Below are 72,089 nucleotides of genomic sequence, written 5' to 3'. Positions count from 1 at the left end.
TGCTATCTTCTGAACAGGTTTGTGCCTTTAGTTTGGGGATATCGCTTCATATACTTTTGTGCATAATTTCAAATACTTGGTGATACAATTTCTTGAGATATAATTTGTATCTTTTAAAAAATGGCCTCTGAAGCTGTTAATGCTGGTGTCATCCAGACTTACTAGTTAGTGATGTGCTAGCTTAAGGTATCCTGACCACTTGCTTGTTATTTATATATATAGGGAATTTTAAAGTATGCTTGCAAGATAACAGAAGGAAGAATTGACTCTTGTAAGACTTTCTTGCTTGTATATCTGCTTCTGTCAATTCACAGAGGGTATTTATTCTCATTCTCTTAGACTTCTACATAGGACTTTTATGCAATGAAGCTCTCAGTCTTTACAGAGCTCTAACAGTTGTCAACATGGACTAAAGCAAGTACAACAGACTCTTTTGCTCTTCTCCACTGCAAAGCTTCAAAGCTTCCTGCTATCTCCCCAAAAGCAGAGTCACGTTCTGGGTCTCAGCTTTTGTCCTCAAACTGTTAAATACCTTGGTCAAAATTGTGAAAGTCTGCTGTAAGTCTGGCCCTAAAGACAGGGACACAATGGACTTCTCCATCATCTACAGATTTTTACCGAAGGAACCAGAACTCCTCCCCAGTTAAGAAGGCGGCTATGAAAGAACTACCACAGGCATGCTCATCCACCATCATCCTCACTACTTCCTGATCCAAATTCAGCAGGAGGACTACCAGCTCCAGGATAAACCTAGGGTAGCATAAGCATGTGTAAGCTCTCTGCTTTCTTCATATAATGCCTATCTTATACAATTCGCACCTGAAGCAAAGAATGAGGCAGAATGAACTGATGTCATGGGTTCTGAAAAAAATAATTACATGGCCTACTAATCTCCTGAGAGACCTTCAGACTCTCTCATGATGACAGCAATATAGGAGACAAACGAAAACAGATTAGAACGATGCAGGTAAAAGCCATATTAATTTGCCTGGGATATTTTTGAGATTTGAAACAATGTAAGTCATGCTACTGTCCCTCTTTGAATGCTTTTACAAAGTATTCCAGAAAGTATAACACAAAATCATTACATTTTCTGCCATATAATTTAAAAATCAACAGACATCTATCCTGCAAATGATGTCAGGTTTAAAATATCAACACTACAGAATCACCAGATAAATGGATAGCACATAAAAATTAATACACAAGTGGATCTTTGAAATACAGTAAATCCAAGATGAATTTTTATGAACAGTGTAGGTATAAGTTTAAGAAAAACTGTAGAGTAAAATGGAGAGGAGAATGTAAAAGAATTGATTAAGCCATTACTCTTTGCCTGCAGAACCCTAGCACAAAGCCTGCCTTCACTTCCATGTGTGATATGAATTTATGAGCACTCTTCACCTCCTTTGTACTGAAAATTTGCCTGTGTCTCATTCTTATGGGACAATATGACTGGTAGGCTAGACAGGCAGCTGGTCTGCTTGATTACAGCACTCAGTGTCAGGAGCACTTTTTTTAAAAACTTAGGAATTCAGAAGCACCTATATGAACACGTGTAAGTACCACCATGATGAACTATAGTCCATTATGCCCATTCCTACCTGCTGCATACTCCCCAAAAATTTTCTGGTGTACCTATTTGAAGTGCCAGGAAGTCCACTGTCACTCAACATCTCATTTTGAACAACTCACAGGACTAAAAAAGACAGAGGAAAGGAAGTGAAACTCTCTTTATGTGGGAATAGGTACTGCTGACAGAACTGATCCACCAGGTTGAGCATGTCTCTGGGTGACCTTACATTGGCTGGTCACTCATCATACACTACTACCTCCCCACTGGTCACCCTCTACCAAGATGTCTCTCCATTTTGCTTCGTATAGTTATTTTCTTCAAATTATGCAAATGTACATAAATATGTACTTCATGATTTCCAAGAATAGTAAGTTTTTCTAAGTATCTCTAATGTATACAAAAGAAACCTCAGAGTAGATAGGTAGTAGAAAGCTAGTAGGAAGCTATTCTACTACAGAATATTATATTCCTATAAGAAGACACATTTGTGCTTGATTTTTATGAATGGTGTACAAACACAGCCAGAAAAAAACACTACCAATGACACACATTAGGAAATATCTCTACTGGGAAAAAAGATCACATTGTCACTACTAGGAAATAAAATAGATTGTTTCCTTCCCAACATGTTATATATCTTGGGGGAGGGGCTGGGCAGGAAGGAGTTGAAAATAAATTACAGCCATACTTTTCAAGTGGGTATTACTGCAAGGAACGACACTTCTTTCAGTACCCCATGTACCTGTATTTCACACATACTTAGCACCCCTCAGTTTCATTATTAAAGATCTTTTCCCAGGGATGCGGCTCAAGAAAGACTTCACGCAAAATCTCAAGATCTTTTTGCTATAGCTACAGAACTGTAAATTTGAAAAAGCATCTACTACCTGTGTCTTTTGTGCTTCCATCCATTACTGTTATCTATACCTGCATCTCTGAATGTTCACAGGAACCTTTTGTTTCCTTCTGTGCTTAGACGGTGACAAAGGTACCTCTGTTTCTCAGAGGTCTCAGCTGTGGGCGTACAAACTGCTATGTACTTCCATCACGTAGGCCAAAAGCCACAAGCTAATTTTCCATCAAGAGTACAGCCATCACTGTGATGTTGTGCCACAGCTAATAGGCTGCTCGGAGACCTATCTCAAACCAAGCTGCATGTCTTTTCCTAGTTTGGCCCCATCCTATATAAAATTTAAGTAATATGTCATACATCTATTTAGTGGAGATACATCTATTCAGTGGAAGTCACTTCTAAGACCTCTTTATCTGGTTTCTAATGAGAGTTTTAATAATTGTTAGGAAAGTAGTTGTTTTAACATTCATCCAAGACAAAAGTAAAATCCTCACCTTACCTGCTGTCATAATCTGAGAAGTGTTAGATTCTGTTCACTCTAGGACTCTGGTTAGATGTACAACTCATTATTTCTATGACAATAATTGTTCTCTATCCTGAGCAGAAGGAATATGTCCATTTGGCCTATTTTTGCTCACTTTATTGACCATTGTTTCAGTTAGAAAAAAAATATTTCAGCAACCAGCTTAAGCTCTTCCTCTTTATAAACTACCTTATTAGGTTCCATCCTGGGTGTCTAGCTTGGAGTGAGGGACTACATTAAGAACAGCATTATAGCTGTCTAGTGCTACAGCAATATAAATCAGGGACTTCAGCAGAAACGCATTGGTCACTGCTGCATTTAATGGAATTGCCATTTCTTTTCTATTTTCAGAGAAAAAGTTTTTGCACAAGGGGATTTTTGGTGGCTGGAGAATGAAATATGCTTTTCATTTTTTCTCAGAAATACTACTGATGATCTATTTATATATTTTCCATTTTGGTAGAAAATAATGGTCTGCACCAAATCCTACTACTTTGGGGATTTAGCCAACTGCCTTCTGTGGAACACTGTGTGTAAAGGACGCAAGTTTTGTGTGGACCACCATTTGCAACATTTCTTTCTATTTTAGCTGTCAATAGTAATTTAGGAACATTAGAAGCACTATACAGGAAAAGATCAAAGATCTGTCTAGCTTTGTATCTTTTCTGAACAACCACTACTGCTCCAGAAAACATCAAACTCCAGTAATGCACTGTTTGATAGAAGGATGAACTTCCCATTCTGAGTAGCTGACCATTTTATGCCCCACAGCTCAAACATTCTTGGTGCTACAGTGCATGCAAAGCATGCTCCAGCAGATGTATGTAAAGTTCAATATGGAAAAGCATCGTATCCCTCATAAATTGAATTGAACAGCTCTACTGCAGAAAATATCTTCTGCCAACATCCACAAATCATTCGTGAGTTTGGAATTTTATATTAGAAGAAAATGTGCAAATATAGAATATTTTATTTTTAAAACCCATGTATTGCCTTCCAGTACACTTTATTCCCCACTCATTAAGCCCTTGTCATCAGCAAAAACATCACTGCTTATATCCTGCAAGCTTTGCACAGATTCATCCTGTTAGATGAATGCCCCTAGAAATCAGATTCCATTTTTCCAGGCAAGTAGTATCCAGTTTTGCTACAGCTGTGTGATGCTCTGTCTCCTTATTTACATGCCAATCCATCACTCGTTGCATACAAAAAGCATTTTGTAAGCCATACAAATACACATGTTGTACCCTACACTTTGAGGATTTCTGAAGACACAGGAAGGTGCTCAGCAGAGCAGGCTTTAACTATAAAAAGTCTTCCTAAATACTAATCAGCATTTCATCTATCTGCGTTCTTATAATATATTCAATTCCCCAATGCATTAAAGAGCATTTCACTGCACATTTCATTCTCTTTCGTTCTTTTCTTCCAGAGGACAGATAATTTTATGTAATTAAAAATATTACAAAGTAGTACTGTTCTTCTTAGCAACATTAGTTACTCTTTATGCTTGTTAAATCAACATTAATAGAATCAGGTGCAGAGTAACAAGAGTCTTTAGGGAGTTTCCATATGCATTAGGTATCTATGTAAATAAGCTACCTTACATGCTTTTATTGAAATTAAATGCTTCTGTCGGAAGAAAAATATCGTACAAAAACTCTTTTAAAAGGCAATTAAAGGATGAGCCAGGGCACCGCAGAGCGCTGGGCTGGGGAGCGCCGGGGCGGCTGGCAGCATGCACTTGCCCCCGGGGGGCTCCAAGTGCGTAGAAAGGCTGCTGAGGGTGGCCGCCTGCTCACAGCTGCTGCACGGAGGAAGAGAAATAACAGGATAAAAATGAAAAGCTCTAATAGCATGGGACTGCTTCTAGATTACAAGGGATCACTGGAAAAAAAACCCAAACAAATGTTTGGGGGTTTTTCTGACTGAACAAGTTTGATGCATATTCACGTCTGAATTTCAAAATGCACTGTGTGGATGCAGTGGAAAATCCCGACAGGGATTGCCGGTGCCAGCTGAAACAGGTTTATACACACATGACTGACAGTCCCTCATAGCTAAGGAAGCAGCAATGCAAATCAGTGCTGATTGATCTTTACAGATCAACTAGGCTATATTTATATATTTTTATATATATAGATAGATTTCTATCTCCTGTAACAGAATTCTTATTTGGCTGTGCGGACACCAGGAAGAGGACTTTGCCGTTGGTGTCACTCTTGCTGTGTCCCAGCCGCTGCCGCCACCACCCACTCTCACCCCCGCAGCCCCAGCCTGGGCCCACAGCGCTTTGCGGCAGCACGGTCTGGGCCTCCTTCCCTCACCCTCGCGCCCCTGCCCAAACTGCAGGCCCTGGCCGGTCCCCACAGCCTCTGCCTCCTGCCCACTCACCCTGCACATGGAGCCCACAGACCTACAGATGAGAAGCTGAGTAAAAATACTAATGACACATTCTTGCACCATGAAAAGAAATTAAGAGAAAAGGAGCAGCGCCTGAAATGACGAAAGTGCGCAGATAAATACAGGGAGGAGACCAACACCTCTGACACGTTTGCAAGAGCTCAGCGCTCGGCAGAGGGCTCCAGCCCTGCGCGCAGGCAGCTGCTCACTGCTGCCTGAGCCCAGGGATGCTGCAGGCAGCCCACACACAACAGGGAAAGTGCACAGTTTGTCCAATCACAGGAAATAATAAACCTCTGTCTTGAAATTAGGGTTAAGATATTTGTTGACTTGAAAGGAAAAGAAATAGACTTCATGATTTCTGTTCATACCATTGTCTGGAGATCATCATTATTCCTAGCAGAAAAATATCTGTGATGTTCCTGCACTGAGGAGCTGCAGGGACTGAAATAAAATGGCTCATGTCCTTTCAGTTTCTGTGAAACATCCACCACAGATAAAAGCAGACAGCAGAGCAGGATGCCTGTGTTCATGTGCCCATGCACTCTGCATTAGTGACATACCCTGACTTGTTCTGCTCGAGTGAACAGAGTGAAATACTTATTCTATCTCTCATTAACGATGTTCTTTAAAAAACATGCCTGGATGTCAGTCTCTGCTCCCATCTTCTCCCTTCCTGAGTGCTTTCTTCCTATAGAAAAAACACTGAAGGAGTCAAATACAGACGAAACTGAGCCTTAGTGCAGAAGAGCAGTAGTACCCTTCCAGGTGTTGATATTACCACCACAAATTGCAAACATTTCAAACAGCTATTTAGTTGAGCCTAACATGAAATACAGAAGCAATATAACTGGCCTGATTTTGAGTGTGTACTGGGATTACTCCTTCACTGCAGTACAGTTGCTCCTGAAGTGTGCCACTGCAAGTAGATCAGCTCTTATTCTAAATTAAACCCTCTTCACAAGAATACTCAGAGTCCGTACCCCACCCTTTATATAGTGCGTTGCAATAATGTTTTCTAGAGGGCAATACAAACAATTATTACTTCTTTTTTATTACAGCCATATTTAGATGTTAAAAAAAACGAGCAAGTTTTTTTTGTGCTTAGTCCCATATATTTACTCAGTTAGTGGTATATCCGTTCATTATTTTTGTGGTCCTTGGTTGTACAGTAGAGGACAAGTGTACAATAGAGGACAAATATATTATGGTACATCCTTCCCTTCCCCCATACACTAATATTTTTATTCACAGGTCTCCAACAAGCAGACTAATTGTGAGTGCATGAATACATGTATGAATTGATACGAAACAGGGCAAAGTTACAAAGGGGTGTGCATAGCTGAAAGAATGGGCCTACAGCTATCCAGTGCAGTATACGTATATGTGGGCAACCTTCACATACAGTATGCTCAACCGAGTTACAGCTGTTACAGATGCAGACATCAGACATTATCTGAACTGAAAGCTGTCTGTAGCTATAACCCTAAAGAAGATCCCAAGGATTCTGGTGATATGTTGATCCCCCATGAGAAAATCTCATTGGATTTCATGTATACTAACATGTTTTGTACTGTTTTGTGGTATTTACTACAGGACAGCAATGATATTCCTACAGAATTTCACATGATTTTTGCTTTTCAAAAGATCTGTAAGATCTTTATGCCATTTCTCTACAAGATTGTCCACTTGATAAATAAATGTTTTCAGCTTTATCCAAATTTAGAGAATTTTGCATATGGGATATCTTATAGTATCAATAAGATTTTTGTTCTTCAGTATTTGTTGTAAAAAACAACCTTCCCATCCTCAACAGAAATTCTAGCAAGGCTGAAATCACAGTCAGAAACTCTCAGTTTATGACTAGTACCCTGGAGATGCAGGTTTTCTCTGGTAGAGAAGTTGTCCAAAATACCGAGATTTTACTCCTCATGATGTTTAGTGACATATGTGGCAAATTAATTGTTCACTAGGTAAAAACATTCAAAAGGAAAGACAATTGCCCTAATGCCGCACATAACATGGCAGACCACTGTACTGTTGGTGCTATAAACACGAACATGTAGACAGAAGATATCCCAATCTCACAACCGTAACTGCAGGCAAACTGCAATTCAGAACAGGCCAGAAATAGCAGGCTTTCTCATGACAGGCATCCATGTACGTACCCATGCAATGCCTGGCATTATCACCCTTTTTCTTTTGGACTACAGATAGAAGACAACTGTATATTTATTTCCCTGCTGAATTTGAAAGATCAGAAAGAAGGAAGTACAGTACAGAAAGGGAAAAATGCAGCATTGGGGTGGGAGTGAAGTTAAGGGAATACTGCAAGTCTTGCATATTTCTAACCTAGTATAAACAGATTCCTCACTCTTTTGCCTGTAAAACAGGACACGCCATTCTTAAAATGTGCATCCCTATCCTTCTCTGACTGGTTTTTATTAAGAAACAAGGGAGATTTGGAGTAGGCCATGGAAAGGGTATACAGTGAGTTATGCATGCACAAATGAGATTTTGAGTGAATATAATCGTAACAGCTTTTTGCAAGGTAGTATGTTCAGGACTTAAGATTGTCATATGCTAAGGTACCTTAGCACTCTAAAAAGAAACAATACGTAATCTCAGTAAAAAGATCTACTTTCATTACACCACCAGCAATTTCTAATAGGAAATGTGCATTTTAGAGTTCATTTTAGAGCTAAGGACAAGAGGTGCTAAAAAACCACAGTGCCGTATCATGCAGATTTTCCTCTTTGGTTTGCTTTTGTTTCTGTGATAGTCAAATTTTTCGTCTGTTTTTTAAATAATATAAAACTATCAGGACCAAGTTAGTAATTTTCAAGGCATCCATTATCCTGTTACTGAGAAAGAAATGTAACGGTTTACTGCTTAAAATGTAGCCCTGCACTGAAACCCTGCATCACAGAATGCAGGATTTAGTACCTGGGAGTTTAATGTTAGAGTGCAGTTAAAATAACTAGCTCTTACTGAGAAAGGACAGGAAGCTTAACCCCTACAGGTTTATCATGTCTTTTTTCCCAGTGGAGTCTGTGGGGAACAAAATTCTCCAGTTTGGAGTAAGGAAGAAGAATGTGTCTGTATTGAGCCAAATTTACCAGTTACCATGGTGGAGCAAAGACTACTAGCTGAGCCATGAAATCAGTCCTGCCTGGCATTGCAGCGTAGATAAACCCTTGTACAAACACCAGCTGCTGTAACGAGGGCGACTCCACTCTGTGAAATATGAGGTTGCGATTTTGTGTTTCCTATGAAATTTGAGGAACGTGTATGTGTTTTCATACATGTGTGTTTCTACCACAAACATAATTTGGCATGACGTGAATTGAAGATACGTTCTAAAGATTGCAAATCACGGTGCATCTTAGTATAATGCTGTATGTGTAAGATGCATTATTTTCAAGTTAATCCTGACAGCCGAAGAGACAATTTTCCCTGGCAGAGCCTGGGGGATAATATACATACCAAGGCCTGGATTCATCCAAATTTAGTTATTTAACTGAAGTACCTCAGCTAGGAGCTTCTAACTACACCAAAAGTCAACAGAACCTCAGGGAGTATATGCGCTCCTCCTAAAACCCGAATCACCTTCTGGAGATGCCTCTTGCTCACAAAACACTCACTCACTCACTTCCATTGACTACATGGAAAACCCGGGGACTGAGTGCCTAAACTTGGGCAGAATTAATCTGTGCCCAGATATCTGGCCTAGATGTCTGTGGCCTCCATGTGACATGGAGGAATACAACGCTAAAGGAGAGTATTGTTGTAAAAAGAATGATAGAACAGACAGACCACAGTCCCCATGAGACATCCAAGAACAATGCAGCTTATACACTACCCAGCTCACTGGGGAGGTAGCAAAATTACCCCTCTTTTTTTCTGTGAAAGATGCTTAATACAGGTTTACCGTGAGTCCTTTTTTCCCTATACAGCTATTTTCATTAAACACAGATCACTGCACTGCTGGGTGATAGCATAAAAAAATTATCAACTGACCATAGAACACTCCATAATGACAATTTTTCTTCCCAGCATTAATAAACTTTATATAAATGATAAAATGCAGTTATTCTCCACACCACCTCATGTATTTTCATATCCCTGAGAACTACAATGATCTTTGTGTTACAGGTGCCAAGGTAGCCTTGCCTTTCCAAGTAGGAGGGGGAAAATCCTGACAGAGGAAGGTGAAGACAACTATATGTATTTCAAAGTACATATTCCCATTGGTGCTGCACCTTCAGAATGACTGTCCCAGTTTTCCCAGATCTCAAGTTTGGGGCAAGCACGCAGGACATTCAGAGAAATATGGCCTTACAGGGCCCACGGTCTACTTCAAATTTTAAAATTATTATGAGACACCTTGACCTAAAATACACAGTAAATAAATGTCTAAAATACACATTGTGAGGGAATGCATATTTTGTTCCTGCAAGGTGTTCCAAATGGACTTTCTGTATTACAACTATACTAAGTCAGCTCCTTCACTCAGTGGAGCTCTACAAATTTGCTGATAACCTTTTCTTTTGATAACCTTTTCTTTCTGTAATACATGGTTTGGAGAGTCATAAAAACAAAGCACTAAACTATGTTGCCAAATCCTACTGAAAATGAGCTACTCTGAAACACCAGGAAGCGATATTTGCTTCTAATGTTTTTTGCACACAATGTGGTTCTGTTCTGAGTAGTTCCTAGCAGGAAGATATTTTGAAAGATTCATTAGATCCATTGACTTCAATCATATGCTAGTTTGACTGGATTAAAATTAAAACAAAGGCAGAATCAGGCTATTTCCAGGTTCAGAATGCAGCTGTTCTCCCCCTGATGGCATAACTAATTCATTTAATAATATTCAAAGCATTCTATAACAACATATTCTAGCAATTTCCAGTTGTCCATTATTTTTTTAGTTCCCCCTCATAATCAGACTTGACTGAGAAAACAGGAGGAACAAATACATACATTTATGCATGCGTAGTGCATAATCTCTGATCTATGATGACATTTCCCTTCATTCGTGCAGAGAGACAGAATCATTTTCTCCTGGCTATGCTGCTCTTGAGTTTTTCTTTCTCTTCCTGCTCACAAAGATACGTTTTATAGTAATAATCCAACATTATATGGTACTGCAATCATGTAAGCCATATCAGCAAGGAAGGAATTATCAGTATGATTATAGCAAAGTTTGATGCTTTGAAAGATGAATCAAAATTTCAGAAAGAACTTTAAAAGATATCTTAAAAAATCTCAGGCAACTCTAGACAAAACTGCCCTGTATGTATAACCAATAAATGTGATCATTATGGATGTATGATTTAACTTTTCTTCTCCCTTGTATCCTTTTCTCAACTTAAAAAGAGGAACATAGATTAATTTCATTAAGCTATTTCCTTAGAGAGACAAAGGAGTGCAGGTTGTCATGAAATACTTTAAAATGCAGTTTGACTAAAGTCATGAACTTCAGTTGGGCCTGGATTTTTCCCTCTTAAGTGCAATACTAATCTGAAAAGTGATTTTGTTAAAATAGTCAGTTTTTACATGGTGGATCACCTCTGTTGAAATATTGGGTAACTTCTGTCAAACATAGTCATGAAACTATTTCCTTTAGTTATTTTTAACTCCTAAGAAAACATGAAGGAGCCAAACACACTATTTTTTTTTTAATCAGCGTGATCATTTACAAAGCAACACATTTTCGAGGGGATCGTGGCTGTTTTGCTAAATACCATTAGTGTCCCCAGGCCCTAAATATAGCATAATTGTCTGAAAATTCTGGGGGCAAGGTCATTGACTGAAGATGTAAAGGTTTCTCTTGGGCATCTCAGTGAAACCTCTGCCATCTTAATAAAGACAACTTCATGCAACTGGTAAAAGGAGTAAGGCCAGAACAAACAGGTACATAAGCTTCATTTTTGCCTTCCTGGAGCCACTTAGCCATGGTAGTTGTAGCCTAGTTGAGGAGGACCAGCCAGGAGCCAAGACAAACCAGGCTGAGCAGAGAGCATGGCTGAGCAGAGGGCACAGCTGAGCAGTAACCGGTGTTTCCACATACACCCTGCTGGTACTTGGACAGAGGAAGTTGTTTGGGCCTAACTCTCATCAGTAAGTCTCTCACAAACCAGCAGAAGGCAAACAGCACAGCGCAGGGGTCAGCTCAAGTGAGTAACTAATACAATCTGCAGCATTTTAATTGCAGGTGAGGATTCATTGGAGGAAAGTACTCAGCATGATTCTCCCATCCAAGGTTAAGCACTCAAGGCTGGAAGTGAGGACAAACGATTGCTGATGGTTTTCAACAGTTTTTACAGGGGAACTATTGAAGGGAATTATGTTGTCCTGCTATGTTGATTAGTGTAAAATCCATCTAGATAAAAGTGTCACAGTAGTGTTTCACTCCCAGGAGGTTGAGTAGGTTATTTGAAGGAGGTGGGAGAGGGTAGGGGTGAGGAATAGCTATGAATACTTCCTTTTAATTTTTGCATTTAATGCAAAATTAATGCATGCCACATTGTATCAGGTATAATCTGCACTTCTCTCTCTGTATCTTATTGCAAATCTTCTTTCAAGGGGTAGATTAACTAGCAGCAAGTAACTTAGAAAAATGCTCTCTCTTTTCCGTTTTTTACAAAGTAATCTATTCACTACAGATCTTGCAGTAGCAGGGGTGACCTGAAGATCTATGCAATTTGCATCTACAGAGCCATGTGGGGATTCTCCTTCCTCCTATCCCTGGAGTCCACACAACTCCTGAAGTAAAAATCCATGGGGGAATATTACACTTAACCTGGCAAACGTTTCAAATACATGTGCTTCTTTTTTTGTCCTCCTGCACATGCCAGAGGTATGTTTTTAGACATACTACATATAAATCACAAGCAATTGTAATTTTTGTTAAGAAACTGCATAAGAATCAGCTTCCATTTCTCCCATATTCAATACAGTTTCCAAAATACAAAAGCTGATATTACTCAGAACTGATTTCCATTATGTTTGATCATTACACTGCTAACACTACTGTTTCACCACATTTCCATAATGGGAACAAATTGGAAAAATAGCTACTGCATTTGAAAAAAAAAATTCAGCAATGCTTTGCCAACCCTCATTTCTTTTCTTTCTCATTTTACATTTTAAAACACTCCCTGGAGACCCAGAAAAGATTGAGGGGAAAAAAGTACTTAAGATTCAAGTATAGTAAAAGATGATAAATTATTACATTTACATAATAACCTTATGTGCTATATTCAAAAGGAAAACCTGTGACATATAATTCATAGAGCAGTACTAATAATATGCCGTATTTCTTTCTCTGAAATTTCTACATGAAAAGTCATCCTTTTGTGTCATTAAAAAAGTGTCATTGCATTAAAAAATATATTGGCCATGGAAAATACCCATTTGAAGGCACAACCTCAGGTTCACTGTCTTCTAAAGGAACTTTATATATTATAGGGGTATTTTTCTGGAGAGGCAGAAGTAGCTAACAACTACTCTATTGACATGCCAGCACAACTGGAAGAGGTTAGATGGAGTGAACCTCTTCTAATGATGGGGTGAATGTCTTGTTATCGCACCTGAATCTAGAAATCCTAGGGACAGTAAAGGATCCCCACAGCTCCTCTCAGAAGAGGACTCAGTCTGTAATCGAAATGTATAGAGAGGCAAAGATCGTAAGTATTCATTCTAGGTCTCCAACATCTTTAGAAGTTCCTGAAAAATTGTAACGCCCATCAACATTGTTAGAAATTGTACCCAACTGAGTATCTTTAAAGATTAGAGTTACGGTAACTCTAAGAAGACACTTTCTTCTAATGATCTCACATTATTGAATTTAATTATGGTTTACATAACTCTCGTATCATCTCCTGAGACTGAAAAGGACATTGTCCCCATTTTACAAAAGCATAAACTTAAGCATAGAGAACTTATGAGAGATCAAAAAAAAGGCGGAACAAAGTTAATGCAAGAAACAGCAAAAGTTTTATGCACCATGCCAATGCCACCCTCCTGCTTTTCAGTGGATGATTTTATAATCCTATTTTTCTGGGTTTCAGGAATAGTCCCTCTTCAATCACTCTTGGAAGGAGTCACATAAACAAGTGGGAAAACTGAGTCACTGGAGAAAAAAATTAACTACACACAAATAATTCTCAGATGTACAAATTAGGCAAACTAAAAAATAGTCAAACTTTCTCTAATCCTCTGTGTAGAGATGTTACTTCCTAAAACAAATGATAAAAATATTCTAGGCAAGAAATATGATTACCTAGTTGAGAATGCTCATGAAAACAAAGTATTGTTCGGAGCTAGGAGAGGTAAAGCTTGATCCTTTGTACCAGTCAATGTCTCTCACCACATCTTTGATACACCAGATATCCATTACATATACTCTAAATGAAAGGTTAGGTCAACAGACTGTAAAAGTGTCCTTAGGTGTCAGTTTATAATATGGATAGCAATGCACAGAAGCACATTTTAAATGCATTTTCACAAACATTTGAAAACAATCAAATTGGATGGTACGAATTGGATATAGAAAAAAAATAACATGTCCGCGTACCTCAGAACTCTAGCTAGGCAAGTGATTAGGGACACAGGACACTGGTGATCTGTCTGTAATTCCAACTCCGTGTAGAAACCGCATGTTCTTTCTGCCATACTTTGCAACAGGAGGTAACTGCTTTCCACTGTGTTCCTTACCTTCTTCAACTAAAGTGGTGTCTGCAACATTCTACTGACTCCAGAACCTTGAGATTGCTATCCTGGATTCTATTAGCCGGTCACAGATCAACAGATACCTCCCAACACACTGCAGGGGAGTTATCAGGATGAGAGAAAGAGAGGCTTCCTGGCTATGTCTGCAGCCACTTCTCTGAAAAGCTCAGTGCTAAAATACTGAAGGGGAAAGAGATAGAGGGACAGGATGGGAAGAGACAGGACAGGACAAGAGGGGATGGGACAGGACAGGACACAACAGGACAGGACAGGACAGATGGGACTGCCAGCCATACCTTGGACAGCTCCTCAGCATCACTTCTGCCTGCAAAAATGGGACGGTGTCACACTGGCAGCGAAGACCTTGGTACAGGTAATATTTAGAGGGGCACGGTAAGCACAGGGCACAGGCACAAGTAAAGAGAAAGGTGTCATACTGCTCTTCACTTCAGGGCTTAGTCACCTGGTTTCTTCTTACTGTCTCAGTTAACTGTTGCCCTAAGCAAGGCTGGTTGGCTGGCAACACCCAGGAGACAGCATGACAGGGAAAAGCAAAGTGGAGCACTGTGGAGAAAGGGGCAGGGAGTTTGCAAATAGACATGGCAAAGGTAAACAAGAGAGTGAGAAGATTAAAATGGAAGACTGAAAGAGCTGGATGAAAGAAAATGATAAGGAAGGGAGAATGGGGGTGAGGCAAGAAAAGTAAGAAACTATGTAGGAGGGAGGGAACAAGACATGAAGATAGAAGAAAAGAAAGAAAAGGTGTGTAGAAAATGGAGTGATAGAACTGGGATGGGGAAATGATATGGAAGAGACATGAACAAGAGATGCACAAGAACCTGGAGAGCATAAAGTAAAAGGAGAACATAGAAAAATGTGTAGCAAGAACATACAGAAATGTGTAGCCCATATTATGGGCAGTGATACCTGCTTCTGGAGCATCACATCCTTCCTCAAATCTCTAAACCTTACAAACTGATATATCTATATTCACCGGTTCGGCCACCAATCCATTAAAAGATTAATGGAAACACTTTAATTCCTGGAAAGGTGTTAATACTTTCTATCCTCTTAACAGTGGTCATAACCTTGACATCACATTGATTAAAAACATAGCATTTTAACCTGTTTAATGAAGATGGTAGGTGAAGTCATTGCTTTTAATTTTGCTTTTGCACCATAAATAAACTAGCTGGTCATATCTAAGAGTCATAAACAATTTCCCTCTGGTATCCGAGATGGCGATACTGTTCATCTGCATATACATCAACTGGCATGCACATAAATAAGAAAGTTTTGCTGATTACTTGCCCTACTTCTGCTACGATAGTGAAATTCATAACCATTAGGATCTTCTAACAGGAGGTCAGACTATCTGACCTTAATTCCAATGTGAATGAAAGAAAACATTCCCACACTCTTATTTAATTATTATCAATTAAGTGTAGAATTTTAAATCAAAATGCTAAACTTTTCCATTGACAAAGTGGTGTATTAGATGCAGAAAAAACAGTAGAAATAAATTATTGCCATTAGAGAGATAGATGAGCCCATTCAAGGAACAGTAAAATTAAGTACTGAGCAGCAACAAAAATATCACCTCCTTCATATATTTTCCCTCTTTTTAGACATGTAATTTGCCATGTGTCACAGTTCCCAGTTTATCATTAGAATTTGTATCCAGAAAGCATTCTGCCTGGGCAGGAAGGCAAATAATAGTAATGAAAAACACATGAAAATTACATTCTACCAAATAAGTGCTTGTATTGATGTTCTGTTATCAAAGCCTGTTAAATCCCAAACACATAAATCCCTCAATCAACATAAATGGACACTTGGGAGAGATGAAGAAAACAATGCTATTGTATATTTGGATTAATTTGGAATTAAGAAAATATCTGTAATTTTTTTGCTTCTTTCAAAATCCAACAGTTTGCTTTTAAAAAAGCAAATCTTTAGTTAGATTAAAGATATAAATAATTCTATTTCAGTGCAATTTAGGGGTACTGCTGAAAATTGGGCCGAGAGACATCCATTTGTCCACAGTGGAAGAATAGATCTTAAACAAATTCTGGTATGTAATTAAGCTGCATATTAATTTGAGATCCTAGTATGTAAAATGCTGTGGGCTTTTTAAAGCAATATTTCAAAGAAGGAATGCCTTGCTTTAAGTGGATTTACAAGTGTTTGGATGAAATAACTTTTTTAGCCCAACAAGTTTTTACCAAAGCAAATCACTAAGAGCTCCCTTAAATTACAATGATCTGTTGCCTCAGGCAATGCACACCTCATTGCTCCATGGTTAACTGACAACTTATCCAGTTGAAAGGTCTGTGTGTCCATGGAAGCCATTTCTTATTTTCTTCCATATTGTTCAAAAGGAGCTTCTTTCCTTTTGTACGTCTCAGCACCTAATTCATAAAGCCTCTCCTCAGGCTGGAACTCCCTGCAAATGCCAGCTGAATTTTGCTGGGCTACACAGCATCTCCCCTCTCAAATCAATTCAGATGATCTTTCCTCCTTACACTGCTAATGCCACATGTATGCTGAAATGGGTGCATCCTGTACTTCTCTATGGCAAAAACTCTTGATATCAAGAGATATCAAGTCCAATTTTCAAAATTGCTTGTTGCATTCAAGCCCTACTAAACAGAGTGAGAGTTCAGGTAGAAGGGAGAAGCTCACACAGTGCAGCATGAAGCCTTCAGCAGGCCTGTCAGGGTAGATGAGGAATTCATTCATTCAAATTCATCGAAGAACTTGCCTCCATTTTACTCCCACTACTGACAAGAAATTAAGTAATAGATGAATTTCCTGAAAATAAAGAATTCTTATGGTTTTAAAGGGACGTCATCTTCTTGGAGGAATTGAGTTTCTTTTAGAAAATATTGCAGGACAAGATTCTTGTAACCGATAGCATTCAGAAAAGCAACATCTCTGTTACATACCTGTTTCCTTCAAGTACCTGATGGACTTTCAGCAATTTCCATCTGGTTGGTTTCAGTGACACACTGCAGAACATTCCTGATGTAGAGAGTGCTCTTGTTTGTCACTTGATTGTGTACATCTACGTTCAATTTAATTTGCATTCTAGGTACAGAGTTTGGTAGGAATACAATTAAGGCTTCCTGCTTTCTTGTCTGTTCCTGTTTGGATACAATTATACCAAGGTTGACTGGAGAGCCTCTGCTGAGCCACCTCCTTATGTCCAAGTTCCAAAAGATGTTCTTCTGAGATTTTGAGGTTGTAGAGACATTTTGAGCTATTCTACCAGATGAAGAAACAGTAAGTCAATGTGATCTAATTCAGCATTAAGCTTTTCTGTAATCATTAGACCACAGAGAACTTGGAAAAGTTGATTTATTCAGAGCTGCTGGGGCATTAAAATATCTAAGCCGCTAAACTTCAGCTATGAAACAAACAAGGTGTAAGTTTCAATCCAATCTGACAACTAAGTAATTGATGGATAAAACATTAATTAGAAGGGGTATAATACACACAGAATGGGATCTTGGAAAAATGTGGAAAACAACACTGTTTATGTTGCTGAATTACTAAAGCACAAATGGAATTTTTTACAGAATGAAGAAAGTTATCAAAGTTGAATTATTTGAAAATAAAGAGACCTGAGTTTGCCTGGAAAAAACTATCTAGATTTCGAAGTTCAGAATAGGAATCCTGTTTTCATCTTTGTACTCAGAGATCCTTGTTTCAATTAAACAAAATAAAAATCCTACAAGCAAATCCATGTATCTAGTCAGGCTACAGGCGGAAGCCAGCATGCAGCATTTGAGCTGCACAAACAATAAAAAAATGAATGTGGGTTTGTATTGCATACTTGCATATAATTATTTAAAACTATGCATGTACCATACTGCAAGAGAGCAAGCAAGCCAGTAGATGCCTTATAATGCATTTAATTATGCACTGGGCAAGTTTTATTCTCTTACAGCTCAAATATGGGATGTAAAAGGCAATGACTTTGGCCTGTGGTTTTTTTCATGCAAATATATAACATAGCAAACCTTCTGGCAGCATGCATCTGTAACTATGTCTGCAATTATATATCCTCGGCTTTCCGTACAAGTTAAATTGTCATTCCAGAAAGAATAGATCATAACACCAACAGAACCTGTCCTCAACCCTTCTGCTTAGGCAAAGTTTACAACTCCATGAAATGATGCTGGCGTCATGTAATCAATGCAGGTGTTACATTCAGTATATACGTCTCCATAATCAAAGATAAAGACTAACTCCCCTCGAGTTATATGAGCAAAGCCTTTGTCCCTCATTTGGGGCTTTCTTACAGGTCTCTGATTATACAGAAACCATAAAGATGTCAGATCTCCGTCTGGAGACATGTCAGTAGGCCGAGGGACACACTGCAGAGATATAAGGCCAGCAGGAGAACTCTCCACCAGCCAGTCCACAAGGCAGAGACCTGCAGAAGCTATGGTTACTAAAGCGCTTCAAATATTTGGCATTCCTGAATGCTTCCACAGGGTATTGTTGCAGGCAACAAAGTTGAGGTACACTTGAGCTCCTTCAGTTTATCTTAGGTAACACTTTGAGCCCTAATTTCCCCAGATTTTATATGTAGCCATTTTCTTTCTAGACTCTGTCAAATTCAGGAACCACCATCCAGGGAAAGCCAGGTGCTAAATGGAAGAACATGAAGCTAAAAGCATTCATTAAGTTATCAGATACATCTAATTCTCTGGTCTTTCCCATTTCTTTTTCTCTTACCACTGGTGTTTACTGGAGCAGCTACACAGAATAAGAATTTACTGCCACACCAGGCGGTGAGCTGCACTCAGCTCAAGCAGATACAAAGCCTCCAGTTCTGCTTGCCTTACTGCAAAATCATTTTATATTTTCCACACGTTCTGCAAACATAACAAGCTGTTGCAGGACAGTTTTCTGGGGACTGAATCTGGGGCCATCAGCAATAACTGCCTACTCCCAAATGCTACAAAAATCTACAGATTTTTGTAGGTATGTACCAGAAGACAGTCTGAATTTAGATGCAGAGTTGACAAGTTGGAAATTATATATCCTAATATGCATATGCTCCCAAGCATGTGTAGAAACATCTATTTATTAAAGCAGTCCATTTGCTTAAAGAAATTAATTATTGGTAATTTAATTTAAAAAAAACCCCACCAAGTTATTGAATGACTACAGTCATAGAAAATGCCACTCATTTAATTCTCAAGCACATATTGTACAGGAATGCCTGAAAGCAGAATATGGCCCACATCACTCAAGTTACAAACAAGCATCTCCATTTTTTCTGCAAGTTACACCTAGTAGTTACAAAACTCAGTGAAACTCAGTGAAAAATCATAATGGCTTGAATGTGTTTAAGATACTCCAGTCAGGGGAAATCAAGAATCGCACCAAGACAAATTACTCCCTTACATGATTATCTTCTCATTATTACTGTTGCCATTGCTTATGATAATTTTCTGTCCTTAGTTATTAAGCTAATTCATTCAGTCTGTGTTTTATTATTCTTTGCCCTTATTTTTTGGCACAGAAAGAAATGGAAGCTTGGTCCAGTGGTTTAAGGCACTGGCAAGACTCAGAAGATACTAGTACAGCGCTCAGCTTCCCTTCAGGCAAATTGGCATGGCACAGCTTACAAAAGTTGATTGTGTAACTAAGTTGAGGAAAGTGTGACTTTTTTACTTCAGGAGCTTTAAAGATAGTTGTACTTTATACTCCAACAAATTACGTCTCATAACTAGAATAACGTATTCCTATTCTCCAAGTGAAAAGCCGTAAAGAGAATTTTTCTGTCAATATCACTGAATCCACATTAAGCCCTTACTACTCCAACTATGCCAGGTACATCTAATCAAATTGCTACTCCAGCAAAACTAAGGTCTTATTAAGGTCTTTTTAAGGTCTTAAACTTTTATATTTCATTTCCTCAGTTACAAAATAGGGATACCTTAAGGACAAATATTTAAATTATGAGGTGCTCATTTACTGTGATAAGCCAAATCAGTATTTTAGATGAATGATTATAATAACCCAGATACTGAAATAGTAGAGTTCTCTGCTTACCCAGATTGAAAGCAAGCCCAGTGTACTTGTCACTGAAGTCCTTCACTTCCAGTTGACTTCAGTAGGCTTAGAGTAATCATTATATTGCAGTGAATTTCAACCCTGTGTTATTGTAAACCATAAAGAATTTCCACTGAAGCCACATTTTAGGTAAGAATAAACAAACTGTATGTGTGTTCTCTGCAGAAGCATAATTCTACAAGGGCAAATTTATATATAGGAATAGAGAGTGAAGCTTGATATAGGCATGACCACCCTGGGAAAGTTCAGATCAACAAAAGGACATTTTGACTCGCTTTAAGGAAATTCCAAAGCCAAACTCATGGAGCCAAATTACTTCTTCTAGAACCTGTTTGACTATAACAATGTCACACAGACGTTGTTGAGAAGAACTGCTTCAGAACTATTGCATTTGAATTTGCATAATTTTGAATGCCTATCAACCACTCCACTTTGTGCCTCTGCATAAGCAAAGTACTGACTTTTTATTTGAACACTAATGGAAACTCATTCCTAACTGCCCGGTGATATTTTGCTAACTAAATGCAGCTCCCTTCTTATGTAAGGCCTCATTTGTTGCCTTTTCCTAAAATATTTGAAACAATAGAATAATAGATAAATTGAGTAATAGATAAAAGGAGGAAAAAAGCTCAATTATTTCAGAAACCAAAATATCAGCAATCAATGCTAATACAGGAAATCATAATCGCATTTTGAAAAACACATTCCTTTCAGTTTCAAATGCAGGAGAAACTGTATTAGAAAAATCAAGTGGCAGAAAATATGGGCTTACAGTGTTTGGAACAACAAATCCATGGGTGTAACACCTCTGTTCAGGATTTGCACTCTGAACTTCAGCAATGTACTTCTGACAGCAGCCCAGAAGTTTCTACAAACAATGAACTTGTCACATAGAAAGAAATTATTTGATATAGAATAAAAATAATATTTAACTGGCTACACAGGCCTTTATTCATTGGGAATGTATAGAAACTGGAGTGCATCCAGTTAACTGCGCACAACCGTGGTCCGTAAGACTACACCTACTGTGCATGGGCAGTATTACTGATCTCCATATGTGTGGTAAATCCGTGCTCCTGAGAAGCACTGCAGCTACTGAACGTGTGCAGACAGATGGTAAGACATATGTACAGTAGATTCTGTCATATGACACAAGAAGGATTGCAATTTGCAACTTCTCATGTCATTGGAGGAAGGTTGAGCACTATAGCTTTTACTATTTGGAGAGCTAAATATTAATTTCTGCCCCTGTCATTTTATGCTTTGTGCTAGAAACTATCCAGAGCATCAGAGTATGTCCAAGAAGCATGCCGATTTGGCATACCTCTGCTATGCAGGCACTATTGCTGGACATAATTTTTTGACATCAAGAGCTAAATCCTCAGTTATTTTCACTAATGATAATGCAAACTGTACATTTATATCTTTTTCTCTATCAAGTAATAATTCCTCAGTTACTGTTCCCTTTCTATGATGAACACCTGCTGATTGCCTGCTGTTAACAAACTTTTCCACATTTGATGGAGCAGTGGTTGATTTTAACAGCTTTCTGAGCATGATCACAATGGGGCTGAAAGCCACCTGACAGCTCTTCAGTCTTCCGTTACAGAACCAAGATACATACAATCAAGCTATTTCTATTCAACTTATTCATGGATTAGTTTTTTCACCTTTAGTCTAATAAGATGATAGACTTATCCTTGTGCTATGCTATTTCTGCGTAACATTTATTAATAATGAGTTTTTCTGCTGCCTGATGATGTAGAATTTTTTCAAGGAAAATGTTATACAAATAACAAAATACGCACGTCACGGTTTTCTCTTTTCTGTTAGTTCAGTGATAGAGTTCTCTGGTGTTATATGGTATAAATAGTTAATGCCGTTATATATTGAGTGCTACTATGGAATTGCAATCATTTTTAGCTGACATGCTTTCATTCAACTGCCACATTGCATCTTAGCCTTAAGACATCATAAGTATGTAAAAGCGTATTTATGTGCACATGTACACATAGGGTAGGTTCTTATGCCTTGGTTTTAATAACTAACAGTGAAAATGAGTATTTAATGGTGGGGAACAGGAGTTTTCTTCAGTCCGGAGGCCACCTGATTTGTGCCCTTGACAACCAACAACACTATGATTATAGACTTCAAAATGATCACACAGGAAAGTTAACGTTGGACTTGAACATTGGAAAAATAAAAGATTTTGCTCTCTTGTGAATTTGGAATATCTAAGAACACTCTGAAAAATACATATTTAATATTTTAGACATTTTTCTGCCACCTCCTATGAATAAATCACCACCTTGAGTTTTTACCATTCACTTGCTACATTTCCCTCTCACAGCCATACATGCAGTTTGTCTTGTTCACAGAATTTGAAGCATACATTTTTCATTAAAATGTACTGTGTTTATGTATATTTCTTTAAGAAAAAAAAATGAGAAGGAGGTTATTTAAGTCAGAAAATCATGACATCAGAATCTTGGAAATGGCAAAATTAAGTTCAGATGCAAATATGTGCAGTGGTTAGAAAGGGATGGATTAATATCAACAGGCTATTGTAGCAGTACTCCTCAAAACGTCAGACGTGTATCAGCCCTTTTCTGAGAAGGTATTTCATACAGACTGCAGGGCAAACGGGATTCCTGCTGGGACTTCTGCATTTCCATTTAGACAAATGGGTACTACTGTTAATTGCATGATTGCAGTTTCTCACTTGATCTCTGCCTCAGCTCATGCACCAAATGGCTGATGTTTAATTAGCTAGTGATAAGTAACTTGCCCAGATTCAAGCAAAATCTCTGTGACAGGTCACCGCATAAAAATCCAGATTTGTGCCTTATTGATATCTACACAAGGTTGCTTTAAAGAGCCGTTGATATCCCAGAAACAGTCTGGGATTTTCACATTCTGACATTTTCGTGCCTTCATGCCTGTAACTAAGATCTTAAATGCAGATGTATGCAGGTAACCAAGAATATGCCATTATCAGCATCAAAATAAAAGCATATTGGGCATAATACATAACAAACATAAACTCCTTTTCCCATATTCCACATCAGCCAGCCACAAAGAAGTTTCACTAAAAGCCACATAACCACTCAGCCCAGTACTAAATCTGACTTAAGGGGAAGCGGTTCATACAAACTACAGTCCAGCATTACGCTTCTGCAGCCACATAGCTTGCAACCCACAACTCACCTACAGACAAAAAGCACAGGTACACAGGTCTGCAAAATACTATGTAGATGTGTTCATAGGTAGTGTTTAAAGCCACGGATTCAGAAGACCGATCCTAGCATGACACGCAAAATTTGTTTTCTAGACCAAACACTGCAGTGTAAAAGGCAGATGGAAAGCCAGAAATCATTCACAGTCATCTGCTACTTTAAAGCTGTGACCTATATCTAGTAGCCAAAGAAAAGACATTAGAAGACAGAGCTTTACAGCAACAGGAGATTATTAGGCATAGTGGAGAAACAATTGCTTGATGCAATTACAACTTCAAAGCAGAATTTAACTCTCCCATCTGTACTGTGGATCTCTTTTGTATGTTTTGAACTTGTTCTGCTATGAATCTCCCAGTGCTGCCACATGCCATCTGTCCAAGAGTGTTAAGTGCTGCTCACATGGGAGCTGCAGATGGGTCAAAGAGGAAAATTTTGACCTAACATGAAAAAATAAGGAAAAAATAATCTTGCAGATGTGAAAAGCTAATGCAAATGTTAATAATTAAGGGGATGCCCTTGATATAATTCAGCTATCCAATTTTGCTATATCCTGCCATTTTTCCCTTTCATCACATTTACCAGATTTATACGTAGGGTGCCTTGTTAGGATGCTAGGGAAGATGTTGCCTTATTGCCTGACACAGACTTTGTCCTGGGAGCCACCCATTTCTTTTCTGCAAGTAACAGACTATATTAGATGCACCAAAGATTAGAAAGCCTGTTCATGAAATATTTGTAAAAATGAGTCTGTCTTATGACCGCAACAATCTTTTAAATGCATGACTGTAAAACAAGCAATGTCCTCTCACTTGCTCAGGGCTGATTTACTTATGGAATAACACGTGAATTCAATACACACAACAAATTCCCCCAACCAGACATTTTCCTCAGGGACTGGGGGAAAAAAAGAAGAAAACATATATATATACACACACTGCTGCATTTCTGAATTCTGATATGGCAAGCAAAGCAGAACAAAAATCATCTGTCAGTTCCGCACAGCAGAGCCCAGTTCCCATATGCCACTCTTCCTCCAGAAGAGGATTACTGTTTTAATACGGTGAGCTCACATCATCTATTCCATGCTCAGTGGGCAAAACAAAACCAAAAAAATCTGTCTATATAATATTAAAGAACTAACCCTGACCCATACACACAGTACCAGAAATGGCCTTTGTGCAGGGAAATTGTGTGGCAACCAGAGGAAACAGGTCTTCTTAGGCTACTAAGCAATGGTAACTGCAACTGCTGCTGCTGTTGCAGCCTGGGGCCAAACTTCTGCTTGTTACAAACCCCCCAGTGCTATTGTCTGACCAGTGGATCTGCACAGCCACAGACCCATGGGCTCTTGGCCAATTCTAATTCTTTTCCGAATTATTTCATTCAGTTCAATTCAAACGTTTGCAAGGGGGTTTATTGAGTGACGTAGCACAGGTGCCTGCTTATGCAGTGTGCTTTCTGTTCCCATGGAAGCAGTGGAATCACAGCCATTCCCTGTGTCCTGCGCATACCAAAGGGTATAAAGGCAGACTTTGCTGCAGAGGAAGAGAGCACGTGGGTAAAGAGATGATGACCTGCAGTCACGTTTTATACAGTGCAGCTTTGCCAAGATACTAGACTGTGTTGGAAAATAATTTCAAATCATGTTTCTAATAACTGTGGCAGCTGCTGTCTGCCAGACAAGTGCAAAGAAGCTCCACTGACAATACTTCTTTAGGGGCAGCAAGGTTTTGTGTCAAGCTGAGCTCTTAAAAATCAGCTTGGAATCACCAGGGGCACCCACTGATGGCCAAGGTTTCTTTTTGGTGAAGGAAGAATAAATCTCTCTTCTTAAAATCTTATTCCAGATGAGTCAGAAGAGGCCTATACTCCAGATCTATGAATTTTACCTTTTAGTTCCCCAAGTTCACCTGGGGGTGCTGGTTGACAGCCGGCTGAACATGAGCTGGCAGTGTGCCCAGGTGGCCAAGAAGGCCAACAGCATCCTGGCCTGTATCAGAAATAGTGTGGCCAGCAGGAGCAGGGAGGTGATTGTGCCCCTGTACTCGGCACTGGTGAGGCCGCACCTTGAATACTGTGTTCACTTTTGGGCCCCTCACTACAAGAAGGATGTTAAGGTGCTTCAGCGTGTCCAAAGAAGGGCAACGAAGCTGGTGAGGGGTCTGGAGCACAAGTCTTATGGGGAGCAGCTGAGGGAACTGGGGTGGTTTAGTCTGGAGAAGAGGAGGCTGAGGGGAGACCTTATCACTCTCTACAACTACCTGAAAGGGGGTTGTGGCGACGAGGGTGTTGGTCTCTTCTCCCAAGTAACTAGTGATAGGACGAGAGGAAATGGCCTGAAGTTGCGCCAGAGGAGGTTTAGATTGGATATTAGGAAAAACTTCTTCACCGAGAGGGTGGTCAAACATTGGAACAGGCTGCCCAGGGAGCTGGTGGAGTCACCATCTCTGGAAGTGTTCAAAAAACATGTGGATGTGGCGCTTCAGGACATGGTTTAGGCGACATGGTGGCACTGGATTAATGGTTGGACTTGATGATCTTGAAGGTCCTTTCCAACCTTAGTGATCCTGTGATTCTGTGATTCTGTGAAGTTCTTTAAATTTTTCCATTAACTTTATTGGTTTTGCTGGAGCAAAGCATAAAGAAGCAGTTTTATGCTCTATGCTAACATGTTTCCACGACACACTTTTCTGTTGCAGAGATTGCTTGAAGGTGGGTAAAAGAAGCTGTCAGCAGTGGTGTAGATCCTGCACATATGACTATCCTGCACATAGATAATAAGCATTCGTAAGTCATGCATCACCACACTTGTAAGACTATCTTGACTGAAATGGACAGGAAGTGTTTTCTGAACTTTTTACCACCAACACATTCCTTGAAGAGATCATATAGATGAGATACACATTTACACAAAAGCCATTTCACAGTGTTCTATCAATGTTCAGGGAATTTAATAAGTATATAAATGTATGTTATACCCAATTGAAGGCTGCTGATGCTTCTAAAGCAATCCAATGAGCTTTTATGTAAATGGGAATCAATCCCATAATTTCTAATAACTGTCAAAAGAGCTGAATGCAACAGCATTGGGGGACTTCTGTGTTTCCAGGTGTTAAAATATAGATGAATTCCTTAGTCCAAAAGCCCTATCATTACACTCAGCAAGGGATTTTTCCCTTTTTCCATCAATATTCATGTGCTTGAAAGAGGACACATAGGAACCTACATGTCAGTCTTGAGAAGCAGAGAAGAAGTATACTTACTCCATTATGTTAGTTCAGGACATAAGGTCCAAATGACTGCAGCCCTTTCTGGATACTGCAAGAGGAAGAGAGATACAGAGCCTGTGCATAGAGTCACTTGGGTGCTACCCTCTGAGGCTCGGGCAGGTAAGGCAGAAGCTAGGAATGCATTGCTGGCAGCACAGCAAGGGTGAAAGATGAAGTGACACCTTAGCCGTACATTGGTTACTCACTCTTGAGAAAGTGGTTGCTATAGCTGAGTCTCAACAGAGAACAAGAGAAAGTCCAGAGAGAAGGGTGGGAAATGCACCCTAGCCATGTCCACACCTGCCCTTCAGCATCACCTTCAGACTAGTGCAAGGCAGATCTGCCACACTCTGAGATCCAGGCACTGATGATCCTTTTCCTCCTCTCTTTGACTAGATAAAGGGCAGAAGTTCTTGTCAAGGTCTGTCACTGACAAAAAGTAATGGCTTCACTTCAGCTAAATCGTATATATAACACTCCCCTAACTCTCTCTATCAGTACATTCACAAAACAGTGAGAAACAAAACCAGAGAATTAGCACAACTCTTCCTGCCCCTACAGCAGTCACACAGCTTGCATTGCATCCTTCCCACCAGCCACTTATTTACAGTGAGAATTTGTAGAATAGGTACTGGTTACTACCCTGTGTTTTTTGCTCTATCATATGTTATGTACCTATCACAGCTGCACTCTTAATTGGCCTTTAGGCAGTACAATAATAAAATATAATTAATAGTGGTGTTTTTGCTAGTTTCTGAAGTTACATGACGATGTGAGTTTCTCAGTTCATTTTAACAGAGAAGCACCCTAACTCCCCTGCTCTTCCAGAATGAAGCAATCATGTGTGAAACAGAGGCAGGCAAAGCACTCCTGAGTAACTTTTAATGGTGTGTGCTGAATGATTTTCAAGCCAGATTCACTATTTCAGAACAAGCGAGGCTGATACAGTAAATGCAACTCTAAGTGGCCATCACTCATTAACACTCTCCCCAAAAATAGTTAAATATTTGGCTGTAGCAAAGTCTTGCTACAGCTCCTCAACCTTTGCTGTTTTACTCGGAAAAAACGAGCAACAAGGCTAAAAAACAGGAATTTTTTCTTAAAGGCTACATCACTGATGGGTAGGAACCACTACCAGACAACACCCACACTACCTAAAGTAACTCCCTGGGATTTGGTGCTGACAGTCAGGCAAACCCTCCTCTGCTCACAGAAACCCCCCCGGCAACCTCTGCTGCCTGGAGCCTCCGACCTCCCTTTCACAGAAGTAACAGCAGAAATCCTGGAAATCTTTTCTACCAGGGTTAGGACAAGACTATGTGTTGGTATGGCAACACTTGCAACCTGTTGCAGCTCTGAAAAGTCTTTTTCAATGATTTGCAGTCAGACTACCGTTTTGCCTTGCACACCTGCCTGCAGGCACAGAGTATGTTTTTGCTTTTACCTTCTTATAAAACTTCTTTGCTTGTCTGCTCAGTGCAGAGCATGGATTAGCACATCCTCTGTGGGTAAATGAAAGGAGAATGGCAAGAAAAGGGGCTGGTGAGAATCTTCACCTCCACTGCCATAGCACATTGTCTGGCTACAGCAGCCAAAATACCTGTGACCATCTGAACAAGAATAGCAGGTTATTCTTCCATGTTCCCTCAAAAAAGGAGGGAGAGGAAATAAATGATGATGGCTTGAGTCACGCTGCTCTCCTTGAACTTTAAAGCTAAACACTGCAATGCAAGAATAAGCTTACAGGCACAAGACAGCCTTTGCAGACATTATTAATGTGCTACAAAAGAAGGAAAATGCCCATTACAGAGAACTCCTGCAGGCCTTATCCAGAGTACCTCTCATTGACATCAACAGGAGCTTGCCTGAGAAAAGGCTGCAAACTTTGATCCATAAATAGGATCTCAAAATAACACATTTCACCATGGAAACAATAGTTCACGTTAATTCTGTTCTCTTTTAAGATTGTAGCAGAAATTGCACCAGATACTTCACAGATTAGAGAAATCACATGCCTGAGTATAGCAACATGGGGTTGAAGAGCTCCGTTTTGCTCAGTCCCAGTCACAGCCCTCCCCCTGACTGGCGCTGAGGCTGGGCTGAGCTGTCACTAGCAATTTGATCTCAAAAAGAGTACCCCTGCAAAAGAACATTGGCCGTATAGGAGTGCTATTCCTAGGGTCCTTGTACTATTCTGTTTTGGAGACAGATTTCCCAGCAACAAGACAAAAGCCCCAAGCTCCCCACGGTGCACCCCTCACGCCTGCAGAGATCCTGGTCAGGTGTCTCAGGCCTGTACGTGTGCATTTGCAATTCCCTTGCTGCAGCCAAAGCCTCCCTCGGTTGGAGCGCACCACGCGGGGCTTCGCCTTCATCCCCGGTTGCGCCGCAGAGCGCCGGCGCGAAGGAGTTAAGGCGGCCGGGACCCCCACCGCCCGCGCCCCCGCCGCCGAGCAGCCTCCTGACGTCAGACCCGCGCACGGCGCAGGGGACGCGCAAGCGGGCGCGGCGGCGGGCGGAGGAGAGCCGCGACAGGCGGCTGCCAGCGGCCGGGGGAGCGCGGGGCCGCCTCCCGCAGCCCCGCCAGCATGTCCGCAAAGGAGCGGCAAGCGGGCAGAGTGACCAAGGACAGCGTCACCCTCCTGCCCTGCTTCTACTTCGTGGAGGTGAGTGGCCGCCCCCGCCCCGCGGGCCCCCCGGGAGCAGCCGCCTCGGCGCCGTGCCGCGGGGAGCGCCGCTATCCGCCCCGGCAGGGAGCTCGCCTTGGCGCTGCCCCGCACCGCCTGGCGCAAAATCCCTGCGCGGTGCTTTGCCTGACCGAAAGCAGCACCGAGCCCCCCATAAGGAGCAGGCGTCACTTAACCTCTTCCTTGCTGTCCTTTCAAGTGGGAATTATTTCTAAGAATTGCTCAGAAAATGAAAGGGTTGCTCAACTAAATCACCTCTGTGCGCCGGAGCCTCTCAGGAGGAAGACATGTTTCAAGAAGGACTGGCTTCTAGGCAAACGCTGCTCACATTGCTGTGGTAGAATAAAAATCACATTTGTAAGGGAATGCCTAGGAAAACAGAGATGTCCTAAAAACGATAATCGGTGGTATGTTTTTCCCGATCCCCGGGTTACATGCTTCCTCTAACAGAGCTAAAAATGTCTGTTTTGAAAATGGAATGAGGTTCTCGGCACATCTTAAAGAGCAAAACCTGCGATGGCTGCTCAGCTGGTAGCAGGTGGAGTTGCAGAGGCACTAGCTGCTTGGTATGGGAAAGTATGGTCGCTACGTACTTCTATAAGATAATGAGTAGACACGGTTTAAGCTTAAGGAAATTGGTGGCATGTGAATTTGTTTAACGGCACAGCAGTAAGAGCGAAGTAAAAATGTTCTATGGATTAAACAGAGTGTTTTAGGTGACCCTGCTCACACGGAAGTGACTGAGGCTCTGAGAGTAATTTACCTCAGTTATACTGTGAAAATAATGTGAAGAACTTAATGGTAAAATATGGTGTAAATTAACTAAAACTGGTAGGCTAAATAAAAGCACAAAAATATATACAACACAATGTATAAAATATTAAAATATGAACATTGGGTAAAATGGAAAACAAAAGTTATTTTCTTCCAGGTGCGCTTGAAGGGCTTTGGAGGTGCTCTAGGAGGTAGAAGGGGTCAGGTGGAGAAGCGATTTTAGGGAACAGTGGAGTGGCTCTTTCCCCTGTGCTCCCTAAGCACCTGGGTGTGATCAGGAGTTAACTCAAAGCAAGATACACCAATGGAAAAACTTTGCAGAGGCTGGCTATATGGAAGCTTCAGACACATCCTACCAACATAATTAGGCCTGCCCAAAAAAAGCACTTTGACAGTGCCATGTATCTTATATTAGCTTTGCATAGGAAGGGGAGGTCAAGCTTGGAGAAGCCCCTAAAAAAAGGTAGGGTCTTCCTCTCTCTCTTTATTGCTTTGTGAATCCAAACAGGAAGGGAGGTTGCTGGAGCTCAACTTGGGTGTAACTCTAAGGCGGGGGACAATGTAGAGATCCTGCAAGACACAACAGAACTGTGCTGTTTGGTGGACTGTGCTTTGGCCTGCAGCAAGATGGGATGAAATACAGAACAGGAGCACAAAATGTATGCCTGCTGCTCAAAAGAGTTGCCTTATATAATATTAATTGCATACTTGTAATTCCCCTAGAGGCTCCCTGTAGCTGTTTGTTAGAAGAAATAAGGCAAAGGATTTTGCAAGCAATGAAGAACTTTAGATTGAGCTCTGTGTAGAGTTCCCGCATGAAGCAGGCAAGTTCTCTACTCTGGTGTGGATTCTTGAGACCTTCAGCAAGTCATTTATACAGCTAGAGCTAAAAAGATGTAGAGATCTCTTCAACACCCAGCTGCTCTGAGAGGGAGTCAGAGTCCTCAGTTAACAGAATGGTCTCCTAATGAACTGTTAGGACTGCTATGTTATGCAGTCACAGGAGCGGAGTGTAGAGCCTGCACAAGCCCTTTTCCTCCAGGAGTGAGTCCTAATTATTGAACTGCAGACTTATGGCCCCTCTTGAAATGATGAACATGTTGCTTTTACTTGTACTGAATACCCACATCAAGAGAAGAAACTGACTGCAATACACCTGAGCCTAAACATTGATTAGGAAACTCTCTGGTGAGTTATCAGCCCTCTCCCATTACACAGCAGGAGGATTTGAAATCATTTCCTACATTTTAGTAGAGTACTCAAACCACTTTAGTGAAAGGGTGACAACAATTCATGTAATATTTAGAAATAAATGCTTGTGTTACTTGTGTACACCCACCCTGCATTTACCCGCACATGCACTAAATCTAATCAGGCTAATGAGAATGCCTTCCTAGAGCTGCGTAGCATGGCCAGATGCCAGCACTTCAACAGCATCAGAAAAAGGACATAATGGCTTAGATTCTTCCATTGTGATTGGCTCAAGGAGAACCAAAGATTGAGTTGTAGCTCATAAAGAGGGATTTAATCAAAGATAATTTAATTGTAATGAGAAGTTCACAAGTATAAGGGAGGAGTCACCCAGTGTGGTTGATTGGCATTGCTATCTAATATGGATTTTCTTTGTAAGCAGGAGGTAAGTTCCTAATGCGATCCAACATCAACCAACTACTTAAAAACAAAACTAACCCAATTTAATTAAGGCTTTCTGAGTTTTAAAGGTTTTACTTTCATGAATGGTGGTTGAATGAATGATGGGAAACAGGCTTTCAACCTCTCTCCTCTGAATGCTTTTTTTTTTCCCAAAAACTATACAGAAGGAAAGACATGGAAAAAGGGCTGTTGGGTCAAGGAGGAAGTAAAAATTGCAAAGCAGTAGGAAAGGGATGTGTTCGTGTTATACATATGAAATATATTATACAGTTAAAGAGTGAAAAAATATCTGTAATAACTAGCATCATTTAGGCATGCAGAACAAATAAAAAAGACAGATCCTCTGCTTCAGAAGGACCTTAGAAATAGCAGCAAATAAATACAGTTCTGACGCTGAAGGGTTTCCTCTATTAAGATCCTTAGGGATGTGTTATGAATGAGACTAACTCATGTAAACAAATGTGTTTGGTGGCAGCAACTTTCAGGATTGGATAAAATATGATTACGTAGATGTATGCAGGCCGAATGACGGTTAACTTCAAAAGATATCCTCTGGGCCTGATTTTGGTTTGAGTCTAATTTAAGAATAATTTAAACTAGCAGATTTTACCAACACGGAATTAAAACAATCTCTTAAGATCATTGTGATCACTAGAGCTATTTTTCATTTACACAGGAAAAGCAAAAGGAGAATCAGGCTAGAGCTTTGGAAGACATAAAATTTAAAAGGAAATAAAAAAAAGGAGCTTCTGAAAAATGCGGATGGGTCATTCTCTAAAAACATCAGAGGCAAACAAATGAGCATTATGAAATAAATCTTAACACATTTTTAATTACGTATTTTCAAGTTTCATGATTTGTAAATAAAATAACTTGACAACTTATCCTATGTATCATTAGAATGTTTTAGAAGTTATTTTAAAACACCAGTAATACTTCTACTTAGTAGAGTCTCTGATCAGCACACACTCCTGAGAGCTGAATAGTTTTAGATTGCCTTGTGCATCATGCTTATGTGAAGCACGTGGTAAGCAGCACTGCCAGGAAGTTTGGCCTGTTTTACTCCTAATTATGCTTGTGGCATTTTAGGGTTCTGTAGACTGTATGGGTTATCTGAGCTTCATTTGCATAGCTGAGAAAGACGAAACTTGCCATGAAAATTCATAGTCCCTCTGGTCTAGTGGGAATTCATTTTCATGGTAAAAAGTCTACATGCCCCTGGGAGATATTGAAAATGAGTATTACTGGAATAATTTTGCTTTTTTTTAACTGACTTTCTCTTCACTGTATTCAGAGTATATTGTAAGTATATTCACTTACAGAAGAAATACAGATGTGTTGCATTTTAATATGAATGTGGAAAACTTCCAGGGTTATGTAGTTTCTGTTCCTGGCAGTATGGTCACACTTTAGAGGCAGGACAGACAGATACATTTCTTCTCAGTGAATGAAAAAGACTATCTTCACCCATGCTATCCCACTTCAAAAAGTCTTGGTTTAAATCCCGATTTCACAGAAGTCGCTACGAATTTTGCTTTTGACTTCAGTGGCACTATTGCATCATATGGTGCCCCAGGTGTGGGAATGCAAAAGGCCAAGGTGGTGTCAACCTGAGTGACTGGATGCACTTATTCTCCAGCTAAATTGTGTTCCTGTGGCACAGCCTTCATCTCTTGGTTGCTTAGCTTCCAGGAACTAAAATGAGAGACATTTCAGAAAAAGTCCCTTGTACAATTAAATTTTTTCCTTACATTGTCTTCTAGACTGTTGTGTATGCTGCATACATACAGATACAGGTAGCTTCTTTTTCTACATTTTCCAGAGCACAGCCAGGAGTTAATCACACCAGGATTGTTTGGAAACCCTTCTTTCAGTACTGGAAGACCACTTATTTTTCCTCGTTCCCAAAGAAGCTGGAATTCTCACCAGCAGAAAGCACAAAGACCTGTTACCATTGTAGGACTCTGGGCTGCAAGACACGTGAGGTCGTCAGCTTCCACTGAAATAAGTGCATGCAGAGATCGTTCACTGTGTCTCAGCACCAGACGCTTTATTTCCTTTTGTTTCTAACATACACTGACAGAGCTAGGTTTGAAATGTCAAATGTTTGTACACATCACTTGGCAGCTCACTGCCACTTCTCAGTTACATCTGGATTTTTTTTCAGCTATTCAGCCATGCATGACCCACCACATTTAAACTAAACATTTGTCACCTGCAGGTCATGTATAGGTGTGACTGCAAGAGACACATAAAGCCAAGGGAATGCAGTGATTAGAGTAAGAGTAGAGGGAGAGTAGGCTATAGGGGTAAATCTTTCTTTCTAAGAACAGGATGTTTGTATCTATTGTAAGAGTTAAATTGCTGTGTCTTGGAGGCACAGTGTAGTCACCTGTCTCTCTAAATAGGCTTTCTGTCATGCTTAAATTAGCTGGGGGGCGGGGAACCCAACAAAACCCCCAAGTATAGAAGATTAAATTATCCCCATACCGTGGAAGCAGCATAATACTTTCCAAATACATTGCTTTCTCTCAAAGGAGTCAACCATGTGTGAGGGGAGAGGAAGAAGGGGAAACACACTTAACAGTCTGCTCATTGAGCTGACCTTGTCATGTGGCTGACTCTCAGAGGATAGATGTCAGATTTGTTTGTAACAGTGCATTAGAGACCAGCATCCTGAAAATATTAAGGTGCTATCTAAGGCCTGAGAAGGCTGCTATGCATTCAAAGCAGCTATGTAGTTCATTGACCAAGTCATCAGCGCTACATCCTCCACATCACTTCTAGGCTTACAGAAGAACTGTGCAGCCTGCATACTACCAGCTTTGAGCAGAAGATAAGCAGAAAAGGGAAACAATAAGGGAGGTGTCAGGGTGTCCTGGGAGAAAAAATGCAAATTCCACATATTAGATCTCCTTCTGTGTTTGGCTACTTGTTTGGCAAGTGTAGAGTTTGAGTAGTTCATAGTGAAAGAAGGCCCTGCTCCCTTTTCAGTCCTGCACTATCCTCCTGAACCAATACCCCAGTAGTAAAAGGAGGCCTGAATACGTTAGAAATTGAGAGACTCATTTTTCCAAATGATTACCTCTTCTAAAAATTTATACCCCTCTCTGTCATTTTCTTCTATAATTGTTAAAAATCTGTTACTCTGCAGCCAAAATTAGTAGAGAACAGCCTATTGTGGAACCTTACGTACACAGGAACATTGTATCTTGACTGATGATCTTGTCACTTAAAAGTTCCGTTTGTAGGGAGTTCAGAAGTGGCAAACCAGCGTGGGAGTAAGCCACTGGAGAAGGGTTGGCACTCACAGAATTTTTTTTCTTTTTTTTTTTTTGTATGTCTGGAAACCAGTGTGTTTTAGAGAGTAGAATAAATTGTAGTATTGTGTAGGGATTGGCAGCTTTGTCCCCTAGAGATGGGCTTTTTGAGAAAACTTCTAGCTGCAGTTTGGTAACACTCTTGACGTGAAAGCAACTGCCTTTTTTTTGTAGTGTTGCTGTTCTTGATTTACCGTAACCTTGCAGCAGGAACATAAAAGAAGTTTCATAATCAACACTACATGCAATATCCTAAATCTCATTGTTTCTAGTTATTCATTGCTTATAACTGATCATTGATTTAATTAATATTTAATATTTCATGCTGAAAAGAAATGTATCAATGATATTTTGTGTTGCAAAATTTCTGCCTAAGGACTTGCTTTGTATTTAAGCACAAATGCTTAATTAAATAGAAATATTTTTAAAGTATTTTCAAGATTATTCCTGCCTGAGAGTATTTTTGTTAAACAATATTTTTTTTTTGTTTCTGCCTGTGTAGTTGCTGCTTCACATACATTTATCAAAAAAAAAAGAAATAAGCACTTTTAGGATTACCATGCATTCAGCATGACTTTGAGATTTCTAAAATAAATAGGAATTTTATCACTGATGTATCAATCAGCTCTATTTTTGGTCTTACACATACTGAGAGGTTTTCTATTAAGATTTGGCAAAAGATCAAGAGGTTTGAAGAGTTGCACGAAGATATCTGTTGTATTTCTAAAGCTAGACTCTAATTGGCAGTCACCGAACAATTCAATTAAACTCTAAAATCAATGCTGGAACTAAGGATAACTTAATTTTCCAAAATGGTAATGATAAAAGATTTCAATGACACCTGGGATTTGAAGTTAAACTGTGAGTTGAAATTAAATCTAATAGTGTTAAATCTAGGAGAAGAAAGACCATCATATCATGTCTCTGCAATTAGTTTCCACAAAACTTAGACAATGGTGAGGTAAAAATCCTTTCGAGAAAAGACCAGTTGCTTACGGCTTTGGGCCAGATGAAACGTGCACCCAAAATAGGGACAAGAAGCAGCAGAAACTCAAGTTCAGAGAGAAAAGCCAAAAGACTTTATACAAATGCAAATCTTAAGACTTCTGAAAAGCCTCAATGGCTTCTCTTATAAGCCTGAGGCATTTAAGAATTAAGTTTAGAACATAAAAAAAATCTACAAACCTGACTTTTAGGTCAAGCAAGTCCCCTGCTCTACAGCTATCCTGTGCTTAGTACTGTCTCTCAAAAGTCCTCATGACAGCCCGGTTTGCAATGCATTTGAGGTTGTGCTTGGTCTTAATCCCAGCCCTGCACAGCAGTGTCAGTGAGGGTGGAAGGTACAGCACTGATGTAGCTAAGCAGGAGCCATGGGTTGGTTCTCAAAAACAAGAGAAAATGGCAGAATTTGGGCTGATACCATTTCTTCTTCCTGACCTATTTCTGGAAGGTATTCATAGTCATGACCTCAGTATTGATTCCTTCTGTTCTCTTCTCCTGTCTTTTGTGAATCTCACAGCAAAGTATAACAGGACAACAGCCAGGTTGACTGAAAGCTGCAATTGCTGTTAGTAGTTGGCTAAGAATAGGAATATCCTGTCTCCTCCAACCCACCACAGCCCTCTTTTTTGTCTCATCCATCTGTTGTGCCTTGTCATTTAGACCATGAATTCTTTGGCACAAGGACCAACATTTATGATACATTTTAATAGAATCTTCCACAATGCCACAGCCTTGCAGTGCGAACACAACATGGTTATTAAATAGACCATCCTTCTCCCAAGTATTTGGCTGGTATTTTTTCCATGAGGAGAAACGGATGGCATTCATTAGCCATCTCTTTGAGGCAATCCTGTTTGGTTAAATGATTGCTTACAAAGATTCCCTGATTCCCAGAAAACAAGAGAAACACCCTGGGGCAGCGTCCGTGCTCAGGAACTCATTGCTTGCTGTGGAAGGGTTGAAGAATGACCTAAGGATCTAAGAATTTCCTGCCATCCAAGTCTAAAAATTATTTACAAAATAGAAAAGAACCAAATAGTGTATCAGGCATCCCTTAACCCTTTTCGACAGGTGGGCTAGTCATACCATCTTTATTCTGCATCTGGCTAATCATGTCTTGACTTCTTATTAAAGCTACATACATACTGCTTCTCTGTTTTATGCCTATCTTTTATACAGGCAGGTAAAACTAATCAATTCCACAGCCCTGATATTTGTATCCAGTCTCCAGGAAAATCACTGAAGTCATTCCAGCCAGCACACTGAGCAGTGACTTGAATATTCAACTATAATTACAAGAGAGGCATTTCATTTTCACCCCTACTTAGCCTGACTGAAATATAGCCCAGGCTAATCAGTTTTGCAACCCATTTTTAAAGAGTGTCTGCTGGTAGCCTCCAACACAGCCCAATACACCACCACTGCAGGATCTGGATAAGAGTTCACGATAAGAGGTAACGCCTGTAGTGCATTTTAGCAAATCAGAGAGGTCACATAACCGCAACCTACAAAACAGGTTCAGACACTTGAGTATGTGACACTCCATGGTTGCACTCACACAAAGCCCATGGATTTTAAGATGTTATTCTCCTGAATATAAATACTGACTCTTTGATTAGTTAAGTGCTGGCAAATATAAAAGCTAGATATATTACTACTAGTGTACAGTTTTAAAGGAAGGGCATTTATAGAAGCTACTGGTTCCCAGAGAGTTTTGAATTATGTATGTATCCAGTTGTATATTCTTTCAAGGTAAGAGAGAAACAGGGGGTATGAAGGGGGTATTTGTTGCCTTTCATTTGGTTTGAGCCTCACTGTCTCCATGGTGTCATTTAAGAAACCATCAATATCTGATTGCTACTGTCTTTGCTGTAACACTAACAAGAGCAAGTAAGTCAGCGTTTCCTTCAGAACAACAGGTTGTGTGCCTGGTGGAAGGCCAGACAAAAGTCAGTGCCCCAGATGCTGAGTTATCCAAAGGACAGCCTTGTGCTACTTAGGGTTCCATCCACTCCAATAAAATTTTCCTGCTTTGGCTTGGCCTTCCACTGCCCCATTTGCAAGACCTCTGCTGTCATACCAGACCTGTATTCCTGCACTACAGAGGGTGCAATGTGGAGGCATTAACAGGTGTAGAATAACAGATGGGGCATATGCTGGTACTGGAGACCTCAACGCTATAACGAACTCACCCAATGGTCAGATAACGAAAGGCAGAACTGCAGCTGGGAAAACTGATTTTTAGGGGTAACAAAGAGTGCAAAGAACAAGCATCCAACCGTGCCACATACAGTAAACTGGGATGTAGCATGAAAAGACAGACCAAAAGAAAAAGAGCAAGGTGTAGAAGAGCATTAGCAAACATAAAAATGAACCTAAGTGGTTCCTAGAATGAGTAAGAATCACCATCAACATCATACAGCTCCTGACAAAGCATTTGGGATGTGCTACACTAGAATCATAGATAGTTCACTTTATACAGAATAAGTACTTGTTACTACTAGATACAGATGCAAAAATCATGCAGAGTTGTATGATACAAAGATACGTGAAAGTAAAACAGTAAAAAGAAAAAAAGAAAAGGACGCAGATTAGGCATAGCCTAATTTCTAAGGTAATTAGAAAAACTGCTGTTACTATTAAACCAAATAAAAACAAAGCTTCAGGTAGGTCAAGACAAATACAGACAAAGCATGTTTAACAAGTCCCAGTCCTGAGTCCTTGCAAACTCAGTACAAAGTATGTGGCTTGTTAGTAGCAATGACAATACTGTATTTAGTATTGTCTCTACTAAAGAGATGGCTACATCTCTACAGGTTCCTCTTTTCATACATTTGAAGCCATGGAAAGCTAATCTTAGGGAATTTTAACAGAAGCAATTCCATCTACCTGGGGGTGCCAGCAAGTTTGGGCCTGGTGGTTTGGGGCACGACCACCATGGCTTCCATGCGTAGGCTATTATCATATAACCGATAACAAACTGTGCTGTCACTGTGGGTCCTGGATAATCTTAATCCTCGCAAGTAAACCAGCAGCACCCCAAAACGGCCTGAGGACTGATCACAGCATGTCCCACAGAAGAGCAATGGGCAACCTGAAGAACTGTTACCTCCCACCTCTGAACTCCTCTCACAGCCATCTTTCTTTCAGTTCTCTGCAATATGTCATACATGTCTTGTGGCTCTTGGCCACAAGGAAGATTTGGTATATATCCCATCAGTTCAGAGAAGTTATTGTGCTACCGAATATTCTTTTGGTTTGTCCTGCGCTATGTAACATACAGGAGGTTTTTACCTTTTATTTTTCTCCTTACAAGACCTCTAGGTATTTACATACTTGTTGAGCTCGTAGGAGTAGAGAGCACCTTCTCTCATGCTTGGACAATTCCTAGCTCAATACAGCAAAATCTTTTAAAATATTAATAACATTAATTATTATTAATAGCAAAGTCCTATGGCTTAATAAAGGCTCTTAAATTACAGTTTAAGAATACAACAGGAGGAAAAAGAAATTTTTTTTTTTTTTTTTTAAATAAATAAACCCCATATTAAACCTTTCAAGCAGCTATGCTGATCATGGTCCTCACTTTAAGACTCTTAAGCCAAACTGCATTTGACCACTTGGGTCAAAGTCTACATTTACATTTACTCTCAATTACAAGCTAAACAGGGATCTTGTGCATTAGCCAACCAAGGAAGTAAAAGTATAAAGACTTACTAGTCAAGATATGTGAACCGAGGTTGGGGGTTTTATTATTCTAATTAGGAACAGGAAAATTCCTATTTCATTTTGTAATTAAAACAATATGCATTCTACCATCTAATTATATTTGACATTTTCAAGGTATTGGGAGCTGAAGTCTATAATTACAGAACTACTGCTGCATTAAGCAGAACACTCCATAAATATTCATATATTAAATAGCCAGTTATACTGGTTAGAAGATTTTAGAAACACTTGACTTTTTTTTTAGAAACTTTAAGACTTGTAGAAGTCTTGTATCTGTATTTTTAAAAAGATAGGAAGAAAAATGTCCTGTGGAATCTGACATACTGTATATAGCAAATTGACTATAAACCTATTCATTAGTATTGTTAGGAGTTATGTCGGAAATTCATAGTCCTTTAGAATAATTTCTTTTCTTTTAGCAGAATGGGTAATTACAGTCAGAAATAATATGGGAGTCCTGTAGTGAAGTAAGTCAGAAGACAGTAAAAGCAATTCTTACGATTCCTTGACTTTGTAATTAACAATAAAATTATAGCTTACATACAGTAGTTTCAAAAAAAAAAGTTATCCACATCTTTTATTTTAGTGTCTCACAATAAAATATCACTTCATATATAGCCAATTTTTGGTAGTTCAATATCGCCATTTAAAACAATTGCCTGCCTAGGAATACCATAATCAAAGTAGAGGTGGATTTGTGGGTAATGCAGAGCCTGTTGTTCGAGGAGGGGCCTTTCTTTTCTTGACATTAGAGAAATTGAAAAATACACAATGAAGATGAAACTCTGAGTGCAAGCTGTTCCATGATTCTGCCTGCTCTGTGTTTCCATTCTAGTAAATGAACCTTTGGGGTCGTCTAGATAAAATGGCATAATTTCTGAAAAGAAGGGCAATAGGAACTTAGCCTATTTTGTCCATGGAATAGGTTTGTGTCCTGTTGTAAGATGCTTTGCCCCATGGGACCTGGCTAAGTCCCATGACTTGGTATGATTTTCAAACAGTTAATAATAAAAAACATTGCAAATGTTTCAAGACTTAAATGCTGTGCAGAAGTGAAGTTGCAGTATGCATGAGCTCAAATGCTGTGCAGAATTTCAGTGTCCCAGCAGGAGCAGCAGAGACTTGGTGCAAGCTCCCTGCACAACCAGGGCCGCGTGCGCTGTGCCAGCCTTCTGGCCAGCAAACACCTTACCCCAAGCAGGCCCACAGTCTCCATTGCAGGCACGTGTGGAAAGAAGGGCACCCAGTTCCACAACAGTTTTAATTATTCCCACAATATGACAACTTTAGGGAAGTCCCCTTTCACCCCTGCACATCTGTATAATGACTAGAAACAGTCTAGCCCATGTTGACTAATCATGCATGCTTGCATTATAGTCCATCAGGCACTGCATCCAGCAGGAGGTGAGCAGTAGTATTATATAATGCATCCAGCTAAAGAATTGGACATCTACCTGTGATGGGCAGGAAGCAGGACTCAATGTAGTTACACTGTGTATAATTATTCCATACATATTATATTTCAGATTATATAATAGTTATATATTATGTATTAACATAATATGTATTATATATTGTATATGTTATATGTTATACATAATATATATGTGTAATATAGTATGTGAGTGCAAATCTACATACGTGTTTTGGTTATATATATACACATGCACACACACATACTACTTACTGAAGCAAACTTACTAGATGCCTGGTGTTATTTTTGTAATGCTCATAGCACTTAGGGATGCCAATACTCATTCCCTCCCTTTCTGCACAGTCACAGCCTCTATACTATGTGACATTACAAAACAATTAACTTGAACACAGATAACCAGACAGACAAAATTCTCCCACTCTCCACCTTCTGCAGATTTTGCTTAGAACACTTTGAAGATACCACTCGCCCTCTTCAGATCTGTCCTTCAGCACAGCAAAGATAAGCTGTTCTTTTCAAACAAAAACTAAGACTTATTTAAAAATTTCAGTGAAATTTAGCTAGAACCCTCCTTCTTTAACCACCCAGAATTATATTTTATGCACAGAAGTCTGCAGTTTGAAAAAGCTCAATGTTTAAAAACCTGAAAATGGCCAGTTAATGCAAGAAAACGTTGTCCCTCTGCCGTATATAGCAGGTTTTATTAATAATTTTTCCAATATACATATTTATCCAGTTTTTCCTCACTTTTTTATTCCATTATAGAATGGCATGAATGACATTGATTTCAGTCAATCAATTACTTTTGTAAATGTGTACTGAACATTGCAAGAATAATGTAATCTAAGTATGCCCAAACTTATTTTAGGACAATCCCTATGTCTCATAATGTGAGGTGCTTGATGTAAAAGAGGAGTGTTTTTTTTTTTTCTCAAGAGATACAGCTTTATCAGTTTTTTATGATTTTATCTAAGTGAATCTGTTTAGTAGTTGCAAACTTTCACTTTTCAGCTGCAGATAACAGTGAGGAAAAGTTAATGTGACAGCCATCCTAAAAAGAAAGTAAGAAAAGGAAGCAGATAGGCAGTTCACATCATATTAGCTATAGGTACCTTCATTGCAGTAGAGACACGGGGAAGGAGTTATTGCATCTCAGTGGAGGAGCAGGCAGTTGCTCTAATGTTGCCTTGTTCAGTGAGGACTCTGGGAAATAACAAACAAAAAACGTTTCTGAGCATTTACTAAGAGGATACAGAGAATAATCCCACGCTGCTGGTCACCTCTGAATGCCCCAATGCCCACCCTGGGGGCAGGGCTGCCCTCTCTGTTCACTTATAAACCAATGGTTTCAAAATGCCTTTTTGCTATTTCTTCTCTTGGACGACTTCCTTCCACAGAGGTTTACTGGCTGAATCTGTGCTTTTAGGAGCTGGTGGCAAGCTGGGGTGAATTCATCCCCAGAGGGGCCAACTTCGCTCTTAATAAATTACTGGAAGTAATTGCGACGGGTAAAATCACTAAATAGCTAGAGGATAAAAGAATTGTGAACTATAGTCATTATGGTTCTAAACAGACTGAGTCTTGCCAAAGTTAATTGCTTTTTTGACAGAATTACAAAATGAATGTGCGAAGGCAGAACACTGTATTACCCCATATTTAGATTCTAGGGAAGCACTGGATACTGTTGTTCATTAACTGTAACTTCGAAACTTATTGCAAACTGGCTTTTATATAAACACTGTCATACACATGACAGAGAGTTGCTAAAGGACCAAAAAGGGTGATGATGGACAGCTGAACACTGAGGCCCCACATGGGAGGCTGCAGTCCTGGTACATCTTTTTTAACAAAAAAACCCCAAAAAAACCAAAACAAAAAAAAAATCAAAGTTTGTCCATTAATGATTCATAGATGAAAAGGCTAAATTATGTGGGCTGAAGACTGGATTGTGTGTTTTGACTAGCTTGGGAGACAACGGGGGTATTTGATATCAACTGAATAGTATCATATCTCTAGAGAATTAATTATTTTAAGATGGTAAAACGAATATGACAAGGAGCAGTGAGATGTAAATAGCAAACATCACGGAGATTTATTAACAGCCTGTGTTGTCTTTGCAAAAGCATTGCTGTTCCATTTCCAAACAGTAATTTGTTGCTTTCTTCCCTTCTAGTTGCCCATATTGGCATCTTCTATTGTTAGCCTGTATTTTCTTGAACTTACTGATGTCTTCAAGCCAGTTCACTCTGGATTTAATTGCTATGACAAGAGTCTGAGTATGCCATACATTGAACCTACACAAGAGACTGTTCCCTTCTTGATGTTGCTCAGTCTGGTTTTTGCTGGACCATCAATTACGGTAAGTTTGAGGTGCCACTGTCACTTATTAAAGATTTTGAACAGAGTTTCAGTTGGCATAAAGAAAATAGGTCCTTTGGTTTCAGTTAGGCTGCAGAGAGCGATCCACATTCATTACCTTAAAATTTTAAATTAATCTTTTATTCTTCTATAACAGAAGGAGACACACTCCTTAAAACATTCCCTGTAGCACTTCATCTACTCACACTATCCTGATTGTGGGAATTAATGTTAAGAAACAGCATCTACAGTTGGGCGAGAATAACTTGAGTCATTCCATTATGCTGTACAAATACTTGAACTTTTACGGACAGAACATCTCCATACTCTGAGATATACCAAAAATTCAAGACTTTCTTGGAAATGGAAGCCTTTCATTTAGAGCCCCAAACATGCCACTTTTGTTAGAACTAGCTTTATTCAGTGAGAATATCTATCAGCTGTGTCAGTGAAATCAATTACACTTTCCCAAATAGCGCTGGGACTCCTCTAAATTATGAGTTAGTCATTAAGAGCAAGCAAAAGGAGGCTGGTTTAATCATTCACTCAAAGGGAGGAGAGAATTTCAGCAGAACAGAAATGTCCTGCCAGAATATGAGCAGTTTGGTCACTATTTTACAGAAAAAAAATTTAAATTACCTGATACAGGTTAGTATTGTCCCTGCTGGAATCGCTGTGTCAAATTAAAATGAAACCTACAGATTTTACCCTTATAGATACATATACACACACTAGAGGGAACTCATTGTATCTGATTTTGGGCAGCTCAGGTAGGAGCCTTATTCTCATGCCACTCCTGTTTGGCAAAGCTGAATCAACTTTCTGAAAGGGTCTCTTCTCTCCCCACATAGCAATGACTGCACATCTTGGTGAGGCAGTTCTCTAAGGCCAGCTGCAAAGGTGTCTCTGCTGCCAGCTCCTCCAAATTCCCTTATATTCAACCAGCTCATTCCTTTTATAATACTAGCCAATTTGCAATTATAAAATCTATAAAATGTGATGCCCATATAAAAATCATCAAATGCTGTTCTCTCTTTGCTTTTCAGGACATTTTTTATTTATTTGTCTTTTTTAAAACAGAACTCTTCTTACTGTGTTTAATTTTGGTTGCTTTAGAAACCATTTTTGTAAGGATTTTGCACAACCATCAGCCTGAAAATTATACTCATTTAGGAACTGGGAGCTAAGACTCTCAGTGTTCCTGGTGGAGATGCTTGCAGCAAACACCAAATACCGTGATAAAAACAAAACTTATTGGTATTGCAGTTTGTCTGGGTTTCTTAAGTTTAGACAGTGTTTCTGGTAACAACAAAGTGGACTTTACTGAAACAACCGTAGAAGGAATCTATATAGGCTGACTTGGGCCACAGTACAGGGGTAAAAGCTGATTTTTGCTTCAGAGAGTTTATGTCAAGACTATCAAACACCTCCAATTGAGATGAAAGATGCTCATTTCATGACAAAGTGTTTATTCAGGGCTCTGATTACAGTTAAATTATTTCAGCATTGCATGAAATTTTGCAACAGAAAATGTTATTCTTGCTTGAATAATTCTTGTACCAGCAGTACAGAAAAATAACAAAGCGTGAGCTGAGGAACTCAAACCCACACTCAAGCATGCTTATCAAACAAAAGATCAGTAAAGAAAGTAAATACTGAAGCTTCAAAGTACAACTGCTTAAAAGCTGCAAGGCTTAGGAAGGTGTAGTATGCATTTGTATTAGTGTGAGCATGAATGGGATGCTTGTATTAGTTGGAGAACGAGCTCTGATAGTGCGAAATACACAGCCTTTAATAAAAGACACTGAAGATGTTGTAGAGCATCAGCTCTATTATTCAGTACTACTTCTGCAGTAAAAAAAATAGGGGTTTTTTGTCCAATTTTTCCCTTTTTCTTTGGAAAAATAGTCCAATGAAACTCAATGCAAAAATACTACAATTGTGCTATTGTCATCTTGTAGACTTTAGCATTTTATAATAGTTGTCTTTAACATTTCAATGAATTGCACACTTCATAAAACCTGTAAAATATAGAAAAGAAAGCATGAGCTATGTGATGAACTGAGGATCTCCATTAACATAGCATATGGTAGCCTCTGCCTGCAGTTCAGGTGCTTACTGTAGTATGAGGCAAAAGGTCATCAAGACTCAATAAAATACAGCTGTGATTAAGCCACATTTTAAATATTACCAAAGAGTGTAAATAAGAAAAAAAAAGAAGCGGGCGGGATGGGGAAGAAGACAAGCAAATTCCTGTCTCAATCCCTCCTTAAAGCCTTATATAAATATTAGAATAGGACTTAATTTTTTTCGATATTATTTTTGTTCACATACTCAAGTTTTTCCCAAGACTGGAGAACATATTAAACCTATTCACTTTACAGTAAATTTCTTTACAACAAATCTAACATTGTGTTATTTATTTTCCCAAGCCATTATTACAGGAGGATCTGTGTGGATTTGGGGCTTTAAGGGTTGTGGTTTTTTCTTTGAGTTTTTCTGCTCATTATTAGTAAGCAGCAACTCCTTTTAACCAGGCCTGTTCTGTAGCCCTGAGGTCCTACAGAAAATTACCACCTGTATTATTGACATATGTCTTATAGCTTGTGACATATATGAAATTTTCTATATGTATTCATAAACCACAGGAGACTCCAGTGTGGAAAAAATGTATTTGTATAAAACTACCAACACGGAAATTTTATGTCTGGAATACAGATATACCTGAATTGCAACATTTCTTCCATTTGTTTCAAAGAACTCTGAATCTGATCCTCTGACATTATTTTCTCTCTAGTTATTCATTCAAAAATGTCAGGACCAGTTATTTAATCATATCAGTATAGGTACAAACCCTTATCAGCCACTGACTAAAAACGTACTTAAAGGTAACAATGTGCTTTCTAACAGGGATCACCAAGAAATTAGATCACATTGATTTGTGAAATCAATTCACAAGGAGAGAAATTCACTGCTGGCTGTTTCAGTCCTACTGCCTTCTCTACTGTGGGAGTTTGTTTCCTTGGCAATACCAGCCTCTGAATTTTCCTTGATATAGGCCTTGCTCTTTCCCAATTTTCTCCTCTGTCACACAGCTAATCCATCTCTGGTGTTTTTCTTGAGCCAGACATTCCCTAGAGCTTGGCTAAAAACTATTAGAGTTTCTCTGTTTTTAAGTTTGAAATACTACTGATTTCTCCAGGAAGTTTCAGATGTACATTGATCAAATACAGACAGATAATAGTGACCATAGTTCTCATCTAATTAAAATTCCTTAAATAACCTTTACCACTGACTTTTCCCTGTAATGAGACAATCTTCAGTACTTCAATTTTTCTGGCAAAGAAAGGAAATTTCAACTTAGTAAACCTTTAGCCAAAAAAAAGGTAAACTAAGCTTGTCCGTTGTATCTCCCTTCTCCTAGGGTGAGGGGTCTTAGCATGCACAAACTTCACTGGTAATTACAGCAGATTCAGCATAATTCACATGCTTTAGCATTTCATTGCATTGTGAGCCTTATGCATTGCATACATTAGTTTTCAATGCGCCTGTGGATAGACAAGGTGAATCTCCTCTTAGTGGTAAGAACTGCCTCATTAATTTCAATATTTCAATCCAACCCTTATTCTGAACTCTGTACCAGCCCCATACAGATTTCCAAGTTGTTGCACTATTTAACAAGGAAAACAATCAAACCTGAGACTGCAAATACATAAATGGATCTGTTTTTTTCCAGCAAGTAACACCATTTTTCATTTATACTCTTCTTTTATTTCTATTACAAACTCTTGTCTAGGGCATCAGTCATAATATGTTTTGCTTGGTGTGTTCAGAGGGACCATAAAAACTTTTTCTACTGCTGTGGATCTGGTTAAAACAAAATCCAAATCAAGCAGAGAAGAGCAGGCTGCCACATAATTAGAAGCTGCTAGGGATTGCTAGGCTTGAGGCTAAGACGGAGTGCTAAAATCACCTTAGGACCACTAAGATAACGCAGTGGCTCTGGAATACTTTAGAGGCGAGATTTCCTAATTATTACTTTTTTTATTGTAGAAGCTTCACATTTCAGCTGTGGATCAAGACCCCAATTCCACTGAGCACTGTACACTGTATGCCACTTGCATTTAATTTCAGTGCCACCTTCTTGCCTGCCCTCACACAGGCTAAGTTGCATTACTGAATGTTTCCATATTGATACAAATCTTTTAAAAGTGTGTGTCAGTGGATGACATTGGTTATGGTATAGTTATATTTCAGCCCTTTAAATACAATCAGTGTCTTCTGAGTAACAGCTACATTTAATTTAATGGTTCTTTTGTCATTGCAGATAATGATAGGAGAAGGAATTCTCTACTGTTGCCTGTCCAAAAGAAGAAATGGAATTGGAACAGAGGCCAATATTAATGCAGGAGGATGTAACTTCAATTCTTTTCTTAGAAGAGCTGTCAGATTTGTTGGTGGGTTTCAAATGTTGGTCACAAAGAAGAGCTTTCCATATGCATTCAATTTTCATCATGCAGGTTTCCTTCTCTGAAACAGCCTTTCAGAACAGTGGAGGGCTGGCACTGGCATAGATCTTCTTCTGCCAGAAAATGCAAGAAGAAACTGTCAAAAGGAGGGACAGAGCAGCCCCATGCTCAGTAATGCAGCATCTACACTCTCCTTTTTCCCTTTCCTTTCCTGTACTTTGTCAGTGTTTCTAAAAAAATAATTTGGTTTTCCTTTTCTGCCCACCTTGAGCTGGCTTCCTTTTAATGGTTTCAGTGTATAGTTTCCCCTGCCTGTCTTCAGTGCATCATAAGGGTTCAACCCACCTGTCAGAAACTTTCAGTAGATTTGACATTCTTTTTCAGTTTATCTACCTCTTGAAAAAGGGTTAGAATCTGACAACCTAACGACAGAGAGGAACATGTTGAATTGTTTTATTTTACTTTGTTTTAATTGTCAATCATGAAAACTGAACTTGAAAAGGCAACTGGACTTTGTTCCCCTTCTTATAGTTAATTTCCTCTACCAATGAGTGAATAAAGGAAAGATTCTCTCTGTTCCAGAAACCTTTCATTAGAGAGGGCAGCTTAGGCAAAGACAACCGGCTGGACAGCAGACTGAAAACCTGGTAGGAGGACTATACACTAGGTTTCTGTAGTCTGGCAAGCAGGGAAGTTAATGACAGAAGAGGTTAGACAGTCTATGACTAGTAAAGCATCCTCCAAAGAGCAGCAGTGAGGAAGTGAGCAGAGAGGATGGCAGATTACAATATCAGCAAGGACTGTAAAAATATCCTGTGCTCTCCAGTTCTCCTCCTGATATGGCATCCCATTCCATCACCAAAAAAGACAAGCTCAAAGATGCATGAATTTCATTCTTGATTCATAATCTGAATTTGCAGTTTCTTTCACATTTTAATGACTTTAGCATTCTTTCAACTTTAAGATGAAAAATCACAGAATCACAGAATCACTAAGGTTGGAAAGGACCTTCAATATCATTGAGTCCAACCATTAATCCAGCGCCACTGTGTCCCCTAAACCATGTCCTGAAGCGCCACATCCACACGTTTTTTGAACACTTCCAGAATTGGTGACTCCACCAGCTCCCTGGGCAGCCTGTTTCAATGCTTGACCGCCCTCTCAGTGAACAAATTTTTCCTAATATCCAATCTAAACCTCCCCTGGCGCAACTTGACGCCATTTCCTCTTGTCCTATCACTAGTTAGTTGGAAGAAGAGATCAACACCCTCGTCGCCACAACCCCCTTTCAGATAGTTGTAGAGAGCGGTAAGGTCTCCTCCCCTCAGCCTCCTCTTCTCCAGACTGAACAACCACAGTTCCCTCAGGCGCTCCTCATAAGACTTGTGCTCCAGACACCTCACCAGCTTCGTTTTCCTTTGGACACGCTCAAGAACCTCAGCATCCTTCTTGTAGTGAGGGGCCCAAAAGTGAACACAGGATTCAAGCTGCGGCCTCACCACTGCCGAGTACAGGGGCACAATCACTTCCCTACTCCTGCTGGCCACACTACTTCTGATACAGGCCAGGATGCTGTTGGCCTTCTTGGCCACCTGGGCACACTGCCGGCTCATGTTCAGCCGGCTGCCAACCAGCACTCCCAGGTCCCTTTCCGCTGGGCTGCTCTCCAGCCACTCCTCCCCAAGCCTGTAGCGTTGCATGGGGTTGTTGTGACCGAAGTGCAGGACCCGGCACTTGGTCTTATTAAACCTCATACAGTTGACCTCAGCCCATCGATCCAGCCTGCCCAGATCCCTCTGTAGAGCCCTCCTACCCTCCAGCAGATCAACACTCCCACTCAACTTGGTGTCATCTGCAAACTTACTGAGGGTGCACTCGATCCCCTCATCCAGATCATCTATAAAGATATTGAATAAGACCAGCCCCAGAACTGAGCCCTGGGGAACACCGCTTGTGACCGGCCGCCAGCCGGATTTAACACCATTTACCACAACATTCTGGGCTCGGCCATCCAGCCAGTTCTTTACCCAGCGAAGAGTAAACCTGTCTAAGCCACAAGCCGCCAGTTTCTCCAGGAGAATGCTGTGGGAGACGCTGTCAAAGGCTTTACTAAAGTCCAGGTAGACAACATCCACAGCCTTTCCCTCATCCACTAGGTGGGTCACCTGGTCATAGAAGGAGATCAGGTTGGTCAAGCAGGACCTATCTTTCATGAACCCATGCTGGCTGGGCCTGATCCCTTGGTTGTCCTGCACATGCCCTGTTAGCACTCTCAAGATGAACTGCTCCATGATCTTCCCTGGCACGGAGGTCAGGCTGACAGGCCTGTAGTTACCAGGATTCTCCTTCCAGCCTTTCTTGTAGACGGGCGTCACATTGGCAAGCCTCCAGTCTTCTGGGACCTCCCCTGTTAACCAGCACTGCTGATAAATGATGGAGAGTGGCTTGGCAAGCTCCTCTGCCAGCTCCCTCAATACTCTCGGGTGGATCCCATCAGGCCCCATAGACTTGTGGGTGTCCAGGTGGTTTAACATGTCCTTAACTGCTTCCTCCTGGATTATGGTGCTCGCCATCCCCATCTTCCAGTTCAGGGGGCTGAATACCCTGCGGATAAATTAAAGACTGAGGCAAAGAAGGCATTAAGTACCTCAACCTTGTCCTCGTCCTTGGAGGCAATGTTCCCTGCCATATCCAGTAAGGGATGGAGATTCTCCTTGCCTCTCTTTTTGTTGTTAATATTTGTAGAAGCATTTTTTATTATCCTTTACAACTGTGGCCAGACTGAGCTCTAGCTGGGCTTTTCCCTTTCTAATTTTGTCCCTGCTTGAGCTAACGAGATCCTTGTACTCTTCGTGAGTTGCCTTCCCTTTCTTCCAGAGGTGATAAACTCTCCTCTTTTCCCTGAGTCCCAGCAAAATCTCCCTGTTCAGCCAGGCCGGTCACCTTCCCCGCCAGCTCTTCTTAGGGCACATGGAGACAGCCTGCTCCTGCACCTTTGAGATTTCCTTCTTGAAGACTGTCCAGCCTTCCTGGACCCCTTTGTCCTTCAGGACTGTCTCCCAAGGGACTCTCTCGACCAGTGACCTGAACAGGCCAAAGTCTGCCCTCCGGAAGTCCATGGTAGCAGTTTTGCTGACCCCTCTCCTTACTTTGCTCACAATTGAGAATTCTATCATGTCATGGTCACTAAGCCCAAGACAGCCTCCGACCACCACATCTCCCACCAGTCCTTCTCTGTTTGTAAACAGCAGGTCAAGCAAGGCACCTCCCCTGGTGGGCTCACTCACCAGCTGTGTCAGGAAGTTATCCTCCACACACTCAAGGAACCTCCTAGATTGTTTCCTCTCTGCCGTGTTATACTTACAACAGATGTTCGGTAGGTTGAAGTCTCCCACAAGAACAAGGGCCAGCGAATGCGAGACTTCCGCCAGTTGCTTATAGAATGTCTCATCTGTCTCTTCGTCCTGGTTGGGTGGTCTGTAACAGACTCCCAGCAAGACATCTGCCTCATTGACCCTCCCCCTCATCCTTACCCATAAGCACTCTACTTGGTCTTCACAATCATTGATTTCTATACAGTCAAAACACTCCCTAACATACAGAGCCACCCCACCACCTCTCCTTCCTTGCCTATCCCTTCGGAAGAGCTTATAGCCATCCATTGCAGCACTCCAGTCATGAGAAGCATCCCACCATGTTTCTGTGATGGCAACTACACCATAGCTGTCCTGCTGCACAATAGCTTCAAGCTCCTCCTGTTTGGTGCCCATGCTACGTGCATTGGTGTAGATGCACTTGAGCTGGGCTATGGATTTCAACTCTGGCATGCCACCCCTAGGCTCATCTCTAGTGAGCCTGGCTTTATCCCCTCCCCCCTTCAAATCTAGTTTAAAGCCCTCTTGATGAGGCCGGCCAGCTCATGAGCAAGAATTCTTTTGCCCCCAGGAGACAGTTGCACTCCATCTGCTGTGAGGAGGCCTGGTGCCGTGTAAACCGCCCCGTGGTCAAAAAACCCAAAATTCTGATGACAGCACCAGCCCCTGAGCCATGTGTTGATCAGGTGTGCTTTCCTATTCCTTTCAGCATTCTTCCCTGTCACTGAAGGGATTGATGGAAACACTACCCATGCTCCCGCTCCATCGACCAGTCGCCCCAGTGCTCTCAAGTCCTTTTTGACTGCCTTTGGGCTTCTTAGTGCAACCTCATCGTTGCCAACCTGCAGGAACAACAGTGGGTAGTAATCAGTGGGCCAAACCAGACCATGAGTTTCCTGGCGACATCTCACCCGGGCCCCAGGGAGGCAGCAGCCTTCCCTGTGGGTTGGGTCTGGTCAGCATATTGGGCCCTCTGTACCCCTCAGAACAGAGTCGCCTATGACAATTATCCTCCTTTTTTTCTTAACAGAGGATGTCTTGATGCGTGGGGCAGGCTGGCTCACTCTAGGCACCCCCTTGGATGGACCTTCATCAGGGTCCTCATGATCCTGTCCCTCAAGTTCCAGAGCCCCATACCTCTTGTGTAAGGGCAGCTGGGACAGTGAGGGAGGCCGGGAGGGGATTCGCCTGCCACCCCGAGCAGGGACCTGCTTCCATTCTCCCTCATCTCTTAGGTCCCTTTCTTCTGTATTTATATTCTTATTTAATTTATATGTTTATATTCTTATTTAAGAATATAAATTCTTAAATTTATATAAATATAAATTTATTTATATGAATACAAGTAGGGAATTAGAGGTAAATCTTTAGGGGAAAAGCAGTTGAAAGTGCTCAGTAACAACTGCATTTACTTCAACTGCGTTGTGAATTTGGCATTATTAACCAGACAGAAACATTCATCAATTACCAGAAAGACTGAAATATTTGGACTCATGGCAAGGACTCAGTACCCAAGAAATATCAGAGGTGTGAGGTAGCCAAAGTTATTGCCAGTTGATGAGTCCCTTGTGGTAAAAAGAGAACAGGTCCTCAAAGCAGTGATCTAATGGGCAGCTGCCCATGTTATTAAAAGCCTGTAACCCAGTGGGCAAATCGAAGGACTGGATGAGCACATATGCTCTCCTCAAATAGCTGGCTGTCCTTTAGTCAGTTCAGAAAACTGCTTTCCAAATTGAAGCAGCTCCAGTGTAGTTCACTTTTATAAGAAGATGTTGGAGGACATCAAGCCATCAAAATGAAGTAAGTATCAACTGGAAGAAAACAAGCATAAATAAGCTTGATTTTTTACATTAAAGAATTCAATTGTGCAGTAAGCTTTCATTAAAAAAATACATCTTATTCTTCACTTAAATTCTCTCAAGTCCAATGACACAAGCCACTAGAATTCCGTTGAATGTGTTTTGTCACATTGAATTAATCTAATTTATGCATATAAATAAAGTTAACAAGCTCTGTTGCTTTCTTTCCTAGGTGTTCATGTGTTTGGTCTTTGTTCTACTGCTCTTGTCACTGATATTATACAGCTATCAACAGGATATCAGGCACCATATTTCCTGACTGTTTGCAAGCCTAACTATACATCGTTAAATGTATCCTGCTCAGAGAATTCATATGTTGTGGAAGATATTTGCTCAGGAACTGATCTCAACGTTATCAATGCTGGAAGGTTGGTTCTATCATCCATTGTGTACATTTTCAAAGTATTCATTTTATTTTTTATTTTCTGTCCCAGTTTCAAGATGTTTTTTCTAGTTAAAGTCTGAATGAGTTTTGTTAGTTTTTTATAACAAAGGTGAGAGCATAAGTGTCTTTTTAGTGATGTTCAATTTTCTGTATAAAGATACTAGGCAAACAGTGGGCTTTGGAAGACTGTGTCAGATTCAGAAGCACAGTCATTAGTAGCTAGTTTTCCTTCCTTCAAAGGAGACAACTTCCTGTACAATTATTAATATGTATAGTTTCTACTGCTTTTCCCAGTGAGATCTGGGTGTGTTCCCCATAACACGCAGGGGAAGAAGTCACCCAAGTATTTTATCTGACACCTCTGTATAGCATACATTACTGTTCTGGCATTTTGGTCTTAGTTTGTGAGGCTTGATTTTGGGGTTTGTTGGAGATTATTTGTTTTCTGTTTCTCTAGTTGATTAAGTTTTTTATATTGACAGCATTGAAAAAAATCCCTTTATTAGAGGAAAGACCACAACAGTGCAAATCTGTGTGTTCCCAAACACATGCCTTTTCCTTCATGGTATTTCTAAATGGTGGTTTATCCTCCTTGATCGTTTAGTCTTTAGCCTACCTACTTAGATAGCCAGGGGAGAAATGAATATGGTTTATAATAGCAGGTTTTGGACATGCATATCAGCAGTCAAGTTGAGATATAAACCAGACTATGTATCTTGTTTAAAATAAGCTCGGTTATAAAATAGTGAGAATTCAATTACTGATGATTAGTAGACATGAAGCTGTGTTACTTCTGTCACATCCACTTCACTTCTTCACATCCTTCCTTGTTCTTTATGCAGCCCCAGATGCTAGCTTCTGTTTTAACTTTATGCCTCATGGCATTACATTTTTGTCACATGGTTATTATTAAAATGTTCTGTCTATATATTAAGGCACCTTTCCCCCAGTTTGTTTGCTTTTCCATTCATTTCAACGGTCAACACACTTGGGAATCCTGAAATGACTCACTTTGTAAGTATCTTGTAGCAAATCTCATAACCTGTCTCCTTTCACTGGGACAAACCAATTTCACTGATGCTTAAAGACTCTCAATTATTTGATGCATTTGGTCTTAAACACATCTAGTGGGCTAAGACTCATAATTAGCATTGATTGATTTGCCATATTTTTTCAATTCATATATGTGAGCATGATCTGGAGCTGGAGTGAAGGACTGTGGGTCTATTTAGCCCCACAATTTGGTGACAATAATTTTTGTGAAAGACATAACCAGAATTACTATATCAGCCTTCATATCACTGTCTCTTTTTCTATAGCCATTTGATATCACTGGGATACTGCCACTGAAGCCTGATGCTTGCAAGCAGTGTCTTGCACGTACCTGATGTCCCAGGGAAATCCATGTAGCTTTACATGTAAGCAGGCAGAAAAATTTTCGTAATTACATCTTATTCATTTCATTATAATCTCAAATATGATGCCTGCTGCTCTGAATTGACTGCCTGTAGCCATTCCAAAACCACTGATCACTCCTAAGTTTAAATATCATCACTTCCAAAAAGCAGCAAGATTGGTTAATCAAGACTAAGCAATCAGGTTTTGTGTGTTTCTGTTTCTTTAGGAAGATGACCATATATTGATAATTCAATTGATAATCTTATTTTTTTTCCCCCTTCCAAAGAAGGGCAACGAAGCTGGTGAGGGGTCTGGAGCACAAGTCTTAGGAGGAGCGGCTGAGGGAACTGGGGTTGTTTAGTCTGGAGAAGAGGAGGCTGAGGGGAGACCTTATCGCTCTCTACAACTACCTGAAAGGGAGCTGTGGTGACATGGGTGTTGGTCTCTTCTCTCAACTAACTAGCGATAGGATGAGAGGAAATGGCGTCAAGTTGCACCAGGGAAGGTTTAGATTGGATATTAGGAAAAATTTCTTCACCAAGAGAGTGGTCAAGCATTGGAACAGGCTGCCCAGGGAGATGGTGGAGTCACCATCACTGGAAGTGTTCAAAAAACATGTGGATGTGGCGCTTCAGGACATGGTTTAGGGGACAGGGTGGTGTTGGGTTGATGGTTGGACTTGATCTCAAAGGTTCCTTCCAACCTTAATGATTCTGTGATATCTCAAATTTATTCCCACCATAGAGGATACATTTGGTGATCTATAGTATTCTGGCACCACCGTCAGTTTCTCCTTTATTCAATTTTATTGCATTTTTCCTTTATTAAATTGTTGCTTCCTTATGCCTGTCTCAACTTTGGTAAAGTGATGAGCACTTGCTACTTGTTCAATACTTCCTTCAGTCATCTACTATAGAAGTTATACCATAACTTCTGCAGCCCAGGAGGCTAATTTGACTTCAATAATTTGAGCTTGTGAGGGACTTGTGCTTCTGAGCTTGCTAATGGCTTTCATTTTTTTATTTGTACTATGCAGAAACGTTGTCTCCAGATATTTGCCTCTGGACTCCTCTATGAAAAGTATAAAGAACACATAATTGTCCAACTGATTATATGAAATAATTTTCTGCAACATCCCCGCATATCCAGTGCTTCCCTTTGTCCATCTTTTCCTCTATTTGTCTTGAAAAAGCCTTTGTAGTCATTTCTATTCAGATCTCCAGTGAGTTCTCTATCGTTTCTGATGTTCTGACTCGGTATGACTTCTCTCTCAGTATGACTTTCTCATCATTGTTCCCCCTCTACACATTCTCATGCATGAGCATTTAGAGTAACACACTGTCACCTGAGTTCAGGACATGTTTTCTTTGAGACCTTTGTTCACCTTTTCAATACGGAGCCATACAAAAAAGCTACATATTTTTAGCTTGAATTATTTTCATTTTATATTAAACGATAACAAATAGAGGAACAAAAGCAGTGTCACCATTAGAGAGTACACAGAGTGCACTGTGTAGTTAGTTAGTCTGTAACATGCTGTGTTTGCCCTGAAAGCATATGAATAGAAAATAGAATAAAGAGAAAATTAACTGTAGTATAGTGACACACCTTATATACTATACAAATGCCATCAAATTAAGGTTAAGTTCTGAGTGGTACTAAAGTTCATAGAATCAAATCTACACATTAGCTCCACAGAGACTGTAAGTAGATTTATGCTTCCACTAAATCCTGCAAAGGGTAAAGGAGTTGATTAGCCATTATAAACATTTACATTTTTTTCATATCTTTATTCTCCTGTCCTCCACCCTGAACTTGTTCCCCAGGGATACTATTTGTGAAAGGTTTGTTGGGGTAGGAGGTGGGGGAGAAGAAGAAGAAGAATTTAGGTCTGTCTTTAGAAATGAGAAAGAAATCATGCTGATTTCATCTTGGCCAGAGTCATGAACATGCTGGAGCCATGGGCTCAAATTCAGGTCAGCAGTGTGGTATTCACACTGAACTACATGCACACATTTAATTGTCAGTGAATTATTTAGAACAGACAAGGCAAAATGCATAGGAAAGAAATTTAGAAAGTAGATGCTGCTGCTTTGCAGAAAAATGCCTAAAGGTAAAGGACTATGTTTCAGTCCTTGCTACTTTAAAATAGCTAACTCAGGTGCTGCTAGGAAAATGGAGCCCAGTTAGGGTGGCAAGACCCATCTGCAAAGCTGAATGATTGTTCAAGTATTTATCCCAAGCTGAGCTATCTCCAGTAAAAGTGGCTGCTGTGGCTGCAAGACACACCCTTCTTCACCAAGAAAGCCAGCACATGATGTTACATGTCCATGACATTTTAAGGAGATAAATGTACAGATATAAACTGCTATATAACTTCATTGCATCTTACTCACTTCTAGAGCTCAGAGGTCATAGGAGTTTTTTAGGGTTTTTACAAGCTATGAACTAGATGTCAGCCATAGAACAGGTGTTAACTGAATCCACCCCCAAATAAGTTTTTTTCCTGTACTGTGTAAAAATTTCTCCTTCGTGTTCCCATCACTTTTCTTTTGTTATTTTTGGAAGATTGAAATGGGTCTATAAGAAGAATAATGTTAAAATGTTAGAGGTCCTCATATGATGGTTCTGTGTAGCTGCTACTTAAACAAAACCTTCTTTTCTTGGTTAGAGAAGTAGAAGCTAAACTGTCACTTTTAATTTTGATATCTGCACTTTCTGACTCAAGACCCAGTCCATATCATTGAAGTCCCCAGGTTTTCAATGGAAGCACAAGGCCTTCAGCAATTTCAAGAGTAAACCCGATATTGCCCACAGTCTCACACAGTTTGGCCATATTTTCATTTACCCTCTTGTTCTAGGCTTCAGGAAGGGGCCTGGTAACCCTTTAAATGCTCTCTCCATGTTCTTGTGTTCCATTCACTTCTGTCATGTTATACGGTGCTGAAATTTAAAAAATAAACCTGAAGGCATAACAAATAAAGATGTAATTTGCCTCTCTCTGAGAAGAATGTCACCCTGTTATCCCCTCATTATTAGAGCAACAAAGCAGGGGTACGAAGATGATTAATTCAGTTGATGAAGTTAGGGCCTGATTATCAAAGTGTGTGAGTCCTTACTTTGAAAAGGGTCCAAGTGAAGTCAGTGAGAATAATCATAAGATCCAGGTTCATGCATTAAATAAGTTGTATAATTACGTACTTACTGAAAAGTTATTATGGACATTTATTTATAGAAATAAACATATAGATATTTCTCTCAATCAAGCATTCAGTCTTTAGCTCGTTCCCACTGTTCTCTTAGCACACACAGATTTCTTAGCATACAAAAAGAATTTCATGTTAAGTATTTACTTCCAAACAAAGGCATTTCATTAACATTAGTCTTTTCTCTAGATTATAGAAAAGAAATTTAGAAATTAAATGTTACTGATCGATCATGTATTGCTTAGGAAGTGTAAGCTGAAAATGACTGTACCACACAGTGTTTTTTTCAAGTGAACACTAGCACAGTGTATTTGAACTGAGAAGCATAATTTCAGTGTCCTTCCTTGGCAGAAAGTCATTCCCTTCTCAACATGCCACCTTGGCAGCGTTTGCAGCAGTGTACATTTCGGTGAGTAACCAACTCTGTTCATTTTCATTTATACAAGAGAAAAGTCATGTGCTGTATATTGTAAAGTGATGTGCTGTCTGGATGTCCTGGATGGATGAAGTTTTTATCCTCCCGGTTTGAAAGCAAAATAAAAGTACTAACAGCTAAACTAAAGCCAGCTCTATTAAGAATACAGAAAAGATTCAACTGCTTCATATCCTTTGTTAAGAAGCAACAAAAAGTGTAATGTTAAAGTATATTTGATACCTTACATTTTTCACGTATAAAATGCAGTGCTTATCTGTCTTACAGTGTGATATTTTAACTTACCATTCAAATTAACCTTTATGCGTTCTATCTGCCTTTATTGCTGTCTTCACTTGACTTGCTGCTTTAAAACTTGAGGCATTAAGGAACAAACATTTGTGATGTAGCTTCATTTGACCTCCATAGAATTGCAGCATGGATGAACTGGCACAATCACTCCCAGAGGCCTTCAAGGTGCTTACTGCAAAGCAAGTGAATAAAAAACATCTGTAACTAGCAGGGAGTTGTAGGGCATGCTGCAGTGATCACAGCTGGTCTTCCACATCTGGTCAATGACTTTTCTTCAGTATGGGCTAGAATGTTTGTATGAGTGACCAACATACTTGAAGTTTAAAAAAAAAAGTAATTCCATCACTCATGCTGTAAAAATCAGAGGAAAACAACAACAATAACAACCAGTTAATCAAATTAGATAATGCAATTGTGCATGTAGCAGGATCTTGCCAGTAGTTATTCTGCCCAGGGAAGGGCCAAAATTTGGAATAATACTGATGAACTACCTCCCTTTAATTTTTGTGACCTCCCTGACATCATGGCCCCTAGCTGAGAAATGGTTTCCTAAAGCATCTGGTGGTAGCTTTTGTTAGAACAGTCTATTGCTTTCTTCTGGCATGACATCTGGCTTCTGTATTTCAGAAGTGGTAGCTCCTTAGTCACATTTACAGAACATTTAAGCTCTGACTGTGAACAGTATTTAGGCATAAAATCCTTAGCCTAATTGATGTCAATAAGCAACATTGCCTATGTTTTTGGAAACCCATTCCTTGTGATTTCAGATCTTCCTACAGTAAGTGAGCAAATTTTAACAGGACTGTAAAATAAAATTAAACTGATTACTTGCAATGTTACTGTGTAGTAGTGATCTATTTGTGAAAGAAACACTGAGTGCGAGAAACTAATATCCTCTTAGGTAAATTTAAGTTTCTTCAACTGCTTGTTCATTTCTTTCTTTTTTTCAAGATGTACTTCAATTCTACGCTAACAGACTCCTCAAAACTTCTGAAACCACTCTTGGTCTTTGCTTTTATCATCTGTGGAATTATATGTGGTCTGACTCGCATCACCCAGTATAAGAGTCATCCAGTTGATGTTTACTGTGGCTTTCTCATAGGAGGAGGAATTGCTCTCTATTTGGTAAATATAATTTTCATGTAGTTAAGTTTTAGTAAATAGAACTGATAAGGCTGTAATAAGAGTACTGAACACCTTTCATCATGGTCACATGCCATAATTAAAAATATAGTCAAAATGTGTTGAAGATCATGATTTTAGGGGTAATGACTTTAAAAATAAACAGGAAAAAGCAAGTATTTCAGTTTAAAGTGCCATAGCAGTGCACAGTGGTATATAATCATCTGGCATTGTATACAGAAACAGCTCTAACATTATGTACTTCATTAATCCTTAAAGATTCTTATCTTTTCTACTCCACACTTACAAGCATTATGCATGAAAAATATTGGATTAATTGATATTTGTTGCCAGCCTGAGTTTACATTGCCAATGTTAGCTTTATGATCTCAAAAAAATGGTTGAATTAATATGCAGCAACTCAGTTGGGTAAATAGCAGAACCTGCAAGAAATCAAAGGCAATATTACACCCTTGTGATTCTTTGGAGCTCTTGGGGAAATTATGCAGGAGAAGTAGGATGTCCAAGCCAGGTTATTCCTATGCTGTTCCTCTCTACTGGGTTGAAACAGATGGAGCAACTTGGAAGGGTCCTGTAAGGGAGCATGTAGGATAGGCCTCTTCGTACCTCTCAGCAGAAGGCTCATCAACCTTTTGCTTACTGCTCTCAGTATGCCTCCACCATGACTGTTGCTGCTCTAGCTGTTCTGCACAGAGCCAACCCAGGTGCCTGTGAGCCATCAGGAACTTCTACTGACAAAATTTTTGCTCCAGCGTGGGCAGGTGTACAGAAGAGTCTTAACAGCCAGAGGGATGTTTTTGACTCCCAAGAAGTCAATGATGAATTTTAGTATAATACTAAAACAAGTTCATATCCTATCCCCCTTTCTTCTGTGATAAGATAATCTAAGGTACGTGCAGATGGTCTACAAAGGTGACCAGGGGAAAAACGGTTTTCACAGTGGCAGAAGAAACAGCAACCAGGGTAGACAGTAGAAACCCCATGAGCTACTAAAGTCAGTTTCTGTGATTGCACTATGAGCAGAAAGGCACTCTGTTGGGAATATTATTTCAAATGATTAAGCTGTTGTAGAGTCTCATAAATGGAGCTGTTGTTCCCATGTTTGAAATCCACAAACAAGTATGCTCTTTGTTAGGTCATCTCCATATACGGTTGCATGACAACATACATCAGAGAGTACATTGTCATGGATATCCAGTAGTCAGTAAATCTGCCCTGAAAACTATACAGTAATCAGAGGAAGGGGAAATAATGTAAAGCTACAAATAACTCTGAAAGAAGTGTAAAGAACGAGTAACCTAAGTGATTAAGTCAGGCATTTGACCCTTTCATGGGATATTGTCTCTCAGTGGAGTCTTTTTAAATGACAGCACTTTACAGTGACTCTGCTAAATAAGAAAATGTTTTATAACTAAATCTTGTTACAGTTCTGCACAGCTTGCAAAGCAATTGATTTACAGTTGATAAATTGTTCTGTCATGTAGATATTGTATTATGTGGTTATTATGCAGTAGAAAGGGCAGAATCACAGAGCAGAGAAGAACTCAAGCTGTAACAAGATTCAGTCAATCAGAGCAGACAGTAGTGTAGCTGTAAAATAGCTTTGCCTAGAAGACTGCAAACATTTGTTTTGTTATTTTCATAACAAAACATTCTTTCTTTAGTTGTATCTGTTACTTTATAAAATGAAGAAAACTGAAGGAGGCTAAATCTTTTCCTCAACTATTTATTACCATGGACTATGTACCCTAGTTATCCTACTGAGACTACTTCATACATATTTAGATGTACCAGATTGAAGACAGAATTTGGAACAAGGATATACTGGTGAGGAAAGGAAAGTAAGCATACCCTCTAGGTTAAGCTGGACTAATTCTATATATTCTCAGTATTTATTTAAAGGCAGTATATAATTAAAATACCTTAAAATGTTTCCTTTTTCTGTAACTGATTGTTGATGCTTCTGTTCAATATCAGGGCCTGTATGCTGTGGGGAACTTCTTGCCAAGTGACGAGAATGTGTTTCACCCAAATTTTCACAGAGAACCTCTAAGGTCTTTGACAGACCTCAGTCAAGATGCCAACAGAATTCTGCCAGGTAAAAATGGTAGCAGCAGTGATGGCATTGTCTCTCATCGTACAGAAAGTATCCTGAATAGAAACCACAGAGATTCAGGGTCTCTGACCAATCTCAAGAGAGCAAATGCTGATGTAGAAATAATAACACCACGAAGCCCAATGGGAAAAGAAAATATGGTTACTTTCAGTAACACTTTGCCAAGAGTCAACACACCATCCTTGGAAGATCCAGCAAGACGAAATGCAACAATACACGCATCAATGGATTCTGCCCGTTCCAAACAGCTGCTTTCCCAGTGGAAGAACAAGAATGAAAGTCGAAAGTTGTCACTGCAAGTCATAGAGACTGAATCTGGCCAGTCACCTCCAAGGGCTATTGAAATGAGGTCAAGCTCAGAACCCTCCAGAGTGGGTGTAAATGGTGATCATCATGGCCCAGCTAGCCAATACCTGAAAATTCAACCTGGCAGTGTACCAGGTTGTAACAACTCAGGTCTTTCTGGCGGGCCAAGGGTCTCTATTCAGTCACGTCCTGGCTCCTCTCAGCTAGTGCACATTCCTGAAGAGACTCAAGAGAACGTGAACACATCACCTAAAAGTAGTTCAGCTAGAGCTAAATGGCTGAAAGCTGCTGAGAAGAGTGTTGCATGTAGAAGCAATAGCCAGCCAAGAATCATGCAAGTAATAGCCATGTCTAAGCAGCAAGGAGTGCTTCAGGGCAGTCCAAAGAGTTCAGAGGGAAGCACAGTAACCTGTACAGGAGCCATCAGATATAAAACCTTGACAGACCATGAGCCAAGTACAATTGTCAGAGTTGAGGCCCATCCAGAAAATAACAGACCTGTAATTCAGATGCCATCAGAAGGTGAAGGAAGTGGGTCATGGAAATGGAAAGGTCCTGAAAAAGTCACCCTTCGTCAGACATATGAGCTAAATGATCTTAACAGAGACTCTGAGAGCTGTGACTCCTTAAAAGACAGTTTTGGGTCAGGTGACAGGAAAAGGAGTAACATAGATAACAGCGAGCATCACCATCATGGAATCACTACAATAAGAGTCACACCGGTCGAGGGAAGTGAGATTGGCTCAGAGACTCTGTCCATTTCTTCTAGCCGGGACTCAACACTTCGAAGAAAAGGTAACATCATTTTAATCCCTGAGAGAGGGAGCAGTCCAGAGAACACCAGAAACATCTTCTATAAAGGCACATCCCCCACACGAGCATACAAGGAATGAGAGGAGACATATCAGCTGGTCCGTACCACCACAAAGTAAACACATCTTGACACAGGTTCTTCTCTCTTTGTTTTGAGCTGATATTTACCTTTGATGTGCCAACTTACTGACCAGCAGCCCAACTGCTGTTGAACGCTGCTGATGTACAATGTGCATGAGCCTGTGGAAAGCATGTGGTGGGGGGAAAAGCACAATGCCAGAACCTAAAAAATGTGAAACATTTTCATGCAACTTGCTTCTTCAGACTCAAAATGTTTATCTGAGGGTGATGATGTCAATCAAAACAAGGGTCTTGAACACAGACACTTTATCTCCTGAATGTGCCAACTTTTTATTTTATTTATATTTGTGTCCAAAATCAACTGAATTTTTCACAGCAAAGGCTGTATCAGTGGTATATATTCACCTTTGCAGAATTTGCACCAAATCTTTAATACAGGATGGTGCTGATGATAACTTTACATGTTTTGAAAAATTGCTTACTTAGTAGACTCTACAAACACATGACATATTGATGTGCAGTTACTTTAAAAGTAATATTGCTAATACTATGATGATGCTGGCTGCATTCATTTAGTGTAGGAAATATTTACAGCTTTGTTATAGTAGATCTGTCACATTCAAAGATTGCAAAGGTTTTGTGTAGTTCTTTAAGATGTATACTGCAACAAAAAAATGTGTGGGTGACATTCCATTAGAATGGAATAACTATCTATTTTGAATAGTTTTGCTGCTACTGCTCAACTTTTGTTTAAGAACAGGTGCTACTAATGAAGAGGCTGCTTCTTAGTGGGCTAACTTGTAGAATTGTTTTAAATTATTATTTTTAAGGGGTCTTTTAAACTACTATAAGTAATTCAGATTTTACATTTTTAAACCTCTTATTCTGTCCTTCAGAAACCCTTCCACTTTTCTATTAGTTTTTAACCATATAATGCAGGACACCAATAGTCACAAGATATGCAAATGTGAAAGGTGAGCCATGAGTAAATAAAAATAAACATCTACTTTCCTGGCCAGCTTCCAAACAGACAGTAATTAATACTATAGCTCAGTCTTAGAAGCAGTCATTCACCCCACTTGCTTAGTATGCCACAAGAACAATCACAAGTTTCACCCCAATCACCATCATTTAAGGGATTTATGCTTCGCTTTAAAAATGGAATGCCTTGGTATTGCAGAATCATGCAATAAGTGTTGCATTGTGCCACTACTATTCACCTCCCTTGAGATACTCTCCAGAGCCTTCCTAAGCATTCTATTTTTTCCCACCACTGCCACTTAAGAATATGGAGGGTGTCTGCACCTGAGAGAACACGGGTTATTTTAGTAAATTGAGCTTCAAATACAATAAAAGAACTTGCCTGCCAAAAATCTCCATTGCCAAAAATTGTTGAAAGGATAAGCTCTGAAAGGAATAAACATAGCATGTCCTGGGCGTGCTAGAAGAAATGCCTCATTACATTTGGCTCTTGACTTAAGTAACTTAAACCATGAAGGAAGCCAGGGACAAGTGCTCACCCCGTGCAGCTCCTCATTCTCTCCTAGATTATTTCCACCTGAAAGAGAACTACTATCAGACACCTCCCAGCTCCTCTGCTAGAAGGGGGAGGGGATGGCTTAGCAGTCCCCTCACTGAATAGGTAGTAGCAGATCAGGTCTGTTCTCTGGCTTCTTGGGAGTAGTGCTGTGCTCTACGTCCTCTTCTGATTTAGGGTATCAGAGAACCAGATACATACTACATAGTCAGAAACTGTCTACAGACCTTACCCCACAGAACTCTGAGGAAGAGCCCACCCTTACCTTCAGCCAAGTAGGAGGTAGAATTATCTTCCCATCCCGAGAAGATAAATAGCACAACACACACAGACCAAAAAAACCCAACAAACCCACCACAACAAAACCAACCAAACAAAAAACCACAAAAAAACTCAAAACCAAAACAAAATCCCAATGCCAATCCTACACAATTTCAGAAGTATGAGGATGGTGTTTGCTAATCTGTATAGAACAAGGGGTTCAGAGTCAATGGAAAGCTTTATATACCTTCCCAGTTATACAGGTGCTCCAGGCTTAGCTGAGAGCTGTCAGCCCACCCTGTCCAGCAATGCTTCCCTCACCTGCCCATCACCCAGTGCTGTGGAAGAGTGTTGGTGCTTAAGGAAATGACCACACTTTTCCTGCTAGTAACAGAAGATGACCCCATCATACATTTGATGATCGGGAGGAAGTATTCTGCAGGTTACGTGTAAGCAGCTAACCAGCAGGGTTGCAGCATATTGTGTGTTAAAGGCACAGTATGTTGAAGACACACTTTAAGGCACATTAGCTGGGAAAAATAATCATAGATGCCGGGGGGAAAAAAAAAAGAAAAAAAAAAAAAGAGTAATTTTTTTAGAAATATGTTCTCAGACTGTAGTATTTACAAGTCAGGATTTGTTTTTTCTTTTTAAAAGGATGAATCTTTAGTCCTTGGTATTTAGTATCAGATTTTGTACAAGGTTCCTAGGAATTACAAACACTTAGATTGTCATGAACAAAACCCTTTGGATTTAGTTTAGTCTAGGTACATGATAAAGCAGGTAGGATTAGCTTTAAAGGAATGGGTAAGACACAATCACTGTTGGCCTATCAGTGCAAGGAAATAAGATGCAATTGTTTGTTAGTTTGTAAGTGCAGGGGAAAAGAACGTAAGTAGATGAACCTGGAAATAATGGAAAATTGAAATGGAGAACAATGGCAATAAAGCAAAGATTAGAAAATGTTCCCTCTAGCAATTTAGCTGTTTTGGAAACAGCAGGATTCCTGGTGGGAGCGTTTGTTCTTTATTCCTTGGTTTTAGTCAGAGATATATTGGCATATATGTTGCTTTTATTACTCTAAAACTTGCTGCACTATTTCAAGTGCAGTGTGGTATTTTTCCTAAGGTTTCCTATTTCTTAACAAAAGATTTTAAAGCTCTTGTGTAATCATTGAAATTGTGTTCTTTACATAAATATTGATATATTCTTTTTTACTCAAAGTGCCAAAGGCTACTGTTTTTAATAATGGCTTATCAAATTATATTACGTTAGAGAGCAGAAATTTAATAATATATACATTGGAACTCAGACCTCTGCATGTATATTTGATAAGGAGCCTTTTGTAAAATTACTTTGTTTACATTCCACTGATACCTTAATTTAAAATTAATCAAATAAATTGACAGGTGACATCTTAGTGTTCTGATATTCTTACTTGCTAACAGGCACGAAATTTCTTTGTTAGGCTGTGCTTTACTGAGAAAAGAAGATAATCAAAAATAAAATATGTTTTTAAATGAGAATTCTCTATATAAAGTATTGTGTTTAATAAAATGTTATGCAATGTTTTCAAATGGAAAAGAATTTGTAAATCGCTATAAATGTATTTTGTTAAATAAGTACGGATCAATGCTACTGTGTGAGTTTATTGTGCTAACATCATGAAAATAAAGATAAAATTCCTCATTGATGTTCAGTCATCTCTGTGGTGAAGTAGTCTCATTCCCCCGCAAATTATTTTTCAATATTAACTATCTCATGACACATAAAAGTGGTCATCAGTGGGAAACCTCAAAACCTTGCATAGTTGTAAGAAGTTATGAGGAACAGTGTCCAAACAAGCTTGTCTCTATCCAAAAACCGTTTTACAAAAAAAGAAAGCAAGTGAATCGGGAACTCTAGAGCTATGTGGGCATACGTCTGCTAGATCCTTCTGCAGGACCAGCTGCATTGCTAAGCCCCTGATGCCTCTGAACGACCTTGCTAGTGTTTGGTAATGCTGCTGGACATGGTGAGGCCCACCTTGGATTTGTGAATGAGAACAGGGCAGATGTCAGGAGCAAACCTGCGAGAAAGGGCTCTCCCCAGGGGAAGAAGTTAGGATGCGTGAAATCATCAGGTGACATACACCTTTTGCTGGCAACAGTGAAAAACGTTACGTGTAGCAGCACACTGTCAAAAACACTATCTTACCTAGAAGCCATACAAGGTATGTAACAGCAAACACTGTCTCCAAGCCTGTCTTGAAACACCCTGAAACAGGGCAACAGCAGGGCCCTAAGTTGATGGAAGACACTGCTGTACGTGAGGCACATATGGACATTGACAATGGCATGATAAGGACGACAGGGGCTTGCAGGCCCACTGCGATACATGGCAGCAAAGCAAACTGACTCTCAGCAGCTTTCCCACATGTGCCTGAGCCTTTGTGCAGGCTGCCACTTTGTACTTGCATATCCTTCTAGCAGGGGGCCTGCCTCAGCTGGGGTGGTGGAGGGACTGGGCAGCTGATGGCACTGCTGGCTCCAGCCAGGCACCACACTGCTGAGTGGTAGAACAATGTCAAACGTGTACCGTGCTCCCAGTGAGCACGTGCTGGGGTTGACTGGTGTCACCCCAAGTGGTGGTGCAGATCTGGGGCACTTGGCAATCCCTGTCCCAGGACTTTCATGACAATTTAAGACAAGGGCCCTCAGGCAAAAGAGAATCAGAAAACAGCATGTTGTCTCTCAAAGGGAAGCGTACATACAGTTTTGATACTGTTCCTCTGTGGTGACTGAAGGAGCTCTCTCTGCTTGTGACTGGGGCTGGAAAATGCCCTGACCCCACTGCATGAGTAACCAGTTGCAGGGAAGGCCTCTACTCTGGCCCGCAGCAGATGCTGGTGTGCTGTCTGCCGCAGCAGCAGACTGCCTTGAATGAGGCTGTGTGAAACATGAGGGCTGGAGACCAAGGTTATGGTCTCCCACCTTCTAGGACACGTATTGGTAGCCTGGGAAAACTACAGGCAGCAATGGCCCAAGTATGGCTCAGAGAGACCCTGGGAAAGAGTGCAAGAGAGTAGAACAGATCCTGCTAGGATATGACTGCCCAAAGCTGACAATACAAATCTGAGGAGTTCTCCTTTGTGAATGGCCCTTTCCACGGACTACAATGGGGCCTAGACAATTGGTTCAAACATTTTTAAAGGCATATTTTAACCATCTAAACTTAGGCTAAAAATGAAGTCCCCCTCTGAAGGATACGTTTGATGTAGAGGTTATATTATAAAACTTGATCTAAGATGAGCAATTACCTCTACTGACAAACCTTGTCTTATTCTCTTGTACCATTCTGGCTACAGCGACACCGTCACTAAATTAAGAGAGCTCACAGTGATTCAGATTGATGACTGTGTCTAATCATGCAAAGGAGTTTTTAAAGGTATGAGTGATTAAACTGAAACTTAAATCTATTTTGTGCTGGATTTTAAAAGAGCTTCAGAGGTTTTGATATAAGAAGCCACGTAAGACAAGATTGTACCATAATCAATTTGGTATAGATTTATGAAGACCTTTTATATGACAGATCAGTGCACAGCTAATTTGGCAGGAACATTTTAAATGCATTACAACCATGGTTCATAAAATTGTGAATAAAATCTCTTCACAAACCTTATAGCACAGAACATATCAGGCACTGGAAAAAAACAACAAATGTCTCCATACTGCACATTCAAAACGCAAGGGAACTCCAGCTGCATACACGTGCATATACACGCACACATAACACAAGTTAATGTGTTCAAGTCAGGCTTTAGAAAGAGAAAGCTAAACAGATAATTTAAATCCAGGAACAAATTGTGGCAAGGCTACAAATACTCTCTCTAAAATTTTTCTGCTTCGCCTGCAGTAATCTCTTCAGGCATTCCAAATATGCATGAAGACACCATTTGGTTATACCTCCCATAAAAGAAATCTGTTCCTTTGGTGCTTTGTCGTAAAGGATAATAGGAAATGCACATTCCATGGCTTTACGAGCATAGCTCTCCTAAAAAAAAAAGAGCTAAGATGAGAAGTCATCCAGAACTCACGCAAGTCTGCTCAGACGTAGAAAGCACCTCATATGTTTGAGGAAAAAAGAAAAGAAAAAAAAACAACTTTCTTTTTTTCTTTTTCCCCCAGAAAATCTCCTTACCTTCAAAGGCCGACTGTCATTCAGCTTTTTTGAACTGTATTACTTTTACAGTGATGCTCAGAGAGAAATGAGAGTCATGGGAAATTGTGGATCTGTCAAGTCTCTGCAGCTACTAAATGATGCATAAGGGAAAGCTCTGCTCTCTCACCAAATCATTCAGAGGAGACTGGAGCATATCCGGGTGTAATGTGATCAACAGAATTTGATTCTTTTCCTGTTTCTGTTCCTGCTTCAAACTGAGCTTGTTGATTACAATGTCTGTTCCTACATTGTACTGGGGCCAGAAACATAGCTCTGCTAAGAGAGTAACATCATACAATTGGGAGCAATAGCTTTCCTCATTTTTACCTGTGACATATATGACAATGTAACCAATGCTTTGCAAACAGCCACATGAATTTTTCCTAAAACTAGCTATAACGTTTTTTCAATTAGTACAGCCTATGTTTATCAAAGTCTTCAGTATGCAGTCTTTTGGTGTTCTTTCATATACATATTCATGTGATGTTCATTGCCCGAGCTACATAATCTGCCCTGAGGGACAGTTACCCTGGAACTTCTTAGCTTTAGACCAGAAGAGGTATGGATACTCAGCAGAGTGCCAGCTGTACACTTTTTTTTTACCAGAGCATCACCTGGGGCTAAAATCTGTTCCCAGGCCCAAAAGAAATATTAGCTAAAACCTCTGCATGGTATCAGTTGCAGTCTCCTCTGGTACTTATCTTTCTGTATAGTCTGTGACAATTACTTCCACTCTTATCAGAGAGTTTTCACAGAAGTGATTCCAGCAACCTGTATCACCCAACACTGAGAGTGTACCAGCCTTGCTGGGGAACAGTTGTAGGCTTTGGCCACTTCTAGGTTTTAGTTTCCTGAGAACTACCATGAGTCTGATGCCAAATAAATGCCTTCGTTTACTACCAGAGACAATGAGGTTTCCACCTTTTAATAATGAACAGAAAAAAGGAACAGAAGCATGTTGTTTAAATGATCAGGACAGCTAAGATTTTACATATCACGGAATCACTAAGGTTGAAAAAGACCTTTAAGATCATCAAGTCCAACCATCAATACAACACCACCATGCCCACTAAACCATGTCCTGAACTGCCACGTCTACATGGTTTTTTAATACTTCCAGCGATGGTGACACCACCACCTCCCTGGGCAGCCTGTTCCAATTTTTGACCACTCTCAGTTAAGAAATTTTTCCTAGTAACTAGTCTAAAATCACATTCTGCTTGGTAATACAAAACACAAGTGCTTTGAGTTCTGTATGCCTACCAGACTGCAGACTTGTCTAATCTGCTAAACCAAGGCAGACCACTGGAAGAGGTTTCTTAAACTGCTTTCATTTTTTATGAGATTTATGAGAGTCCTCCTTTTACTGACCTTTTTTATCATGCAAGTAGAAGAATGCAGATACAAATTAGCAAAAAAGTATCTTACACCTTATCCAAGGAAAGAAAATGAGTCAGAAAAAAGTTCAAGGTGCTTCCCAAAACAGAAGATTAAGCAGCACTTAAAGCACAAAATCATAATTTTTAAATTTGTACATGATATTTATCAAGAGAGTAGGCAGATAATTAGTACAATCAGTGCTTTCTTAATCCCTCTTCAATTATTCATGAAATAATTTAAGATGGGGTCACTGTAAAACACTTAATTTCCTTCATAGATAAGATACAAAATATGTCTAGTTTACAAAGCCCCCCCAAGCTCTTGCAATTGGGAGGGGGTAGGGGAGGAACCAAAGGAATTTATGAGAGCATTTTTTAATCTGTGAAGTGATACAGAAGCTAGATGAATACTTTATGAGAGTCAAGATTAAAAATTTGGAAAACTACAACAAAGAAGAGGAGTAGGGAATTCAACACTGGACATGGACCTAACACAACTAAAATACTTCAGAACTCACGAGAGGAGCATATTGCCAGGCCAAGCTCACAGAGCAGATTTTTAGCAAGGATGGTGAGTCGGGCAGTAGCAGTTGTGTGCCACTAAGCAGTGTTAGACTGTATAAACGGTCTGTTGCTATGAAGAAAAAACTGACAAGAGACATGGCAAGAGATCTGCTGCCATAGAAACAAATGTAGCTGCTAGATATACTGCGTCATTGCTACATGAAGGATAAACCATGGGTCAGCAGTATACCACGAACTGCATCTTACTTGCTTTGTTCAATCAGAATTTAAAATCTGAAACAGATACATGATGACCAAATATTACATGTAATATGACACAGCTGCACAGCCTTGGCATACTTTCTAACAAGGACTTAGTAACTAGTGGAAAACTGCAGATGAAAAACTCTAAAAAATTATGGATTAAATATAATTCAGAAGCTTTAATTTGATGTCCAGAATGCTTTGCATCTTCAGAAGAATGAAAAGAGCTACAGTGTTTGATCCTTCATTTCTTATCCAGGCAATAGCCCTATAGCAGTTAACAGGGTGCTTTACTTGTGCAGTTTTTGTACCTATTTCCCACAGAATGAAGTTCAGATTCCAGATTTCTAATGCAAGACCATCTCTTCTGTTCCAGTTGATGGATCTGTACATAAGGAATCCAACTGCCAGAATCATACA

The 72,089-nt window shown here is 39.9% G+C and overlaps 1 protein-coding gene across 1 annotated transcript; it reads left to right on the top strand.

Moving 5' to 3' along the window:
- Window positions 1-29,046: 29,046 nt before the first annotated feature.
- Window positions 29,047-63,523, top strand: PLPPR4 (phospholipid phosphatase related 4; the record flags this gene model as incomplete). The annotated part of the gene is made up of 7 exons (XM_082003303.1): window positions 29,047-29,358; window positions 43,466-43,651; window positions 47,978-48,107; window positions 53,525-53,720; window positions 58,693-58,750; window positions 60,017-60,190; window positions 62,186-63,523. Exons 1-7 carry the CDS (start codon window positions 29,281-29,283, stop codon window positions 63,521-63,523), a joined length of 2,160 nt encoding a protein of 719 aa, XP_081859429.1. The 5' UTR covers window positions 29,047-29,280.
- Window positions 63,524-72,089: the final 8,566 nt, after the last annotated feature.

The sequence above is a fragment of the Phaethon aethereus genome (genome assembly GCF_964289735.1).
Source record: "Phaethon aethereus genome assembly, chromosome: 8".
NCBI classification, from domain to species: Eukaryota; Metazoa; Chordata; class Aves; order Phaethontiformes; family Phaethontidae; genus Phaethon; species Phaethon aethereus.
This window is presented reverse-complemented; position numbering and strand designations above follow the sequence as displayed.